This window comes from Palaemon carinicauda, chromosome 36 (genome assembly GCF_036898095.1).
Source record: "Palaemon carinicauda isolate YSFRI2023 chromosome 36, ASM3689809v2, whole genome shotgun sequence".
NCBI classification, from domain to species: Eukaryota; Metazoa; Arthropoda; class Malacostraca; order Decapoda; family Palaemonidae; genus Palaemon; species Palaemon carinicauda.
In genome coordinates this window covers 70,422,111-70,494,199 of record NC_090760.1, presented here as the reverse complement: position 1 = coordinate 70,494,199, position 72,089 = coordinate 70,422,111, and the positions used below count along the sequence as shown (strand labels likewise).

Genomic DNA, 72,089 nt, shown 5'->3' with positions numbered 1-72,089 from the left:
CTTTGTGATTGATAAAGAGGCCAGTAAGAGAAGCTACTTGCCCGGCTAGACGACAGTATGTCTAAGCGTGGGATTCATGATCAGGTTAGAGAAGTTGGACAGCTAAGGGATGAGAATGGTCACTCAAGGCACACTGTAAGCGAAGAAGTGTCATGGGGGTTAGGACAGGTTTGTGTTTACGAATCGAAAATAAACTAAATAAAACCTGAAAAAAAATCACTTGAATCAATGGTAAAGGAATCTCTCTTCCGCTTATTTACCTATTTCTCGCTCAATAAATGTGTTTGAATATGCCCTTTCCGTCAGCCTTCGTTTAACAAAACATAAGCTTCGAGTTGCTAAAGGATAGAGCAAATGAGTCTTCCCCATTTATTAATTCTCTCTCTCTCTCCCTCTCTCTCTCTCTCCTCTCTCTCTCTCTCTCTCTCTCTCTCTCTCTCTCTCTCTCTCTTTCGAAAGCTGTTTCCAATAAGAGCCGTGTTATTCAATACAAAATTAAAGCAGAAGGTTGAGAACCTACATTTTTTTTTTCTTTAGTATCGTTAGGCCTACTGCTATCTGGTTTGTTTCGTGCACATCCCTAGTCTCTATAAAAGACTGTGAAAATAATTCTTGTCTTTTGGCAGAGTGAAGAAGAAGAAGAAGAAGAAGAAAAACTATTACCTCATGATAGGAAGATGAGACGTGAAATCAACTCTGAAGGTCATTTACCTACTTGGCTTGTACACGAGAGGAAATAACATCACACCCCCTCCCTGCATCCTCCCTGACTCCCTCCCTTCCTCCTCCCTCCCTAACAGTATCGGTCTTTCAGTATCTATTAAGGGAAGAAGAAAGGAGGCGGGAGAGGAGGGGGGAAATGTGGTTGGGATGCTGGGGGCATCTTTCATATCTCCCACACAAAGACTTAAGAAAACAAAGTTGTTCGATTCATTGGGTAGTTTATCCTCCAATATGCTATGTATACATATGTATACAGTGGACCCCCACTTTTGGGTCTGCGATGGCTCTGCGTAGTTTATCCACGCTTGCACTAGGGAATGCGCGCTTTTTGCATTGATTATTTTGTTTCTGAGCAACTAACTACTGCATAAAAAATAAAGATGATTTCACTGATTTTCTTAAGACAGATATTCCTGTTACTATGCTATTCATAGAAATATAGAGAAACGAAAAGGCCAACTATGAAATTGTACATTAATCAGTTTGTTGCATACCTCCTCAGTTATGAGTAAAACTACATTATCATTATGACTTGCTAACTTACAGCCCTTGCTGAAAAAGTAGGAATTTATAAGCACAAGGGCTCTCACAGGGAAAATAGCCCAGTGAGGATAGGAAATAAGAACACAAATAAAATAGCGTGCCTGAGTGTACCCTCAAGCAAGAGAAATCTAACCCAAGACAGTGGAAGACCATAGTACTGAGGCTATGGCACTACCCAAGACTAGAGAAGATTGGTTTGGTTTTGGAGTGTTCTTCTCCTAGAAGAGCTGGTTACCATAGCTAAATAGACTCTTATACCCTCACCACATGGAAAGTTACCACTGAACAATTACAGTACATGGGTTATAACTCCATGAGTGAAGAAGAATTTTTCGGTTACATCAGTGTTGTCAAATGTAAGCGGAAAGAGGATAATGTGTAAAGAATAGACCAGACTATTCGCTGTATGTGCAGACAAAAGAAAAATGAGCCATGACCAGAGAGGGATCCAATGTAGTACTATCTGGCCAGTCAAAGGACCTAATAACTCTCTAGCGGTAGTATCGCAATAGGTGGCTGGTGCCTTGGCCAAAGTTTTTAAGGGTTTTTGACAGATTTACAATTTGAATTACAAAAGTGAAGATAAATTAAACTGATGAGCAACCAAAACATGAATACTAATAATTTCTTAAACTAATACCTTCTTGATGGTTAGTAGAAACAGTTAGAAAAAGCCTCCAAAGTAACTAAGCACTTAGTCCAGGCTTGTAAAGCGGTAACGGTCTAGCCTTGCATTCGCATGGACGGCAGATCGATCCCCGTCTTATCCCGTCAGTTTAGCTGTTTAATGGGTAGGTTACTGCTGTGGTTGGACACCACAGTGGGGTGTTTTGGCTATCCTGGCTGACTGTCTGCTGAGCATCTCTTCAGATGAAATTAGAACGGAAACCAGACATCTTTAACTTTTAAGGGGTGGAATGAAGAAGAAGAAAAAGAAGAAGAAGATAAATAGGTGAAGAATCATGTGGAAAGATATTATTTTCACTCATTTGAAAAAGAATGAGTCATTCATGAATTGGCAAATCATGGTGTCAATAAAATACAGTTTTGCAATCTGGTTTTAACATTTCAAGTTTTTCTTTGTAATCAATGGGGAAGTAGATGACCTGCTCTTTAAATAATGAACTCTTGTGTAGATAATTGGGAACACAAAGGCCTGAAGGGAATAATTAAATCTAGTAGAATCATAAAGATTATCAAACTTTGTTTTTGGTTCAAGCATATAGTGATCAAACTAAGAAATCTTGATGTCATACGAAGCCATCATTCCTGGTTCTTGGTTCGTAATTGCTCACTCCGCAGAATAAGTTTGCGGGCACTCTATCGCGTTAAAGATAGGTGCAAACCTTCTAAGCTCATTCTTATTATTGTAATTAAGCTTATTTTACCTGTACCATAAATAAATTAATAATGAAATTCTCAATCTTTAGTTTTGTCCCATTCTACCTTGAAATTAGAGATAATAACACCTTGCTATCATCAGTTTTGGCAAACTATAGTGATCAGTTTGGACTTTTTAAATTCTTCTATCATGTGTATTGGCCTGCTAATAAATGCAACCAGGTCCCTGCTAGGGTGTCAAATTAAGAAGATTTGAACACTTGAATCAGAACACATTTCGAATAAGGCAGAGTAATTTCTGAGTGATACTGAAGAAGTTTTGAGATTAGAAACTCGTTTGAAATTCTTTAACAACTTTAAACTTTAAAAAACCAACACATATATTCTAAACAGACAGGTGCACGCCTATGCACGCACGAACACACACACAGATTATTATTATTATTATTATATATATATATATATATATATATATAGACTACCGCATATCGTAAAATATTTTCCTTTAATATTTTTACCCCAAATTTTTAACTACAGTGGAAGCCAAGCCCTGACCTGGTTTCATTTATGCTAACAGCTTTCAGAGGCTTTGGGATAATGATTTTTAAATCTCTCTCTCTCTCTCTCTCTCTCTCTCTCTCTCTCTTCCATTACCTTAACCAGCAAATAATACCTAAGAGGTTTCCATATTTATCTTGCAATTACCCTTCTTTCTTTTTCTCTCTCTCTCTCTCTCTCTCTCTCTCTCTCTCTCTCAGCAAACACACCATTGATCCTATCTAGATAATGGGAATTCATATAAATTCAGTAACAGGAGACTTTCAAAGTTATCACAACCACTACGATGAGAGAGAGAGAGAGAGAGAGAGAGAGAGAGAGAGAGAGTATGAAGGATACCCAATTGCATTTCCAAGTTAGAACTCGAACACGATTTTTCAAACAATGGCTGACGGAAGAAACATCGGGAATCCGTGCATCTTCTTAATTCTATTATATCATCTATCTTACTCTTTCAATTAAATATCTACTCTATATCGATTCATGTGTATTATATATTTCATCAACTTCAAATACCTTTATGTTTAAACATTTGCTTAATTACCTCTCTCACATCTTTAACCGACAACTTTCCCAAACCCAGATATACCTTACATAACCCGGTCAGCTATTCCAACACACTAGCCCTACTTGTCACTTGTGATCTCAACAACTCTTGGCAGCTTTACATCCCTCAACCATTTCATTGTCCTTTTATCAATCCTTAAAAGATACTCCGTACTCTTTTATAGCTCATTATTGCCCCTATTTACAATTCCACTCATAATAACTCTTCAAAATACTTACGCCATCGACCCACTGACTCCTGGATTAATTGAACAACTTGGCATGTGTGGCTGTGTTGGCCGATGTGGTAACGTCCCTGACTGGTGAACGCCAGACTGGGGTTCGAGTCCCTCTCAAATTCGTTAGTTCCTTTGGTTGCTGCAACCTCACCATCATTATCAGCTAAGGATGCAGGGGTTTGGAGGAGCTGAGTCATTAGCAGCCATTGCATGGCCCTCCTTGGTCCTAGCTTGAGTGGAGAAGGGGCTTAGGTGCTGATCATATGCATATATGGTCAGTCTCTTGGGCATTGTCCTGCTAAGATAAGGCAATGTCACTGTCCATTGCCTCTACCATTCACGAGCGGCCTTTAAATCTTTAAAGCTAAGATCATTGTCGATTAAATTGCACATATGGATTTGTGTTATATTATATCCCAGTGCTGGGGCTCGAGAGACCATTCACCACTCAAGTTCATCTAGAATACACTAGAATTAAACTATGAGGCAGAAGTTAATAGATTTTATTATCATTATTATTATTATTTATCACTTGCTAAGTTACAACCCTAGTTGGGAAAGCAAGATGCTATAAACCCAGGGTCTACAACAGGGAAAATAGCCCAGTGAGGAGAGGGAACAAGGAAAAATAATATATTTTAAGAACAATGACATTTAAATAAATATTTCCTATATAAACTTTGAAAACTTTAACAAAACAAAAGGAAGAGAAACGAGATAGAATAGTGTGCCCGAGTGTACCCTCAAACAAGAGAACTCTAACCCAAGACAGTGGAAGACCATGGTGCAGAGGATATGGCACTACCCAAGATTAGAGAACAATGGTTTGATTTTGGAGTGTCCTCCTAAAAGAGCTGCTTACTATAGCTAAAGAGTCTCTTCTACCCTTACCAAGAGGAAAGTAGCCACTGGACAATTACAGTACAGTAGTTAACCCCTTGGGTGAAGAAGAATTGTTTGGTAATCTCAGTGTTTTCAGGTGTGTGAGGACAGAGGAGAATCTATAAAGAATAGGCCAGACTATTCGGTGTATGTGTAGGCAAAGGGAAAATGAACCGTAACCAGAGAGAAGGATCCAATGCAGTACTGTCTGGCCAGTCAAAGGACCACATAACTCTGTAACGGTAGCATCTCAATGGGTGGCTAGTGCCCTGGCCAACCTACTACCTATGAAGCAGAGAGATGGAAGAACGAAAGCAAGATAGAGCTAAAACAGACGGATGTTAAGCAATTGCAACTAAGGGCCGAAGGAAGGCCGTGAATACATTGCATCGTATGTGGTACACTGTTGACACTATCCCTCCCCACTCCTTTGGAGTTCATTGACCCAGGTCTACGTGTATTGCTCTAAGAATCCTTTGTATTGACCAAAACATACTAAACATAGTCTTAAGTTTCCTAAAGGTTTTGCTTATCTTTTCCATTTATAATTTTATTATCTCTCTTACTTTTGTCATGACCATATGTATATATATATATATATATATATATTTACACACATTTATATATTATATATATATGTATATATACATATTTATTTAAATATATTCACATTTGTATATACATATATATGCATATGTATATACATATATATATGTATGTATGTATATATATATATATATATATACATATATATATATATATATATACTGTATATGTATATACATACATATATATATGTATATATATATATATATATATGTATATACATACATATATATGCATATATATATATATATATATATGTATATACATATATAATATATATATATATATATATGTATGTATATACATATATATGTATACATATATACATATACAGTATATATATAAATTTATTTATATATATATATATATATATATAACTGGTAAACCTAATTATTATTTCACTCATACCTTGAGCAGCCACAGTAGACCACATACGTAGACCCGAGTCTAACATTCGTTTTTCAATCTGTAGAAGTAAAAAAAAAAAATATATATGAATAAATCTTTTATCAAATTTGCTGATTATTAAAAAATTCACATTGGTAGATGAAAGTAGAAGAATTGCAAAAATTCTATGAAACATTATATTGACATTTTCAACATGCAATCGATGGCCTTATGCCGTCGCTTAATCTTGCACAAGAGCGGTCAGCAGGAGCCCGTTTAAAGGTTTAAAGGCCACTTATGAATGGCAAAGGCAAGGGACATTCACCATGCCCTATCAAGCAGGACAATGCCCTAGAGACTGACCATATTTAATATGATCAATGCCCAAGCCCCCTCTCCACCCAAGCTAGGACCAAGGAGGGCTAGGGAATAGCTGCTGATGACTTAGCAGATATAGAGCTATAGGCTCCCCCAAAACCCCTATCCTTAGCTCACAAGAATGGTGAGGTTGCAGCGACCAAAGAAGTTAATGGGCTTAGACCACTCAGCTATAGAGTATATGTTCAATTAATTTTAAACAATTTTTGAATAAGAGGGAATGGGCAATTAGTCACCTTCGTGAGAGGTACATGGAGTAGGTAAATTTGAAGTAAGCACAAGAAATGACAGTGGACACAAACTAATAAAATTTGTTGAAAGAAAAAATCTTGAAATCAAACTTTTATAAAATGGAACATAGAGAATGGACGTGGAGAAGCCCAAATGAAGAGGCAAAAAAGAAAAAAAAAAGTATTTTATTCTCGGTAAATGTTATGAATAAGTCAAAGTGTTACAGAAAAGAAAAAAAACAAATGGTGGTAATATAGGAGAAAATAGACTACGAGTTCGTTAAATTAATGAGAGAGAGAGAGAGAGAGAGAGAGAGAGAGAGAGAGAGAGATCCGACATCTATGAAGCTTTGTGAATATTAAATCTTAATCTCCCAGGCTGTTCTTGAGAGTAAAGGGCCTGTGTCGATGAGAGAGAGAGAGAGAGAAAACAAAAAAGATGATACCGTCGTGCACGAAAAATATTTACTCTTAGTGAGTTCACATGATCAAGCAAACTATTGTGAATTTATATACAAGGGTATATTCTGGAATAAGAAGACCATGAACAGACATAAGTGGAAGGACGTGTATCTGAGGCGTTTGTTCTGCAGTTGACCAGTAACGGCTTATTATTATTATTATTATTATTATTATTATTATTATTATTATTATTATTATTATTATTGTATAAGCTAAAACCCTACTTGGAAAAGCATTGATGTTTTAAACCCAAGGGCACCAAATGGGAAAAATAGCCCAGTGAGGAAAGGAAATAGAGAAATAAATAAACTACAAGAGAAGTAATGAACCATTAGAACGAAATTTGATGATGATAAACAAAAGTTAAGCGTAAGTAATTGAAAAATAATTAATTTCGATTATATTTGTAAATACCTACGACGAAGAAACTTTGACGTTCTAAAATGTCTTACAGAAAAAAATAAAAATAAAAAAAACAAAACACGTAAATAATCGATAAGCTACCATACTGTATTAGTTCGACCTGCGCATGCGCCTCATCGCTGCATGTTGAATTTTCCTGTGCACTTATTTTCATTACTTGGTCTCATTATGTTTTAATCTTATAATGTAACATTAGGAAATATTAAAGAAATAAGCTTACCTCGTTTTCTTAATATGATGATCTAATTCTAAATGTTCACGAAATTCTTACAGTATTCATGAAATTGAAATAATTATCCTCGAAGAAAACAAAACGAAAATCAACACAAAGAGGGTTTACATTAGCTAATCGGACACTGCTAAACCCCGAAAATTTTGAAATTCTGTGATCAGGTGAATTCAAGGATCATAAAGGACAATAAACCCCATCTAGCGGGCACAGTGTAAAATCCGGACGTCGGACGTCGGATGCCGTCCGGGAGAATAGAAAACCTCTTGTACCACCGGTAAAGGCGCCATACTACACCAATTTTTGACACTGGTAATTTTCACTGATACTTTCTGTTGTTTCCTGAATAAATGTTCGAAAAATATTGATTTATTTTCATTTTATTGAGAATAATCTCAATCGGACGTCAACATTACACTATTTAACTGCCCGCTATTTTACCCTGTTAGGATAAAAGGCGGACGTCGCCCTACCTAGTACTATCATTCAAACCTCAAGGTGTCCACCAAATTTTTATTTTGACAAATTAGTGCAATGCCCAGAATGTGATACATGGTATCATCCAGCGTGTGGTAATAAAGGTGCCAAAACATTATTAAATGAAATTTGGATTTGTGACAGATGTACTAAGTGATATATTAACAGCACATTAAAAAACAAGAGGGGCCTGGATGGTTTGTGTGTGCATCGTCTCACACTTACATGCTTATATGTAAAACTGCTTTTGTTGTACTCCTACTTGTAGTCACGTGTAACTTTTAAAATACACTCTTCTAACATGTTTGTTTGGTCGAGACAAGTCCAATTAGGATATCATTGTTGTAAATTTCTTGAATTTTTTTGTGTCTGTGATAAAACTTTTTACATTTACCTTTACATTAATTCTAATATTTACCTTTTCTTAATTGTTTTATTATTTGTTTCAATTGAGTCCGGCTTTCATCCTAACAGGGTAAAATAGCGGACAGTTAAATAGTGTAATGTTGACGTCCGATTGAGATTATTCTCAATAACATGAAAATAAACCAATATTTTTCGAACATTTATTCAGAAAATAACAGAAAGTATCAGTGAACATTACCAGTCACGAAAAAGAGGTGTATTTTCGAGTCTTTCCCGGTAATACAAGCGATTTTCTATTCTCCCGGAGGGCATCCGACGTCCGGATTTTACACTGTGCCCATCTAGCGGAATAATAAAACATTACATGGATCTTCTTCTTCTTCTTCTTCTTCTTATTATTATTATTATTATTATTATTATTATTATTATTATTATTACCTGCTAAGCCCCAACCCTAGTTGGAAAAGCAGGATGCCATAAGCCCAGGAGCCCCAACAGGGAAAATAGCCCAGTGACGAAAGGAAACAGGGAAAAATAAAATATTGTAATAGCAGCAACATCTAAATATTTCCTATATACACTATAAAAACTTAACAAAACAAGAGAAAGAGAAACAAGATAAAATAGTGTGCCCGAGTGTACCCTCATGGTTATATTAACAATCAAAGTGGTTTTGGCAAAGCATTCGGAATTAACTAAGTTTTATGCTGCAATTACGAAGATAATAGACTGAAGGGTGAAACTATTATAAATTTCAATTCCTTAATAGACATTGGGCCATTATAACAACAAGTTTATCAACGTCTAAATTATGCAAAATGTCTTAGTATCTTTACGCTTTGAATGTATATCACGTGAAACAATGATTGTAGACCTATAATTTTTGGTTTATCTTTATAAATCAATTTCAATGTTTTACAAATCAATACTGGATATTTTATTGTAGACTGCCCCACACGCTGATAAGCAAGAGCTCCTGTATCACACAATATAAGCCTAAATTGATATACAAATGTCTATGCTTACAAAAACATTGCTAGACGCTTAAATATGTTTATTGTATCCAAGCCTACACAATTCTAAAATTATTAGGAATAACAAATATCATCTGCAAATATCGACCCTTCAACATTCCTTTCGTATTTCATTTTCTCCTACTACACATTTGAAGATGAATGTATTGTCCTTCATCATATTTTCCCCTCGTTCCATATCCACAAAGATACTGAAGACTACGTAGGCAGGGATCTTTCCTTAAAAAGATGAGCGCGCACTAAACATTGTTCTCTAGTCTTGGGTAGTGTCATAGCCGCTGTACCATGGTCTTCCACTGCCTTGGGTTAGAGTTCTTTTGCTTGAGGGTACACTCGGGCACACTATTCTATCTTATTTCTTTTCCTCTTGTTTTGTTGAAGTTTTTATTGTTTATATAGGATATATCTATTTAGATTTGACTCTTCTTAAAAATGTAATTTTTCCTTGTTTCCTTTTCTCACTGGGCTATTTTCCCTGTTGGAGTCCCTGGGCTTATAGCATTGTGCTTTTCCAACTACGATTGTAGCTTAATAATAATAATAATAATAATAATAACAATAATAATCGGTCTGTAGTAAGCCACCGACACGTCCTCTCCTGGCGATATGCTGGACTGGGGTTCTAGACACGCTTAAGCTCGATAGTTTTTGTAGAGTCTGCAACCTCACCATCCTTGCGAGCTATGGAGCCTTTTGGTCTACCTGTTGGGTTATCAGCAGCCATTGCCTGGACCTGCCTGGTCCTAGCTTGATAGAGTGGGGGCTTAGGCGTTAATCATATGTATATATGATCAGTCTCTAGGGCATTGCCCTGCTAGGTCATTACCTACGCCAACGAAGTTGGGAGAAGGTTATGTTTTCGTCCATATTTGTCCGTTTGTCTGATATTGAACAGCTTCCTGGATACTATTTTACTCATAGACTAGTGAAAGATTGAGCGATTAATTGTTATGTTGAGACGTGGAAGTGATCCTAGGTCAAAGGTTAAGGTTAAGGTCGAGTAAATAATTGGGAGCCTTTGTAGGGTGACAACCAGATCTCGTAGAAAACGGGAATATTCTGAACTGTGGCCGTCGTTCTAAAAACGATTTTGGCGGGAGAAGCTAACTTAAAAAACCCACCTAACCTATGCTAAAAGCCGTATCCTTACCAAGCCCCCGGACCCCCCCTTACACAACAGTTTCCTTACCTACGAGTATGAAGGGAGAAGCTAACTTAAAAAACCCACCTAACTTATGCTAAAAGCTGTGTCCTTACCCAGGGGGGCTGCACCCCCCCCCCTTACACAACATATTTAAGATCCGTAGACCATTTCCAAACGTTTTTATTCTACACAAGATAACAGACGGAGCGATAATAAGCAAATTAGGACGCTTGGCCGTAGCGCTACAAACTACCCAATAATCGACCAAATTAACCCTAACCTGAACCCCAAGTTTTCACATGCTTGTCATATAGACTTCAAATATGCCTACGGCCTAAATTGATTCTGGGGAAGGCAAGCTGGTTTTAAGAAATAAGCTACCGTGGCGGAGGTTTGCACTGTCAGGGTGCTTTTCTAGTTAGACCTGTTATAGTATGTTAATTACTAGGTTTGCAACAATGAAAAATGAAATTACTCCTTCTTAGTGTTATCTTAACCATTTGAGATCCAGGTGGTGATGGGAAATGACATCATTCGAAATTCATAGCCTGAGATTTAAGCTGAAACTTATTTTTGAATAGATATTTTGCGTTGAGCGGGTATCGGAATGCCATGTGTGTGTGTGTGGGGCGGGGATGTTGGTGGGTGGGAGTAATAGGTGGAGATGTTGGTGAGTGGGAGGGTAATAGGTGGGGGATGTTGGTGGGTTGGGGTAATAGGTGGGTGATGAAGGTGGGTTGGGGTAATAGGTGGGTGATGAAGGTGGGTTGGGGTAATAGGTGGAGATGTTTGTGGGTGGGAGGATAATAGGTAGGGGATGTTAGTGGGTTGGGGTAACAGGTGGAGATGTTCGTGAGTGGGATATTGGTGGGTAAATGGTAATAGGTGGGAGCTGTTGGTGGGTGGGGGTAATACGTGGGCGATGTTGGTGAGTGGGGGGTAATAGGTGGGGGATATTGATGTGGGGTAATAGGTGAGGGATATTGGTGGGCTGTAATAGGTGGGAGATGTTGGTGGCTGGGAAGGTAATAGGTGGGGTTAATAGGTGATGGATGTTGGTGGGTGGGGGTAATAGGTGGGAGGTGTTGGTGGATGGGGGCTAATAGGGGGAGCTGTTCAAGAGTGGGAGGGTAATAGGTGGGAGATGTTAGGGGGTGGGGGTTAATAAGTGAGGATGTTGGTGGGTGGGGTAATAGGTGGGGGATGTTGTTGGGTGGGTGGTAATGGGGGGGATGTTGGTGGGTGGGTGGTAATGGGGGGGGGGGGTTGGTGGGTGGGAGGGTAATGGGGGGATGTTGGTGGGTGGGAGGGTAATAGGTGGGGATGTTGGTGGATGGAATAATAGGTGGGGGATTTTGGTGGGTGGGAGGGTGATGTTGGTAGGTGGGAGGGTAATAGGTGGGGATGTTGGTGGCTGGGAGGCCAATAGGTGGGGATGTTGGTGGGTTGTAATAGGTAGAGATGTTGCTGGGGGTAGTAATTGGTGGGGGTAGTAATAGATGGGGGATGTTGGTGGATGGCAGGGTAATAAGTGAGGGATGGTAATAAGAGAGAGATGTTTGTGGGTGGGGTTAATAGGTGAGGGATGTTGGTGGGTGGATGTAATAGGTGAGGGATGTTGGTGGGTGGATGTAATAGGTGAGGGATGTTGGTGGGTGGATGTAATAGGTGAGGGATGTTGGTGGCTGGGAAGGTAATAGGTGGGGAAGTTGGTGGGTGGGGCATAGGTGATGGATGTTGGTGGGTTGGGGTAATAGGGGGAATGTTGGTGGATTGGGATAATAGATGAGAGATGTTGATGGGTGAGAGGGTAATAGGTGGGGGATGCTGGTGGGTGGAGATAATAGGTGGTGATGTTGGTGGGTTGGGTAATAGAATATCTCCATCTCACTCAGATATAGAAGTGTCATAAAAACAGTTCTAAACAACAAAAATGTTTATGCTTTTTCATACACGAATATAACCATGATTGGCATTAAAGTATGCATGATCTATAACATGACCTACTTCAATTTATATGATGCAAGAAAAAATTAAACCCAACCAAGTTTTCTGATAAAGCAATGCGTCTATGAAAAATATAGAAAATGTGTTTTTTTTGGCCAAAATCTAACTCATCATTGAGATTTTCTGTATAATTATCTTTTTGTTTTTGTTTTTAAAGACTAAAGAAAAGTTAGTTTATTCTGTATTAAAATGAGACCAAAACCTATGAAAGATAGTAAACCAAATAATGCTAAACGCTAACATGAAGTTACACCAGAACAGATGAATTATTGATACCCCCAAGTATTTAAAGGGTTGAATAACTATTACTGACTATATATATATATATATATATATATATATATGATATATATATATATATATATATATATATATGTATATATATATATATACGTGTGTGTATGTTGAGTCCCTTTGCGTCAATAGGCGTAGGTAATGATGATGATGTGTGTGTGTCTATGAACCTTTCTGAGTGGGGATACCTTAGCGTGTCGCCATGATCAGCAAAGCTGTACTAGTCGCTGACTCCCACACCAGGTTAGTTTGTTGTGAGTGATCAGACGAAAATCTCCCACCATCACCACCCTGCACTGACCAACGTGGTGATGAAAACTGGCACAAACCCAGGCATGACATGTCTGAGGCCTTTGTCCTGTAGTGGACTAGAAACGCTTACATTTGATAACATAAAATTCATAAATAAATCGCGTGTTTTTATTTGATCACCGGTGGGCGGGACGTAGGTGGGCCTGAAACCATTGTTTACTTCCTACAGAAATAACCGTTGAAGGTGAAAGGGTGCGACGGGAATCTAGAACCACTACCGAAAGGTCGAGCAGAACCTAACGCTGCGCGGTGGAAGTCCCCCTCAACTCGTCAGTGTGTAAACATGGCCGACAGTGCGAGCGAGAGTGACTCGTCTTCTGTTACAGATGGGCCGACTATGCAGCCTCCGTCAATGCCACCGTCCCCTATCACCCGCGACCAGTGGCAGAAAAGAATCGACTGCCTTCAGCAGCAGAATAGAGTCCTGAGGGCGGAGCTGGAGACTTACAAATTGCGAGTGAAAAGTCTGCACGAAGAGAACAGGGCGTTGCGGCAAGCCTCCGTCAATATTGTAAGTCGCCCCTTTTTCTCCCTCGGGTTTGCCTGCATTTGCGCCTTGTCACTTTATCAGAGGCTGTGACGTTAATTCTGCTTTTGCACGAGATTGTAGATCTGGCGAAGTCGCCTTCAGGAGCCCTGTCCCAGAGACGTAATTGTCAACTTGGTCACGTCGAATCTCAGGGGGTCGTTCATGTCAACAATGCATCGGTGAATTCATTGAAGTTTTCGATAATTGGCCAGTTATTAATTTACCTTGGTAATATACGTTGAATTTCAGCATATTATAAATATCAGGATTTTTCTCTTTTTACGTATATTGACAATCTGTCTATTTGGCAACCTTAAGATCTTGCCAGGAATCTCTTGTCATTGTTATTAAACTATAAAACAAAGTGCTTGATGTAACATTTTTAAAATTGTAGAAAATATTATTTGATATTAGCATAATTTGCTATTTAATCCATTTTCAATTAGTTTTCAATTAAATTGTTTAGCTGGAAGCATTGATAAGAGCTTCTAGATTAAAGTTTAAAGATAATTATTTCAAAGAATCTTTTCAAAAATGCCTAGCCATAACCCAGTTGTCCATACAGTACTTGGTATAGATATGATTATTATTTTATTTTGTAAAGTGTAGCTATTTCAGAAATTGTTGCTCTTGATGCAGTTGATATTTGAGTTTAATTTCTGTCGATCTTTGGTATAACTGATTTTTATTTTGGGGCCTTTGTATATCTCCGGTCACTTCATCCCGCATGTATAAAAAATGGACAACTAACCTACAAGACATGTTCTTACGTGTTGGGGGGCTAACACCCTCTTGCGACCCCCTTTTACACTACTGTATTCTTAGTCAGCCGTTATCATACATATAGGTGGCTTCTACCATATGTACACCCCTCTTGTTTTATTTATTTCATTTTCTGACCTTTCCCCCCATATTAGCCCTTGGTCCCTCGCCAAACCTTCAACAAGTTTCTGCCGTGTAAATGATTTAGACCTTAGGGTTGTCCTGATTGTAGTTTAAACATTCGGTTTAATAAAGCCGACATTAACAATTTTGCTAACATTATGGTACTCTAGTCTCTTGCCGTAGATATTTCCAACTGATCATCTTACATTTTATAAATTTGGTTCAAGCCTTTGGTTTTTTTTTTTCCCATGTTTTTTTTTATGTGTAACCGGGTTTTATAGTTGAGAGACATCCAAAATCAAGTGCATTAAATCAGACAGGAAGGACAAACATTTAAAGGTACACATGTGTGCCATTGTTTACACTCTTACCAATAAGTAGGAGTAAATTTTTGCTAGAACAGTTATAGAAATGTATTTTAACCTTACCTAACTTAGTATACTGGAGATTTACCTGACCCCAAACTTTAATTAGTGGATCGAAAGTCATAAAAAGCAATGAAACTCGACCTACCCATATCTTATCTAAACTGGCATTGGGTCAAGCTCTCCTTCTCTTATTTTTCCTAACATTGGACCAGTTAGGATATTGTTACCTCCGTCAACGAAGTTGGTAAGAAGTAATATTTATGTCCCTTTTTGCCAGTTTGTTTGTGAACAATTAGTTGGTCACAATTTTACTCATAGAGTAGTGAAACTTTCAGGGTTTAATTATGTTGAGTTGTGGAAGTGATTCAGTTTAGATAGTCCTAGGTCAACCGAGCTAAAGATCGACCAGATTAACCCTAACCTTAACCCCAAAATTGCACATGGTTGTTTACACAGACTCCAAATACGCCTACGGTGTAAATTGGTATTGGGAAAGGCAAGCTGGTTTTGGAAAATAAGCTGCCAAAGCACTAGAAAACCACTCGGAGTGTGGCGGAGGTTTGCACTTTGAGTGCTTTTCTAGTTTATCTTATTTTTGAAAGGACTCTATGGCTTGAAGGCACACGACTTTCTTTTCATGGTCTGATGAATCGATATTTAATAGATTTATCATTTGCTAGGGGAGCCATTTATCAGCGAGACGTGTAGCTGTACAGCGTACTTATAAATCGATATAGTGTAGTTACAGGTCTGGATTTTGTACTGCATACAACATAAATTCTTTTAAAATGATTTTACTCCGTACAGAAAATCCTCAATTACAAACTTAATATGATCTATGAAGCTGTTTTTCCAGTAGAATTTTTTATTAAATTTTGTCGTAGAGTAGGCTTCACCTAACTTGCATGCCTGCAATTTTAAGTTGCAAAAGTCAACAAATAGTTCAGTTTCATATTAAAATGTCGTCTTGCTTACTGCTTTAAATTATGATATTGTTTTTTATTATAGTATTTCATTATGAACTTTGAATACTATCACTAAATTTTATGAATTCAATTGGTTTTGTGTTTGTACCTCCGAATGTTTGTAAACTGAGGATCTTCTGTAAGTTCATACATAGAAGGCAGCCATTGTTAAACTGAACATAGCTTTGAGGGAAAATTTGGGGCCCCAAAACATCCAGGTATTTAATCATAGGAATTTATGAAACTTTATTTAATTAAAAGCATTAGTAAAGCTACAAACCTATTTGGGAAAACAGAATGCAACAAGCCCAATGGCTCCATCAAGGAAAGCACCCCAGTGTGGAAAGGAAATAGAGAAATAATGAAAAAATATGTTGTGTAGTATGAGAAATAAAGTTTAAATTATAAGATACTGTACATTATATTGAGATCAGTGATAACTTTTAAAATAAATCATACGTGAACTATGAGTCACCTGTTCAACAGAAAAGCATTTGCATCATAAATGTACTTCTGGGGTTTCACCGATTCAACTGGCAAATTAGGAATATAGTTTTACATTATGGTCAGCTGGAATAAAACATCTATAATACTGAATAGTGTAGGAAGGTCCGAATGCAAAGGATGATCAGAATTATGAAAAATCTTATGCAATGTGCAAAAAGAACTGACTGAATGACAGTGACACAGATTATAGCCATTTCCAGATCGGTGATAACAAATGTAATGCACTGCAAGATTTTCTCGAAATTAAAATGAGAGTCGGCAGCTAAAGACCGGATAGGAGAAAAATAGAAAATGGGTTGAAAGAAAGTAAATACTCTATATCCATAGGATAAAATGATCACCAAAAATCTGAAGACTTTCTTTGTAACTGGCGACAGTTATCTGTAATACCTGCCGATGTCAACGTCCTTCCGCCCATTAGACGGCATATCTGTTTGTTTTATTTGGTCGTGAGTGAGGCCTGGTGATGTTGATGTAAAGCCGATGAAGTTTGCTTTCCTTCGAACGTTGTTGTGCTCTGTCTGAGGGAGGAGTTTCTGCTGCCACCGAGAGTGTGGGAGATGGACGCCGTCCTTTCACTTTCTGTCTGCCTTCTTGCCCTCAGAGAGGTGGTAGGGACGCATCACCTGTTGAAACGGGCTCTTACAAGAATTCCTGTGATCTCTCTTCCTGTTGAAGCATCCTCATCAGTCTGATGGACCCCTTACAAGACAAAATTCAAGGTTCAGAATCTCCTTCCTTTGTTACTTCCAGGAAAAGAACATATAGAGGGTGTCATCAAAGAAGCCCAGGAAGACAGATCTATAGAAGTTGCGTATGCGAGAGACTTATCGTTTCTTTCCCTGTGGGAGAAAGGGTGCTGTACCAAGAATGCACTGCACTGCCATTCCATTTAGAAGGGCTCCGGCCTTCTATTTTCCCCTTCCTGGACTGGTCTGAAGGCAGTCCCCATGAGAATCCACAGGCATCTGGAACTCACACATGTGCTCCTGCGCTGATTTGTAACACATTACAGTACAATACCGTCTACACACACCCGAGATACGTGCGCATATGCTGTGTGAAGTCTTTTACCGTACTGCTCATCACGCATACTCGTGCAATAGACGCGTACGCCTAATATATTTCCAAGCGCATGGGCTCAACATTATGATTTCTGCATGCACAGTCTTTTATGTATTGCTTTTCACATGTATACACATCAGACTACACACATGATCATGTTCCTTGCTTCTATGTGTGCATGCTCCATGTATGGTCTTTCACATACTTCTTTTCACTCTAAAGAAATTAATTCACGAGCACAGTTTCTGACTTGACACCATCCACATGTACAGTCTCTCACTGTGTTGCCTTTCACACAGGTGCAAGACCTACACAGCGTGAACTCAAAACACAATCATCCATGTGCCCGATCAACCTCATGTATGAATTCCATAGACACAATCGTTTAAGCCAATAATCATCTATATCTATGATTATCCACAAGGGCGGTAACTCACAAACAATTTCCACGTGCTAAGGGTACAGTATGTATGTCATGTTCCTGATTACCTCTGGTGCTGAGCTGTACACTCATGTCACCTTGGAATCTGGCTGATCCTGTCTTCCTCATGAAGGCGACTGCTTTAGCACCGAGACAGGCTCCTTGCTTTTGCCATTGATTCTCAGAGGATGGAGTGTCTGCGAATGCTGATAGATAGGACAGCTTTAAAACCCCCTCCATCAGAAGACCGCAAGAGCATTCTTAGAGAAGGAGTGAGACCTTTTTTCCTCCTAAGAAAACTATTGGGGCGAGACATTGGCAACAGCTGCTTGGACATTTGTCGTCGTTAGAGGAGCTTATTTCTTGCATGCGACTTCTTCAGAGGTCCCTTCAGTGTTGTCTGAAAATACCATTGCTGCCAACCATACCTAGTTCCAGTGGAACAAGGGTCACGGAACAATCTAGTTTGGTGTCTAAACTACCTTAAAGATTACTTGGTTGACAGAAATTACTGTGAGCAAACTGGAAACTCTTATTCATCATATGAACCTTTAAACAGAGGAGAACCTCAGGGGAGTGTACTAGGCCCAATCTTATTCTGTATCTAATCACTACTACAGTATTGGCCTGTTCAAAATACTGAAAATGCAAGGAGTGAAGTCCAAACTATTTGCAGATGATGCACAATTTTACTTCTCCGTAAATAATAGGGATGACACTACTGAAACTCTAAACCTCTGATATCTAACAAAATCCTGACTGTGGGGTTCCCCGACAGTGGACCTGTTAACGCCCTGTACTTCAGGCTCCCGCTGTACTGTTCACCAGTCCCGAACCCTCAGGCTCTATGGCAGGATGAAGTTCAACCATTGTGAGACAACATCAGCGCGTATGCATTTCCCCCGTTTTGTCAGATGAGAAAGCTGCTCAATAAGACCAGAGCATCCAAAAACCTAATGATGACCCTTGTAGCTCCGCTATGGCATCACACAGAATTGTTCTTGGACCTTCTGCATCTTCTAGTAGATCTCACAAGAGAGCTTCTTCCACAAACAGATTTACTCAAACTATCACATGCGAACATCTTTCACAAGACTGTCTAATCTCTTTGAGTTCACGTCTTGATACTATCCAACCTCTCTTCTCTCAGAGGGTTTTCGCAACAAGTTGCTAAGAGGATGTCTAGCTACTTGCAAAAGTCCTCTGCCTCAGTGTACCAGACTGAGTGGACAGTTTTCTGTGGTTGGTGTCTTGGAAGGGATATCTCTCCACTCAATGCAACTATTCCGGAATAGCTGAGTTCCTTGTATACATTCGTGAGGAAAAACTTCTTTCAGTCATGGCGGTGAAAGGTTATTGCTCAGCCCTAAACCTTGCCTTTAAGCCGAAAGGAGTAGATACAGTATATCCTCTTCGTTGGGGCTTTCTTTACTCGTATAGGGTTATGAGATCACTTGCCCCAGTCAGAGATCAGACCTCCTCCTTGGAACGTGGATCGCATTTTGAGATCCCTAAAAGGACCTCCTTACGACCCATTATGCTATGCAACTGATCGAAGTCTCACTTTGAAGACAGCATTCCTGCTTGCTTTAACTTTTGCAAAGAGATTAAGTGAATTTCATGGTCTCTCATGGGGGATGGGGGAAGCGACACACTGCTTCATCCCTGAGTTTCTCAAAATCTGGGGGTACAGGATCCTAGATTCGGGCCCTTTCAGATTAAGAATTTACGTTCTGTAACCAATGACCCAGTTCCATTGTTGTTATGCCCAATACACCAACATGGCCCTGGCTAACATCTCTTTCTGTTAGTTCAGGAATGGTTAAAAGGAGGATCATCAAGAAGTCAAGTACTGTACTAGGTAAACCCGGGTCAATGTCCGTGCCAGAAATCGGAATTCCACCCTCCTAAGAGTGACTCATCTACATAAATAACGGAAGGTTTGTTAGTCTGGGAAAAAATGATAAATTTTCAGATAATTTGTGTTTTTCCCTAACTAATACAAAGCTGGAGTTATATATATATAAATGGGCCCGCCATCACCCGTCTTCCTAGAAGTCCTGCTTACAATAAAAAAGTGACATAGTTCACAGCTGTGCGAGTAGATTTAGATGGTTGGGTACTCCCCAGCCACCCCCTGCCTACCCACTCAGTGACTAGGCAGAGTTGCCACCTTGCACTTTTTAGTCTAATGGCTGCATTCCAGCTTCGCCAAAAGATAATCCATGTAAATAACTCTAGGTTTGTAGTAGTTAGGGAAAAATACAAATTATCTCCAAATTTGTCATTGTTTGATTGTCATCTATTCCCTAACACTGGCAAGAATTCGGTTTAGAGTTTCAGTAGTATCATCCATATCATTTATAGAGAAGTAAAATTGTGTATCGTCTGCAAATAGTTTGAACTTCACTGCATCCCTTTGCAGTATTTTTGACAGACTAATAGAATAGTTAAAGAATAAGATTGGGCCCCCGTACACTCCCTTGAGGTACCCCTCTTTTTAAAGGTTCATATAATGAATAAGAGTTTCCAATTTACTCAGTAATATCTGTCAACCAAGTAGTCTTTTAAGCATTCAAAAGCTTGATCCTCATTACCGACGGACCATAGATCATTTAGAAGCAGTTCATGCACAACTGCATCAAAAGCAGCACTAAGATCAAGTAATATTAAAATACCACATTTGTTTTCATCCATCCTTTACAGTATACCATTTACAACAGAGCAGTTAACTATCGCCGTAGAGTATAATTTTCTGTAAGCAAACCTTCTATTTCTTCCGACTTTTAGTTGTTCAAGAATTACATATTCCAGCACTTTTGAAATAAAGGATAGATTCGAAATAGGTCTTCAAGCGTGGTTCCTGATAATCTAGAGCACTTTTCAGAACCGGTGTGAATATAGCCATTTTCTTATATTTGGGAAACTTGCACTCATCGATGTTTGTATTTGTTATTCTTGTAATTATATCAGCTAGACTAGAAAAGATTCTTTCTCCATTTCTTCAGATATTGGCATTGTTTTCTTTGCTCTCTTGACAATGCTGGTGACATCGTCTTGTGTTATATTATTGAATCTTGTTTTTTCAATATTTAACTTAGCCGGTGATTATATAGCTGCAACTCTGTTGCTCGACAGACAACTCTACGGTAAAAACTCGCCAGCGATCGCTACACAGGTTGCGGGTGTGCCCAACAGCGCCATCTGTCGACCAGATACCCAGTTCTCAATGTAAACAAAGACTCAATTTTCTCTCTGTCGAGGTGTCGACAAGACGTACTTACTCGCTGTTGCTAAACTGGAGTTTTTTCACATCTAATTGGTGAAGTACTTTATTCTAGTTTTGAGCTTTCGCTGTGCAGGGTTTCTTTTCACACAAATCCTTGAACTCTTTTTGATAACGGATTCTTTGTTGATGACTTTTTGATAGTTTTTTGAATTTCCCTTTGTCCAATTCAAAATGGCTGACCCTTCACAAGTCCCCAAATTTAGGAAGTGCAATGCTAGGGACTGTTCAAGGCGTCTTCCGAAGGCTTCTATCGACCCTCACACTGTTTGTTCCAATTGTCGGGATAAAACCTGTCAATTGGAAGATCGGTGTGAGGAGTGCGTTGGCCTTTCGGAATTCGATTTTATCGAATTCCAAAAGTATACACGTAGGCTAGAGAGAGATAGAGTTAGGAGAAGTTCTTCTCGTTCTATTGATATATCCTCTCCTCATGCCCCACAACCTATTCCTTCCCCTGTAGTGGTTGCTCCTAACCCCCCTCCTGGCACTCAGGAACCATCGATGGCTGATATGATGCGTGCCATCCAGGCTCTGGGTGAGAGAGTTGAGTCCCTTGCTAGTGACCGTAATCAGCTCATGGCGGATGTGAAGGAGCTTAAGTGCAAAAGTGCAGTGGGAAGTGCTAAAGTGCCGAGTGATAGTGTTGCGCTTGAGGGTTCGTCTGTTCGTGCCTGTCGTCCTCCTAGTCCGGGACCTCTTGCAAGCTCCCAAGTCCAGGGGAGAAGCAATGTCGTACGACAAATGGGTTCGAGAGGCTTTAATCAGCGAACAGACGTTCCCTCCGTGGTATCGGGCGTATCTACCCAAGATCGCTCCTACCTAACTAAGACGAGAGAGCCCATTTATACCTCGTCTTCGGAAGGTGTTTCTCGCAAGAAACCCTGGACCAAGGTCTCACGACCGTTAAAACGCAAGTCGGTCCCTTCAGCGCAAGTCCAACGGCCCGGTTGTAGCCACTGGGTCAGTTCGGACTCACTGCCGTCATCCGATGACTGCTCACCGCCTAAGAGAGGCAAAGCGGTACCGCTTCAGACAGTAACACCGTCTGTCGCCGCACCTGCTCCCGTAGACCCTAAGTGGTCTCTACTGCAAGACATGCAGTCTAAACTGACGTCTCTAATGCAGGACTTTCGTGCGGAGAAGGTTGCTGCCGCACCAGCTAGTGCAGTACCTAGCCTACAACCTTCCACACGATCGGTTGTGCGTCCTGTGGACGCTGAGGTAACCTTCTCACGCACACCAGTTGAGAGAGTTCCTCCACCCATGCGTTCCAGTGTGATCTGCCAGCCGCATGTTGACGTTAAGCGACGCACGGAGGTTGCCGTTGACGTTCTGGAGGTTCAACAACCGTCAGAGTTGCTTTGTTTTGACGCGGTGCGTCAACCTCCGCAACCCAGTGTGGTTTCCACTGCGCACCCACATCAGTCCAGACAGTCTGGAGTAGACGCTGTGCGTCCCCGCGCTGCCATGGTTGTTGCCAGCTCACAGACTGGGCAGCAGTTCCATGACGTTGCGTCCGGCTCAGTCACGCATGCACCCGTGCGACCGGACTCAGCGAACCAGCCGTTACCCACTCCGTTGCCGTTTCCTCATCAGTTGTCGGATGAGGAACTTTCTGATGATGATGTTGCTGCACACATAGATGAACCACAATCAGATTTGGACGAGCCTAAGTCTACTCAACCCTCTTTGGACTTTAGGAAAGTTTTGGCCATTTTCAAAGAGCTGTTTCCGGACCAGTTTGTTTCTGTGGCTCCTCGTTCTCCGCCGTCAGAGTTTGTGTTAGGCATGCCGTCTACCACTCCTGCCTTTACTAGACTCGTCAAAGAGAGCTTTGCGGGTGATAGAAGAATGGTTGCAGTCCAAGAAGAGTTTAGGGAAGACAGCCTTTGCGTTTCCCCCTGCTAGACTCTCTTCTAGATCGAGCGTCTGGTATGCCACGGGAGAAGTTCTCGGCTTGGGAGTTCCTGCCTCTGCCCAGGGTGACTTCTCAAGTCTTGTAGACTCTCCCCGCCGCCTTGCCATGAGACGCTCAAAGATATGTTGGTCATCTTCGGACCTGGACCACCTTTTGAAAGGTATCTTTAGGGCCTTCGAAGTTTTTAACTTCTTAGACTGGTGTCTAGGAGCCCTAAGCAGAAAGATCTCTCCGACAGAGAAAGAGACTTCCTTGCTCATTATGTCCTGCATGGACAAGGCCGTACGTGATGGGTCTAATGAGCTTGCTGCATCATTTGTGTCCGGAGTCCTTAAAAAGCGTGAAAACCTATGCTCATTCCTTTCAGCTGGAGTTACACCGTGCCAGAGATCTGAGCTTCTCTTTGCTCCTCTTTCCAAGTGCCTTTTTCCAGAAGACCTGATTAAGGAAATAGCCGCTTCATTGGTGCAGAAGGACACTCACGATCTTGTTGCGTCCTCCGCTCGCAAAGCTCCCCCTTTGCCTACCTTGTCAGCTAGACCAAGGATGGACACTCCAGCGTCCCGTTTTATTCCGCCCTTTCGTGGCAGAGCCTCCAGCAGAGGAGGTGCTCGTGCCGAAGGCAAACGAGGAAAGAAGAAAGGATCCAAGTCCTATAAGGGCAGAGTCTGACTGCCCGCATCTTCAGACAGCAGTGGGAGCCAGACTCAAGAACTTCTGGCAGACCTGGGAGAAGAGAGGCGCAGATGCACAATCTGTGAAGTTGCTCAGAGAGGGGTACAAGATCCCTTTTGTACGGAAACCCCCTCTAGCAACGTCTCCCATCGATCTCTCTCCCAGGTACAGAGAGGAAGACAAGAGACGAGCCTTGAAACGGGAAGTGTCTCTTTTACTAGAGAAGGGAGCGGTGGTCAAAGTCTCGGACCTTCAATCTCCGGGATTCTACAACCGACTCTTCTTGGTGTCAAAGAAGACAGGAGGGTGGAGGCCGGTGCTAGACGTCAGTGCTCTGAATGTCTTTGTCACAAAGCAGACGTTCTCCATGGAGACCACAAAGTCAGTCTTAGCAGCGGTCAGAAGGGAAGACTGGATGGTCTCTTTAGACCTAAGGGACGCCTACTTCCACGTCCCCATCCACCCGGACTCCCAACCTTTTCTGAGATTCGTTTTCGAAAAGGTTGTCTACCAGTTTCAAGCCCTGTGCTTTGGCCTAAGCACAGCTCCTCTTGTGTTTACGAGGCTGATGAGGAATGTAGCCAAATTCCTTCATTTATCGGACATCCGAGCCTCCCTCTATTTGGACGACTGGCTTCTCAGAGCTTCTTCCAGTCGTCGCTGTCTGAAGGATCTAAAGTGGACTCTAGATCTGACCAAGGAATTGGGTCTCCTTGTCAATATGGAAAAGTCAAAACTGGTCCCATCCCAAACTATTGTGTATTTAGGGATGGAGATTCACAGTCTAGCTTTTCGTGCTTTTCCGTCGGCCCCCAGAATAAGCCAAGCCCAGTTATGCTGAAGAAGGAACAATGTTCAGTCAGGAAGTGGATGAGTCTGGTAGGGACGCTATCATCCCTGGAGCAATTTGTGTCATTAGGAAGACTACACCTCCGTCCTCTTCAATACCATCTAGCTTTTCACTGGAAAAAGGACAAGACGCTAGAAGCGGTCTCGATCCCCATTTCCGAAAAGATGAAGTCTTGCCTGACTTGGTGGAAGGACAGTATCAACCTAAGAGAGGGTCTTCCCCTGGCTGTTCAGACTCCCAACCACGTTCTCTTCTCGGACGCATCGGACGTAGGCTGGGGCGCGACATTAGACGGTCGGGAATGTTCGGGACTGTGGAACTCTAGTCAAAGGATCATGCATATCAACTGCAAGGAGCTGCTGGCAGTACATCTGGCCTTGAAAAGCTTCAGGTCTCTCCTTCGAGGCAAAGTGGTGGAAGTGAACTCGGACAACACCACTGCCTTGGCGTACATCTCCAAGCAAGGAGGGACCCACTCACTGACGTTGTACGAGATCGCAAGGGACCTGCTCACCTGGTCAAAAGGTCAAAACATATCACTTGTAACGAGGTTCATCCAAGGCAACTTGAATGTCATGGCAGATTGTCTCAGTCGGAAAGGGCAAGTAATTCCAACGGAATGGACCCTCCACAAGGATGTATGCAAGAGACTTTGGGCCACTTGGGGCCAACCAACCATAGATCTCTTTGCAACCTCGATGACCAAGAGGCTCCCAATATATTGCTCACCAGTCCTGGACCCAGCAGCAATTCATATAGATGCCTTTCTCCTAGATTGGTCGCATCTAGATCTATACGCATTCCCACCGTTCAAGATTGTCAACAAGGTACTGCAGAAGTTCGCCTCTCACGAAGGGACAAGGTTGACGCTAGTTGCTCCCCTCTGGCCCGCGAGAGAATGGTTCACCGAGGTACTTCGATGGCTAGTAGACGTTCCCAGAAGTCTTCCTCTAAGGGTGGACCTTCTACGTCAGCCACACGTAAAGAAGGTACACCAAAGCCTCCACGCTCTTCGTCTGACTGCCTTCAGACTATCGAAAGACTCTCGAGAGCTAGAGGCTTTTCGAAGGAGGCAGCCAGTGCGATTGCTAGAGCAAGGAGAACATCCACCCTTAGAGTCTACCAATCGAAGTGGGAAGTCTTCCGAAACTGGTGCAAGTCAGTATCTGTATCCTCGACCAGTACCTCTGTAGCTCAAATAGCTGACTTTCTCTTATACCTGAGAAAAGAACGATCACTTTCAGCTCCCACTATCAAGGGCTACAGAAGCATGTTGGCATCGGTCTTCCGGCATAGAGGCTTAGATCTTTCCAACAATAAAGATCTTCAGGACCTCCTTAAGTCTTTCGAGACCACGAAGGAGCGTCGTTTGGTTACACCTGGTTGGAATTTAGACGTGGTACTAAGATTCCTCATGTCAGACAGGTTTGAGCCGCTACAATCAGCCTCCCTGAAAGATCTCACCTTAAAGACACTTTTCCTGGTATGCTTAGCCACAGCTAAAAGAGTCAGTGAGATTCATGCCTTCAGCAAGAACATCGGATTTTCGTCAGAAAAAGCTACATGTTCGCTACAACTTGGTTTTCTAGCCAAATATGAGCTGCCTTCTCGACCTTGGCCGAAATCGTTCGATATTCCCAGCTTATCGAATTTGGTAGGCAATGAACTAGAAAGAGTCTTATGCCCTGCGAGAGCTCTTAAGTTCTATTTAAAGCGAACTAAACCTTTACGAGGCCAATCTGAAGCTTTATGGTGTTCAGTTAAGAAACCATCTTTGCCTATGTCAAAGAATGCTTTATCCTACTTTATCAGACTGTTAATACGAGAAGCTCATTCACATCTGAGTGAGGAAGACCAAGCATTGCTTAAGGTGAGGACACACGAAGTTAGAGCTGTCGCAACTTCCGTGGCCTTTAAGCAAAATAGATCTCTGCGAAGTATAATGGACGCAACCTATTGGAGAAGCAAGTCAGTGTTTGCGTCTTTTTATCTAAAGGATGTCCAGTCTTTTTACGAGGACTGCTACACACTGGGACCATTCATAGCAGCGAGTGCAGTAGTGGGTGAGGGCTCAACCACTACAATTCCCTAATTCCATACCCTTTTAATCTTTCTCTTGAAATGTTTTTTATTGTTGTTTTTTGGGTTGTCCGGAAGGCTAAGAAGCCTTTCGCATCCTGGTTGATTTGGCGGGTGGTCAAAGTCATTTCTTGAGAGCGCCTAGATTAGGGGTTTTGATGAGGTCCTGTTGTATGGGTTGCAACCCTTGATACTTCAGATCCTAGGGGTCGATCAGCATCCTAAGAGGATCGCGAGGCTCCGTAAGGAAGACGTACTTAAAAGGCAGAGTAATTGTTCAAGTCGACTTCCTTACCAGGTACCTATTTATTTTGTTTTTGTTATTTTGATAACTTCTAAAATGAAATAAAAACTCTTAGCTCATAAAAGTGTAAACATATATTGCTGGTCTCTACCCACCCCCCTGGGTGTGAATCAGCTATATAATCACCGGCTAAGTTAAATATTGAAAAATGTTATTTTGATTATAAAATAAATTTTTGAATATACTTACCCGGTGATTATAAATTAAATGACCCTCCCTTCCTCCCCAATAGAGACGCAGTGGGACGAGGAGAAAATTGAGTCTTTGTTTACATTGAGAACTGGGTATCTGGTCGACAGATGGCGCTGTTGGGCACACCCGCAACCTGTGTAGCGATCGCTGGCGAGTTTTTACCGTAGAGTTGTCTGTCGAGCAACAGAGTTGCAGCTATATAATCACCGGGTAAGTATATTCAAAAATTTATTTTATAATCAAAATAACATAATTTTATCTGTGTATTTGGGGTGGTATTAATCTGATATTGAATATTGGTAAATGTAAATGATCTAGTTATGTTTTCTATTTTTTCTTAAATGATTATAGTTTTACTCTTCACATTACATTTAATGTAATACCTGAATGTACAGTATTTCTACACCAATGGAATTTCAGTAATTTTGTTTCGCAGACGAAAGATGCTAATCCTCTCTCTCTCATCCGCAGCAAGCCAGGGCCGAGCAGGAAGAAGAGTTTATTAGCAATACCCTTCTGAAGAAGATTCAAGCCTTAAAGAAAGAGAAGGAAACTTTAGCTCTTAATTACGAACAGGAGGAAGAATGCCTCACCAACGACCTTTCTCGCAAATTAAGTCAGGTGAGTTGGCTCCGAAGTGTTTTTAGAAGGCCTTGCCAGAGACTAATTGCTATTCAAATCAGGTAAGGATATGCTGGAATGCTTCCTAAACCAGAGTTAAAATAAAATCTGGTTAGGTTATTCCTGTGGTAAAACAAGTCTTTGATGAAACAAGCAGTTGTAATCTATAGTACAGCTGTAGATGCTTGTTAAAAAGTTTACAGACTTCTGAAATACCACATAAACTGCTGTATGTTTGTTGGTTATCGAGATTGGTCAGCTTACAAATAATCAACCTTGCAAATTAAGTCAGGCAAGTTTGCATTCTATTAGGCTTTCATTAATGACAAAGAAAAAATGCTTTTGACACGAGATCATAATCTTCAGGGATCCAACGACAGTCACGTTAGCAGCACATCATATCACAAAGAAATTTGCCATGTCATTTATTATGAGATTACTAAAGTGCAAATAAATTCTTGAATGTTTTCTTTTGAAGCAGGTCTTGTCATTTTAATAGTAGCGGTAAGCTTTTGCAACCGTCATTTTCTATGTAATCTGCAATGGCAGTAAATGTGTTCAAATTATCACAAAACACTGAATGGTATTTAGCTTGATTTTGCAAAAGCAATTTGAATCAAGAAGTAAAATGTTATCAAGGCTAGTTTACTTTGAATACCTTACAATTAGATTGATTTTGCAAAATCAATTTGAATCAAGAAGTAAAAAGTTATCAAGGTTAGTTTCTTTGAATACCTTACAATTAGTTAGATTTTGCAAAAGCAATTTGAATCAAGAAGTAAAAAGTTGTCAAGGCTAGTGTACTTTGAATACCTTACGACCACTGTCCGAGAAAGTTCAGGAAAAACTGTTGCTTTATGTGAGTGTAGCAAAAGAGTGAGGGCATGTAAAAGGGAGGCAGGTAGTGAAGGTTGAAGAGTTAATAAAACCAGAGGTAAAAAATAAATAACAAGAAAGGTAGGAAGTGGCATATGACATAGTGAAATTGAAAGAAATATGGTAATTTAGATGACTGGAAGTTATTAAAAGAAAATTTTTGTTGGGATTGTAAGTGATGTGTGTGGCAAGAGGATTGTTGGAAGCAGCATGAGTAAGGGTAGTGAATGGTGGAATGAAGGAATGAAAATAAAAGAGAAAAAGAGGTCATTTGAAGAATGGCTGCAGAATAAGATTATAGAGAAGTATGAAAGATATAGGGAGAGGAATGTGGAAGTAAAACATAGGGTAGTTGAGGCAAAGAGGGCAGCTGACTGGAGTTGGGGTCAGGGATTGGGTCGTTAATATGAAGAGACATAGGTAATAAAGCATGTGTTATGATGGGAAATGAAGTGTGAGTGGTTTCCAGTGAGAGTTGGGCTGAGACAGGGATTTGTGATGTCACCATGGTTGTTCAATCCGTTTGTTGATAGACTGGTGAGAGAGGTGAATGCTCGATTGGTTGGTCGAGGATTGAAACTGATTAATAAGTGATCACAAGTGGGAGGTAAATCAGTTGTTGTTTGTGGGTGATACTGTACTGGTTTCAGATGCGGAAGAGAAGCTTGGTCGATTAGCAACAGAGTTTGGAAGGGTATGTGAGAGAAGGAAGTTGAAAGTTAATGTGGGTTATGAGATGCACAAGAAATAAGGGTGGTGCTAGGTTGAATGTCATGTTGAATGGAGATTAACTTGAGGAAGTAGATCAGTTTAAGTACTTGGAGTCTGTTGTTGCAGCAAATAGCAGAGTGGAAGCAGATGTACGTCAGAGAGTGAATAAAGGATGTAAAGTGTTGGGGGTAGAGAATAGAGGGTTAGGAATGAATGTTGAGAGAATTCTGTATGAGAAAGTGATTGTACTAACTGTGATGTATGGATCGGAGTTGTGGGGAATGAAAGTAATGGAGAGACGAATTGAATGTGTTTGAGGAGTATGGCTGGTGTATCTCGATTAGATAGGGTTAGGAACGAAATAGTGAGGGTGAGAATGGGTGTTAGAAATGATTTAGCATCTAAGAGTAGATATGAATGTATTGAGGTGGTTGTCCATGTAGAGAGAATGGTAAATGACTGTCTGCTAAAGAAGGTGATGAATGCAAGAGTTGATGGGAGAAGTACAAGAGGGAGGCGAAGGTTTGGGTGGATGGATGGAGTGAAGAAAGCTCTGGATGGTAGGAGGATAGATGTGAGAGAGGCGAGGGAGCATGCTAGAAATAGGAATGAATGGCGAGGGATTGTGATGCAGTTCCGGTAGGCCCTGCTGCTTCCTCCGGTCACCTTGTTGACCGCTGAGGTAGCAGCAGTAGGGGATTCAGCATATGAAACTTCATTTGTGGTGGATACTGGAGGGGGCAGTCTGTATCACCCTAGCAGTACCAACCAAACTCGGCTGAATCTCGTGTCAGCCTGGGAGGAGTGAAGAGAGGAAAAATCCCCTTATGTCCCTTTTTTTTTTCTTGTCGGCTACCCCATGAAATCGAGGGAAGTGCCTTAGTAAATAGATATATAGATTTAAGTGTATACGGTAAAAGAAAATGAACTTTGAAATGTGTATACAGTACTGTATTGATAACAAAACGAATAGTATATAAATATTACTCTATTCGATAGCTAAGTGTGATATATCAAGATTATTTTATTTAATAGCGTGTTAACTAGCTATCACTAGTTAAGAGAAGTTTACCATAGAGGCTGACATGTGCTAGACATTTGAAGAAAGCTTTTAATTAGTAGGAATAATAATGTACATATTTTAAGGATGGTTAAATCTTTGTTTAGAGACAAGAATGAGTAGTGTTAAAGGCAGTTATTGCGGGAAATTGGTGTGATATGGAAAAAAGTGGTTTGCAAGTGTTAGAAAGTTTATTATGGATAAAAAGGAAAATTTATCAATAAATTATATTAGGTTAATTCAATAGGTCTTTTTTTTTTAAATTTTAATTTTGATGTTTTATGTAGTAAAGTATAAACTTCTGGGTCACCTTCAGCCTTATGTATGAGCAAATTTCTTGAAAATATCCTTTTTTTAAAAGGCTGTAGATAAAGGGTTTTATATTTTGGTCTAGATAAGATGTTTCTTTGGGAATTTTTGAAGAAGATAACAATAGATAAGGTTTATATGTGAGTATCTCACAGTAAAAATTATTCTTTTTATTTATGATATAATTGAATTTTATGTGAAGTTTTGAACAAGACTTTAGTATGTATTTGAATGAATGATTTGAACAAACACCAATACAGTAGTAAGGTTTTATGGGAAGATTAGTTTAGGATCTCACTGTTGAGAACATTGGGGACAGAAGAAATTGGAAATGGCTTTCAAGAAATAGTGACCTTCCATTGTGTGGAAAGCTTTAGTTGAAGAAGAAGAAAATTGTGTGTAGGTTTGCTTAAAAATGTTAGTTCTCCGGATCGGAACCTGTTATGATTGGTCGAGGTGTATAATATCTCAATCCCAATACTGTACATAGAGGTAAAATGTTAACATAATTTTATTAATTAAGGCAATCTAGGTCAACATACGGTATGTCATGATTTGAAGGATTTATGAATTATAACTGAAATAAAATATGTTAATTGAATAAAGGTTTGTCAAGGTATTATACTGTACAGTAATCTGTAAGTGTGGTTGGGGTATTATGAATAGTATCTCTAGCAAAGAAATGAAATTGACTGTGGAGATTCATCCCAGAATACAGATTTGAGTATTGTTTCAAGACAGCCTTTCTTCTCACTGAATTTTTGAATCTTGAACCCAGGAATATATATTCAAATCCTCTTAAGTTTTGATTTTTTGCAAGTTGATAAAGGTTTTTGAAAAGGAATTAAAACCCCATCTCTTAAATTCCTCCATTTTCTCAAATCCAGTTGAATCAGCAATTTATATAAAAAGTCTGTTTTAAATATTTAACTTAGCCGGTGAATATATAATAGCTGACGTCTCCGGCGGCTCGACAGAAAAACACAAAAACTCGCGAGCGATCGCTATGAAGGTTGCGGGTGTGCCCACTAGCGCCAACTATCGGCCAGATACCGCATATACATGTAAATAGCTCCAGTTCTTCTCTGTCGGTCTGATCGACAAGGTGTTCCATTACTCGCTGTTAACCTGGAGTTTTTCAACAGTCTTGGTGAAGTACTTCTTTTTGGTTTGAGCTTTCGCAGTGCAGGTGTTTTATCTTCAACTTAAACTCTTGAACTCTTTTTTGGATAGATTTAATTGTTGATGACTTTGGATTGTTTTTTGGACTTTCTTTGACTTTTCAAAATGGCTGAGCCTTCTCCAATTCCTAGATTTCGTAAATGTAATGCTAGGGATTGTAATAAGCGTCTTCCAAAGGCCTCTCTCGACCCACATACTGTGTGTTCTAATTGTCGGGGTAAAACCTGTCAATTAGGAGATCGGTGTGAGGAGTGCGTGGGCCTTTCGGAATTCGATTGGCTTGAGTTTGACAAGTATTCTCGTAAGCTAGAGAGAGATAGGGTGAGGAGAAGTTCCTCTAGATCGTTAGAATTTTCCTCCTCCCATGCCCCTGAACCTAATCCTTCCCCAGTAGTAGTTGTGCCTGAACCCTCTACTAGCACTCAGGAACCATCAATGCGGGATATGTTACGTGCCATTCAAGCTTTGGGCGAGAGAGTTGAGTCGTTAGCTACGGACCGTAATCAACTCATGGCGGACGTAAAAGAGTTAAAGTGTCAGAGTGCCACAGTAGAAAATCGTGGGAAAGTGAATAGTGCGCAAAGTGTTATCAGTGTTGCGACCGAGGGTTCGTCTGTTCGTGCCTGTCGTCCGCCTAGTCCGAGACCTCTTGCAAGCTCCCAAGCCCCAGGGAGAAGTAATGTCGTAGGACTTATGGGTTCGAGAGGCTTTAACCAACGAACAGACGTTCCCTCTATGGTTTCAGGCGTGTCTCGTCAAGACCGCCCCTACCATAAGACGAGCGAGACGGTTTTCTCCTCGTCATCCGAAGGCTTATCGCGTAAGAAACCGTGGAGCAAGGTTTCGAGACCCTTAAAGCGAAAGTCAGTCCCTTCAGGACAGGTCCAGCGTCCTGGTTGTAGCCATTGGGACAGCTCTGACCCTGTGCAGTCATCGGAAGACTGCTCGCCGCCTAAACAGAAGCGTAACACAGGCTCCGAGAGTCTTAGTGTAGGCAATGTTTTGCAGTCACAGACGTTACCCTCGTCTCTTGCCGCACCCATTCCTGTTGATCCTAAATGGGTTGTACTGCAAGACATGCAGAATAAGCTTGCCTCTCTTATGGAGGACTATTCTGCTGAGCAGGTTCACGATGATCCTCGCCGCTTAGCTGATCGAGATCCTGGCCGTCAGCCGCCCAAACGAGCCTTTGCTCGTCCTGTTGACGTTGGCGTTACAAAGTCACGTCAGTCACGTTTTGTAGAGCCTCACTCGATGCAGTCCCGTGTTGACTTTCAGCCGCATGTGGACGTTCAGCCGCTGCCGCATGCTCTTGTTGACGTTCAGGACGTTCGCCAACCAGCGAAGTTGACTTGTTTTGACGTTGAGCGTCAAGCTCCGCAGTCAAGAGTTGTTTTGACTGCTCAGTCTAGGCAGTCTCGAGTTGACGTCGAGCGTCCTCCCGCTCCTGTTGTTGTTGATAGTCAGGCTGTTAAGCAGTTACATGACGTAGCGTCCTGGACTGCTACTGATGCTCCGGTGCGTGTGGACTCTGCTTGTCAAGCATTGCCACCAAGGCAGGTCTCTCCCTTGCTTGAAACTCAGCAGTTATCGGACGAAGCTCCTTCAGATGAGGACGTTGCTGATCCTCATCCTGATGATAATCCTTCAGATGTAGATGAACCTAAGGCGGTTCCTCCTTCGATGGACTTTAAGAAGATCATGATGATTTTCAAGGATCTTTTTCCAGATCACTTTGTTGCTGTTGCTCCTCGTTCGCCTCCGTCTGAGTTTGCTCTAGGCTTACCTGCTACCAAGCCAGCCTTTACTAAGCTAGTGCTTTCTCGCTCTTCCAAGAGGGCTTTACGTCTTCTAGGCGACTGGTTGGATACCAGGAGGAGTTTGGGGAAGACGGCCTTTGCCTTCCCTCCTTCTAAGCTTGCTTCTAGATCGAGCGTCTGGTATAACACGGGAGAAGTTCTCGGCTTGGGGGTCCCTGCCTCTGCCCAGGGTGACTTCTCAAGCCTCGTAGACTCTCCCCGTCGCCTGGCCATGAGACGCTCGAAGATTTGTTGGTCCTCCTCGGACCTTGACCATCTGCTTAAAGGCGTATACAGAGCCTTTGAAGTGTTTAACTTTCTTGACTGGTCATTAGGAGCTTTAAGTAGGAAGATCTCGTCTGCCGACCAAGATGTTTCTTTACTTATCATGTCCTGTATGGATAAAGCCATCCGCGATGGCTCCAATGAGCTCGCCGCCACCTTTACGTCGGGAGTCTTAAAGAAGCGAGAAACCCTTTGCTCTTTCCTTTCGGCAGGAGTTACTCCCTGTCAGAGATCGGAACTGCTCTATGCTCCCTTATCAGCGGCCTTGTTTCCACAACAGCTGGTTAAGGATATAGCTGCTTCGCTTGTGCAGAAGGACACCCACGACCTGATGGCGTCCTCTGCTCGCAAAGGGGCTCCTTCTTCATCCTTTGCTGTGAGACCCAGGATCGAGACTCCTGCATCTAGATTTATCCCGCCCTTTCGTGGCAGAGCTCCCAGCAGGGGAGGCTCTCGTACCGAGGGAAAGAGAGGAGCCAAGTCCTCCCGTGGCAGAGTCTGACTGCCCACAGCCTCAGACAGCGGTAGGTGCCAGATTGAAGAGCTTCTGGCAGGCCTGGGAGAAGAGGGGTGCAGACCAAGAGTCTGTTCTGTTGCTCAGAGAGGGGTACAAAATACCGTTTGTACGCAAACCTCCTCTAGTAACAACTCCCATAGACCTCTCTCCCAGGTACCGAGAGGAGTCAAAGAGACAAGCCCTAAATCAAGAAGTGTCTCTGTTACTAGAGAAGGGAGCGGTGGTGAAAGTCTCGGACCTTCAATCACCGGGGTTTTACAACCGTCTCTTCCTAGTCCCAAAGCATACAGGAGGTTGGAGGCCGGTGCTAGACGTCAGTGCGCTCAACGTTTTTGTTACAAAAACAAAATTCACGATGGAGACCACGAAGTCCGTCTTAGCAGCGGTCAGAGAGGGAGACTGGATGGTCTCTCTCGACCTACGAGATGCGTACTTCCACATTCCTATACACCCGGATTCCCAACCGTTTCTGAGGTTTGTTTACAGGAATGTGGTGTACCAGTTTCGAGCCCTGTGCTTTGGCCTCAGTCCTGCTCCTCTCGTGTTCACGAGGCTCATGAGGAATGTGGCAAAATTCCTCCATCTTTCGGGAATCCGAGCCTCCCTGTACTTGGACGACTGGCTTCTCAGAGCATCGTCCAGTCATCGCTGTCTGCAGGATCTACATTGGACGTTGGGTCTGGCCAAGGAGTTGGGACTTTTGGTCAACTTAGAAAAGTCCCAACTGATCCCATCCCAGACTATTCTATATTTGGGGATGGAGATTCGCAGTCCAGTTTTTCGGGCTTTTCCGTCTGCCACCCGAATAGAACAAGCCCTGCTCAAAGTCCAACTAATGCTGAAAAGAGAACGTTGTTCAGTCAGGAGTTGGATGAGTCTCGTAGGGACTCTCTCATCCCTGGAGCAGTTTGTCTCGCTAGGGAGACTATACCTTCGGCCTCTCCAGTTCCATCTAGCCTCTCACTGGAACAAGGGCAAGACTTTAGAGACAGCATCAATCCCAGTCTCCGAACCAGTAAAGGCATGCCTGAAATGGTGGGACAGCAATATCAGTCTGAGAGAGGGTCTATCCCTAGCAGTCAAGAACCCAAACCACGTGTTGTTCTCAGACGCGTCGGATTTGGGTTGGGGTGCGACCCTGGACGGTCGGGAATGCTCGGGTCTGTGGACCTCAAGTCAGAAGAGCATGCACATCAACGGCAAGGAGCTATTAGCAGTCCACTTGGCCTTGATGAAATTCGAAAGCATTCTTCGAAACAAAGTGATAGAGGTCAACTCAGACAACACCACAGCTTTGGCGTACATCTCCAAGCAAGGAGGCACACACTCCCACACGCTGTACGAGATCGCAAGGGACCTTCTCATATGGTCAAGAAATCGAGGCATCTCCCTGTTGACGAGATTCATCCAGGGGGACTTGAACGTCTTGGCAGACTGTCTCAGTCGGAGGGGTCAGGTGATACCCACGGAATGGACCCTCCACAAGGACGTGTGCAAGAGTCTTTGGGCGACTTGGGGTCAACCCACCATAGACCTCTTTGCCACCTCGTTGACCAAAAGGTTACCGATATATTGCTCACCAGTCCCAGATCCAGAGGCGATCCACATAGACGCGTTTCTACTGGATTGGTCTCATCTGGACTTATATGCATTCCCACCATTCAAGATAGTCAACAAGGTACTGCAGAAGTTTGCCTCTCACGAAGGGACAAGGTTGATGTTGGTTGCTCCCCTCTGGCCCGCGAGAGAGTGGTTCACCGAGGTACTTCAATGGCTGGTAGACATTCCAAGAAGTCTTCCTCTAAGGGTAGATCTCTTACGCCAGCCCCACGTAAAGAATGTTCATCAAAGCCTCCCCGCGCTTCGTCTGACTGCCTTCAGACTATCGAGAGACTCTCAAGAGCTTGAGGCTTTTCGAAGGAGGCAGCCAGTGCGATTGCGAGAGCTAGGAGAGCTTCTACCATCAGAGTATACCAGTCGAAGTGGGAAGTCTTTCGAGACTGGTGCAAGTCAGCATCTGTGTCCTCTTCCAGTACCTCTGTAGCCCAAATCGCAGATTTTCTTTTACATCTGAGAAATGTTCGCTCCCTCTCAGCTCCCACGATTAAGGGCTACAGGAGCATGTTGGCTTCGGTCTTTCGACATAGAGGCTTAGATCTTTCCAACAATAAAGATCTCCAAGATCTCCTTAAGTCTTTCGAGACCTCTAAGGAACGTCGTATGGCAACTCCTGGATGGAACTTCGACGTGGTCCTAAGGTTCCTCATGTCAGACAGGTTTGAGCCATTACATTCAGCCTCCCTGAAGGATCTCACCCTCAAGACGCTTTTCCTAGTGTGCTTGGCTTCGGCTAAAAGGGTCAGTGAAATTCATGCCTTCAGTAAGAACATCGGCTTTTCTACAGAAAAAGCCACATGTTCACTTCAACTTGGTTTCCTGGCCAAAAATGAACTGCCTTCTCGTCCTTGGCCTAAGTCTTTTGATATACCTTGCCTGTCAGAGATCGTAGGCAACGAACTTGAAAGAGTGCTGTGTCCAGTTAGAGCTCTTAAGTTCTACTTAGCTCGTACTAAGTCCTTATGAGGTAGATCTGAGGCCTTATGGTGCTCAGTTAAGAAACCATCATTGCCTATGTCAAAGAATGCTTTGTCATATTTTATCAGATTTTTAATACGAGAGGCTCATTCTCACTTGAATGAAAAAGACCGATGCTTGGTTAAGGTGAAGACGCACGAAGTAAGAGCTATAGCAACTTCCGTGGCCTTTAAGCAAAATAGATCTCTGCAAAGTATTATGGACGCGACCTTTTGGAGAAGCAAGCCGGTATTCGCGTCATTTTACTTAAAAGATGTCCAGACTCTTTACGAGGACTGCTACACACTGGGTCCATTCGTTGCAGCGAGTGCAGTAGTGGGTGAGGGTTCTACCACTACATTCCCTTAATTCCAATATCCTTTTAATCTGTCTCTTGAAATGTTTTTAATCTTGTTTTTGGGTTGTACGGAAGGCTAAGAAGCCTTTCGCATCCTGGTTGATTTGGCGGGTGGTCAAATGTCATTTCTTGAGAGCGCCCAGATTAGGGGTTTGATGAGGTCCTGTTGTATGGGTTGCAGCCCTTGATACTTCAGCTCCTGGGAGTCTTTCAGCATCCTAAGAGGATCGCTGGGCTTCGTGAGGAAGACAGACTAACAAGGCAGAGTAATCGTCTAAGTCAACTTCCTTACCAGGTACCTATATATATTTGGGTTTTGTTATGATATAACTGTCAAAAACTCTAAGCATATACGCTGTAAACTTTATTAATTCTGGTCTCTACCCATCACCATGGGTGTGAATCAGCTATTATATATTCACCGGCTAAGTTAAATATTTAAAAATGATATTTTGATTATAAAATAAATTTTTTGAATATACTTACCCGGTGAATATATAGAGACCCAGCGGGATGAGAAGAACTGGAGCTGTTTACATGTATATGCGGTATCTGGCCGATAGTTGGCGCTGGTGGGCACACCCGCAACCTTCATAGCGATCGCTCGCGAGTTTTTGTGTTTTTCTGTCGAGCCGCCGGAGACGTCAGCTATTATATATTCACCGGGTAAGTATATTCAAAAATTTATTTTATAATCAAAATATCATTTTTGATCTAATTCGACGTTTAACAACCATATATCGCTGTGACACCCTAGCAGTACCAGCTGAACTAGGTTGAGTCCCTTGTCAGGCTGGGAGGAACGTAGAGAGTAGAGGTCCCCTTTTTGTTTTTGTTTCTTTGTTGATATCGGCTACCCCCCAAAATTGGGGGAAGTCCCTTGGTATATGTATACAGTATATGTATGTATGTATTGAATTCATGTTAGCAGAATGCCTAATTGACCTTGGCTATTCTGTTGTGGTTAGTCTCGTTATAATTTCATGTGTTGGCCTTGAGACATTGATTGATACGTCTGTCTAGTAAGAATTTTTTTTTCTTTTCCGTAAATAGTAGACATTGATTGGTACCATTGTCTGGCAAGAATTTTCTTCAGCTATAGTAGCTTGAAATATCTTTATATTTGCTGCTACTTTATATCTTTTGTCAAATTTGAAAGTTGTCTTATCCAAATTTTGGTGGGACTTAATATAAATATATACTGTATGTTCATATATTTGTCTTCTACAGAAAGTGAGAGTTAGACTTTGGTATTTGAGAAAGTGAGAGTTTAGATTGGTGATGATTCAGTTTTATTAATTGGAAAACTTGCACCTGTGAAATTTGGGAAAGGTATTGTACGTTAGCTATTTAACAGGTATTTGTTTTGTCATTGAATCTGTGAAGAAAGGTTTCCAAATGTCATGTGTATTCTAAGAGTCCACACATGTTGCAAAGTGTTTTGAAAGATCATACGAGGAAAAAATATTTGGAGACTATATTTTCAAAGGGTTTAAGGTGTGAAAGGAATTGCCTTTATTGAGTTGGTGTATTTTTACAAGTATATGTACATTTATGTATTTTGTTTAAGCTTATACCAATCATAGTGGTATATATAATTGGTTTTCAATTTGCATGCACTAAATACATTACAATTATTCTCATGTATCTCATAGGAATAGTTTTATACGTGGGGAGAAGTGGAATTTGATTTCTTTGAGACCTTTATATAGAGAAAGAACTGGTGTGTACATCTCTTCAGTATGGTAACACAAGGATAAGATGCTTAACCCTACGACTATTTTGTTAACCCGAATAATCTCTGTAGAGAACAACCTACGGAAGTAAAGCTGTTCTTGTCAATAGGAGAAGCATGCATATTTTTATACAAGCAATGCAGTTATAGGAATTGATTTCACATGAAATTGTCAATATACTCAATACAGTGATTCTGGGACATGGCATCTGTATTAGGAATTGGCAACTTTCGTTGTGTATCGAAGTTGTGCTTTGTTTTGTTCTTTCAAAAATATTATATACTGTAGTTTCACTTTTTCAGGTCTAAAAGTTAGATTCATTCTATCATACACTGTATTGAGTTATTGATAAGGTTTTGTCCTGTTTTCATAGTTCAAATTTGTTCACTTTTCTAATTTGAAATTTGAAATTTATTCTTGATGTAAGATTTATTCCTTATTTTTTAAAAATTGTAGTTACAATATTTTTTTTTTTGGTAGAATTTTGGTTATCAAAGAAGTTGTCTTTGTTTATATATTGTATATTAATGTACCCACATAAATAATGATAAGGAAAAGGCAATGACTTTGAAACTTTTCTGGTATATTACAGTACACTATGATGGCTATATATACAGGGAATGAAATTGAGGCAAAAATAATTTTGAAATTATTCTTAAGACTTCATTATTATTATTATTATTGTTATTTTTATTATTATTATTATCATCATTATTATTATTATCATCATTATTATTATTGAGGGAAGAGTGACTGTTCCTCATACTCTAGTTTTGGGGTGTCTGAATGTGGATGGATGTAGTACAATAGAGAGTAAAAGATGTGAGATTGGAAGTATGTTTAGGAATAGAAGGATGTATATGTTGGCCTTGTATGAGGCAAAGATAAAAGGGAAGGGTGAAGTCATGTTTGGTGGAATGTCTGGTAGAGTGTCTGGGATTGAAAGGGGAGGAGCAAGAGAAGGTGTGGCTTTATTGCTGAGTGAATGGATGACAGGTAAAGTAGTGGAATGGAAGGAGATATCATCTAGGTTAATGTGGGTAAGGGTTAGGTTGGGTAGGGAATGTTCGGCCTTTGTTCGTGCGTATGGGCTAGGTTGTGAGAAAAGTGAAGAGCCGAATGAATTCCGGGATGAATTAACTAGTTGTGTAGAAAGACTGAGTAGAAGGAATTATATAGTTGAGATACGTGACTTAAATGCTAGAGTTGGGCTGGAGAAGTAGGTGTCATTGGGAAGTATGGCGTAATAGGTGAAAATGAGTGTGGTGAGAGACTGGTAGATGTGTGTGTTGAGCAAGAGCTTCTAATAAGTTGTAGTTTTTTTCTTCAAAAGAAAGATAATAAAAAGTATACTTGGGTAAGAGTGGCAAATGGAATAGTGATAGGAAGGGCATTAAGGGATTATGTGTTGTTAACTAGAAGGATGATTGGAAAATTGAAAGAGGTGCATGTGTTTAAGGGTATGGTTAATGGTATGTCTGGTAATTTTTTGTTTGAGGGAAAATTAGTTGTAACAAAACAGTGGAGGGATGTGAAAGGGAGGTATTGAAGGTTGAAGAGTAATAAAACCAGAAGTAAAAAGTGAATATCGAGAAAGGTTGGAAGTGGCATATGACAGAGTGAAAGTTTAGAGGAGTTGTGGAAGTGAGTAAAAAAAATTTTGTTGGATCGCAAGTTGTGTGTGTGGCAAGAGGATTTTTGGAGGTAGCATGAGAAAGGTTAATGAATGGTGAAATGAAGGAGTGAAGAGAAAAAGAGGGCATTTGAAGAATGGCTGCAGAGTAATAGTGTAGAGAAATATAAAAGATAGAGAGAAAAATGGGGAAGTAAAACTTAAGGTTGCTGAGGCAAAGAGGGCAGCTGACTGGAGTTGGGGTCAAGGATTGGGTCGTTAATATTAAGAGAAAAAGAAGTTTTGGAAAGAAGTGAAGAGTAAGGAGGGGTGGTTCAAGAATTGAGGAGACAGTGAAAACTGGAAATGGAAGGTTGTTGAAAGGAGAGGAAACAAGGAAAAGGTGAGCTGAATGTTGAGGATGATAGGGAGGCAGATATAATAGCTGCTGTAGGTGTTGAGGTGCCAGTGATGGGAGATGAGAATGAGAGAGAGATTACAATAGAGGAAGTGAGGAGAGCACTAGATGAAACGAGAGTAGGAAAAGCATCTGGTATGGATGGTGTGAGAGCTGAGATGTTGAAGGAAGGGGGTGTGACTGTACTTGAATGGTTGGTGAGACTGTTTAATATGAGTTTTATGTTGCCATTGGTACCAGTAGACTGGGTGTGTGCGTGTATTGTATCACTATATAAGGGTAAGGGAGATGTGCATGAGTGTTGTAATTCAAGGGTTATTAGTTTGTTGAGTGTGGTTGGAGAAGTGTATGGTAGAGTACTAATTAATATGATTAAGGATAAAACACAGAATTCAATCTTAGAAGTACAGGGTGGTTTTAGAAGAGATAGGGGATGTATGAATCAGATTTTTACAGTTAGGCAGATATGCGAGAAATATTTAGTAAAAGGAAAGGAGGTGTATGTTGCGTTTATGGATCTGGAGAAAGCATGTGAGAGAGTTGGTAGGGAAGTAATGTGGAATTGGTGGAATGTTGTTGCAAGCATTGAAGGGTTTTCTACATAGGCAGTAAAGCTTGTGTTATGATGGGAAATGAAGTGAGCGAGTGGTTTCCAGTGAGAATTGGGCTAAGACAAGGATTTGTGATGTCACCATGGTTGTTCAATTTTTTTGTTGATAGACTGGTGAGAGAGGTGAATGCTTGATTGCTTGGTCGAGGATTGAAACTGATAGACGAGTGATCAGGAGTGGGAGGTAAATCAGTTGTTTGCGGGTGATACTGTAATGGTTGCAGATTCAGAAGAGAAGCTTGGTCAATTAGTGACAGAGTTTGGGAGGGTATGTGAGAGAGGGAAGTTGAAAGTTAATGTGGGTAAGAGTAAGGTTATGAGATGCACAAGAAGGGAGGGTGGTGCTAGGTTGAATGCCATGTTGAATGAAGAGGAACTTGAGGAAGTAGATCAGTTTAAGTACTTGGGGTCCTTTGTTGGAGCAGATGGTGGACTGGAAGCAGATGTATGTAGATAGTGAATGAAGGATGTAAAGTGTTGGGGCCAGTGAAGGTTGCGTTAAAGAATAGAGGGTTAGGAATGAATGTAAAGAGAATTCTGTATGAGAAGTGATTGTACCAACTGTGATATATGGATCGGAGTTGGTGGGGGAATGAAAGTGATGGGTAGACAGAACTTGAATGTATTTGAGATGTGTCTGAGGAGTTTGGCTGGTTTATCTCGATTAGATAGGGTTAGGAACGAAGTGGTGAAGGTGAGAACGGGTGTAAGAAATGATTTAGTTGCTAGAGTGGATGTGAATGTGAGGTGGTTTGGCCATGTAGAGAGAATGGAGAGTGGCTGTCTGCGGAAGAAGGTGATGAATGCAAGAGTTGATGGGAGAAGTACAAGAGGGAGGCCAAGGTTTGGGTGGATGGATGGAGTGAAGAAAGCTCTGGATGGTAGGAGGATAGATGTAAGAGAGGCAAGGGAGCATGCTAGAAATAGGAATGAATGGTGAGTGATTGTGATGCAGTTCGGTAGGCTCTGCTGCTTCCTCCAGTCACCTTGTTGACCCCTGAGGTAGAAGCAGTAGGGGATTCAGGTTATGAAACTTCACTTGTGGTGGATAACGTAGGGTGGTCTGTGGCACCCTAGCAGTACCAGCCTAACTTGGCTGAATCCCTCGTCAGGTTGGGAGGAGCGAAGAGAGGAAAAGTCTCCTTTTGTTCTTTTTTTTTGTTGGCTACCCCTAAAATTGGGGGAGTGCTTTGGTAAGTAGATAGATAGATTATTATTATTATTCTTACCAGCTAAGCTACAATCCTAGTTTGAAAAGCAGGATGTTATAAGCCCAAGAGCTCAAATAGGGGGAAATAGCCCAGTGAGGAGAGGAAAGACATATATCAGCATCTTCAACATAAAAACATTCACTGGAAGTTTGATGATTTTGAAGTGTTGAGAACAGACAGGAAGTGCTTGGTAAGAAAGGCACTGGGGATGGAAATTGCAGGTTTTGGACTCTAAGAGTCCTCTGGAAATCTTGGGAAAACGGCAGTAGTGTAGAAAAAACTCATCCCATGCTGATGATGAAGTAAAATTTGAAGGCCTTTTGTCTTTTTATATTGGCTATGAGAAGTAGTTAACCCTATCTCATTGCTTCTAATGCAAGAATAAAGTATCAATGTTGTCAGAAGTATGTTTACAACTAGAGTGAAAAAGACCAAGATTTTTTTTCTTTCAATTATATCTCCTTGTCACTTATTTTTGGAATATGGAAATAATTTGTAAGTGACTGATCAATCAGGAGGAAGACTTGTTGAATGAGAATACACTTGTGAATAATGTCTTTCATCAGTTCATTGAAAATAGAATTAAGGGATCTACAATTTCCTTTAAACACATTTTGTATTTGGGAGTCTGAAGTATTTGCATGAAAAATGTAGTTGGATGCATTGGGCATTGTCTGATATTATTATATCTAAACTGTCCCATATAGGAACCAATGTATTGTATTGTACTGAAGACTGCATATTTTTGTATTGTTCATTATTTTTAAAAGTTTTATTAAACAGTATCATATTGTAGCTTCCACAGATTTTGTGACAAGTGTAGTATGTACTCCGTTATGGAAACCTTGGCGTGCGGTATTTCTTGTAATATTTCTATGCTTTTCTACTTTTGCCAGAGAGAAATGCATGTTGAATTCTTGGTTATCGTTGCAATCTTTTTGCGTTTTTCTTGTATTTAGTAGATAAGGTGTTCCCCTAATTCTCTTTACTATTAATAGCAAAATAATATCTCGATTAACTGCCCTGAATCTCCCCTTCTACTTATAGTTACGCCAGGAGAAGGTGGAGCTGGAGCAAACGCTAGAACAAGAGCAAGAGTGCCTTGTAAACAAACTGATGCGGAAAATAGAGAAACTCGAGACGGAAACGGCCACCAAGCAGAACGATTTGGAAACTCTACGCAGGGAAAAGGTGGGTCTTTCAGCAATTCTTCTCCTTCATCGCACTCATTTCTTGATAGAGACAACTACAGTATATTGCAGTACAGTAGTCTTGTCCAGTTGAATTTAGTGTTATTATTTTCTTCAAGATCGGGTTTTGAAAAATACAGTAATTTTCCTTTTGATAGCATTCTGATGAATTAGTTTATTAAGACTACTGTACTATGTCTAAAATTCTGTTACTTAATTCTCTAAACTTCTGTTGGTCTCACAAGGAAGATTTGAACTTGAAATAATGAAAAGAAATGGAATGAAATGAAGCTCAAGAAATTGTACAGGAATTGCAAGAGACCGGATGAAAGGGAGAAGATAAAAAGCAAGAATAATTTAATTTGACAACTCCACTAAAAAAAATTTAGTAATCCATAGCATGCCACTCAGATCAGTCTGTAAGCAACACAGCACCCATAAGCGCAACAGATGGTAAAGAAAGTCTACTGTCTGGGAATTGTTAATGTTACCTTTTTAGATATAAACTTGTACCTTAGTTCTAGTTATGTGACATTCTCTTCCCCAGATATGAGCGTTATTCAGTACTCCTTTCAAAGCATATCTGTATGTTGAATTATATTGGTTTTAATTCTGAATATCTTGATTTCAGATTGAGCTGGAGAACACATTGGAGCAGGAACAGGAAGCCCTTGTTAATAAGCTATGGAAAAGAATGGACAAATTAGAGGCAGAGAAACGGTAAGAGTTTATTTCGTGTCTGTCATGTTAAGCTTTATTACGTTGCAATAAAGAAGTGCCTTTAAAATTGAGAGGTTCTATGACTTGTATGTCTTGCCTCTGCTTTTCTTTTAAGCTTGAAAAGATTGATATCGATATATATTCGGTATTAGACAAAGGCAATTTAGTGACCTAAGTTTAGGCCTTACGAAAGTAGTCATAGAAAATGAAGGGCGAGTGGAAAAAATAATGGGAGAATGATTTATTGTTCTGGTTTGCACTGTGGCGTGCTTTTATGCACTCATAAAAGAATGAATTGTTAAATTTTTTATAGCAATGCCAGGTCCCCATGCAAATGGCCATGTAGGAAGTTATTGCCGACAAAATATCTCTCAAGTGTGCCTCTAGCTGTGCAAACTGTTTATCCTTCAACTCTACCTCTTCCCGCTTTTTTACCACTATGCTGTTCAGCCACCAAACTTTTACATATACTGGACTGGCTTGTGGTAGCCTATAAGAAACATCCCTTTCTTGCAATCTGTTAGATGGGATTTGAGCCCTGCGCAAGCCTGATAGTTTCTTGTAGTGTTTGCAGCTTTACTATCCTAGTGAGTCAGGGATGGCAGATTTCGGGAAGCCTACAGGTCTACCTGCTTGGTCATCAACAGTCATTGCTTGGCCCTTCCTGGCTCTAGCTTAGGCGGAGAGGTGGCTTGGGCACTGATCATCGTATGTATGTCTGGTGTCTCAGACATTGTTCTGCCCCTCTGCCACTCATGAGTGACCTTTAAGCTTTTAAATTGTTGGGTCTTCCCCCATTAGCAGACAGTCATGGAAAATGGGTGTCTGCTAAAGAGGGTGATGAATGCAAGAGTTGATGGGAGAAGTACAAGAGGAAGGCCAAGGTTTGGGTGGATGGATGGAGTGAAGAAAGCTCTGGGTGATAGGAGGATAGATGTGAGAGAGGCAAGAGAGCGTGCTAGAAATAGGAATGAATGGCGAGCAATTGTGACGCAGTTCCGGTAGGCCCTGTTGCTTCTTCCGGTCACCTTGGATGACCGCTGAGGTAGCAGCAGTAGGAGATTCAGTATTATGAAGCTTCATCTGTGGTGGATAACGGGGGAGGGTGGTCTGTGGCACCCTAGCAGTACCAGCCGAACTCCTTTGAGTCTCTCGTCGGGCTGGGAGGAGTTCAGAGAGGAAAGGTCCACTTTTTTTCATTTGTTTGATGTTGGCTACCCCCCAAAATTGGGGAAGTTCCTTGGTATATGTATGTATAAAATGGCCTTTCAGGCTTAATAGTTTGCTGTAGTAGAAATCATAATACTCAGAAAGCATTAGAAATTAGGAATATGTATAAATTCTGGGCAGGGGGATTTTTAAAGTTGGGACAATTCATCGCTGGCAGTTTGCCCTTAAATGTATTTTGTCGATTATCCATGTTTAAATTGAAAAGTTTCTGAAGAATGAGGTTTGGATTGATACTGGATGCAGTGCTCATATATGTATTTATTTGTTATGGGGAGAAATAAATTCTTGTATGAAATGTGCATATGCACCATCATTGCCAATAAAGGTAGTCAGGAGAAAGGAATTCTTCGCTCCTATAAGTAATACAAACCTTTAATCTTTAATAGGAGCATGATTTCAGTGTAGTAGTAGTAGTAGTAGCAGCTCTTTTAATTTATAACGTTTTCTTTCAGATTGAATGAAAAGTTTTACAGTTGTGATCAAGGAATATTAATAGAGGGATATGCAGGGTTTCATAACTAATTGTGTAACATTTTTCTGTCTTTCTGTTATCCAACCTATGTTCCTCTCATGGGACATGTCAGTTACTGTTCTGTCTATTGTGTGTGTGGCCATTCTAAGATGATGACGACATAGATTTAAGGTAGTTGGTTATCTATAGACATATATGGTGCTTCATCGGAAGAAGAGTTCCTTCGCCGCCGAATTTAACGGGAGGGGCACTGCCCTTCTTCGTTCCCACAATGTCTCTCAATTGCCAAAGGTGTATCACCTCTTGTTCTTTTCCCTGCAAGTGTCGTCATTGGCCTGCACGACTCCGTGGAGGCAAACTTTTAAGTTCCCCCTTCTCTCCTCGTTTTTGCAGCCTTTGCTTCAACTTCTGAGAAGAACGAGTAGAAGACCTCTTGAAGACCGCAATCACTTACAAATGATGTGTCATCCCACCTTAGCTATTTAAGCTGTACTGCAGTGATAGTACTGTACATGTATTACATTAGATATACACTACAGAATCAGTGAAATGAGGATGGGGAGTATATATTAGAGATAGCTCGGAGTTTTGAATTGACATGTATGAACACCTAGTTTCAGAAGCTGGATAGGCATATTATAACCTATGGAAGTGGAGGAGTGGAAAGCCAGATATAGTACTTATTGGTTAGAGAAGTAGGGAAGAAAAATGTGATGAACTGGAAAGGGATTTTGGGGGAAGTTTGTGTTGAACAACATAGACTGGTAGTGGTGGATTTTAAAATGAGGTAGAAAACCCAATTATTATTACTACCTCCACCACCGAAGTGGGAAGGAGGTTATGTTTTTGCCCGTGCTTGTGTGGTTGTAATTTGTGTGTGTGCTTGTTAGTTAACAGCTTCCTGGCCACAATTTTAATTGTAGAGAAATGAAACTTGCAAGGATTAACTTACGTAAAAAGCGGGAAATGATTAAGTTTTGGAAGGTCACGGTCAAGCAAAATGTCCAATTCACGTAATTAGCCATAAGTTTGGACATCATTATCACAGAGACTTCAAACTTGGTTCATATTTGAGTGTACGAAAATCCACGCCAGTTAATACATGTTAAGGTCAAAGGTCGAGAAGTAAGCTTCCGCGGGAGATGTCTGCGCTCTACTGAGTGCCCCTAGCGGGAGATGTCTGCACTCTACTGAGTGCCCCTCTAGGTAAATACTGTATATACTTAAGTGCACAGTTTATCTAGTCAGCATTATTGACTTATTTCATAATTTCAGGATGCTACAGGGAAAACTAGAGCAACCAATATCCAACCCCCCTTCACCAGCTGATTTCAACCAGGGCGACAGGGCCAACAACTTGTCCTCGCACATCCAGCATTTACGTAATGAAGTGGCCAAATTCAGGGAGCAGCTCGCCAACGCTCAAGAAGAACGTATGTATTCGTTGGTTTCGGTGTTCAAGATATTTGATCATCAGAATTCTTAAGGTTATCTATGGAGGCTTAGGGGCTTTAGATTGATTCAGTCTTTATCAGGGACTTATATCAAATAGTGTTATATAGATATGTTGAACACTTACAGTGTTCCTGACCATGACTGGTATGAAAATACGTAATACAGAAATCCCGGTAGATGTGTGACTGCCATAAATGAATTGGATATTTTGAGAATATTAATTTCATGCTGTTATATTTAGAATGTAAAGGTTGTTTTATTATAGTCAGTGCAGTTATAGACGGTGTTGAAAAAAATTAATGCTCATTACGTTATAGAGAGATCTGTTAAAGTTGATTCGTGTTGAATAAGTCATCTTTCTCTACAAAACTGATAATAATTAGCAATATTTGTGGAAGTACCAACCTATTGCAATGTTATTCATCTGAAGATGCACACAGGCATCCACTTTCATTAATACTGTTAATTTTCAGCACATTTCTCCAAAAATGGTGATGTGAAGTTGACCATTTAGATTTTCAAACTAACTTTGATTGTAATAAATTTTTGGGAATTTAATGTCTGTACATACTGGTTTAATCTTTGAATCCATTTACTTTCACGACAAGAATTAGTCATTTTCTTGAATTTTTTTTTTTTTTTACTTTAGAAATTGTTTTTGTTTATTTGTTGGTTTAATCAAACTATGGTCTTTATTTGTTTTGGATCATTAAAGTAAAGTACATGCAAGGTTTTTATCAATCACTGCAATCGCAGAAAATGCAAACCATCCAAGTTTTAGGAATCAGGAGTCTCACAGTCAACACTGAGCGCCATTAGACGTAAATTATGACCAGTGATTACTATTTTTTTTATCGCTTTTATTATTTTACAAAAGTCTCACAGTCAACACTGAGCGCCATTAGACGTAAATTATGACCAGTGATTACTATTTTTTTATCGCTTTTATTATTTTACAAATCGATTTATTCAGCTCTTTGGTAATAAATGTTGTGAATGCCTACATGTTGTAGTTGTTGTAACAAGATGATTTAAGTAAAATGTAAAGAAAATGGTCTGGGTCTCGACTGCCAAGTCATTTGGTGAGTGTTCGGCACTCAATATAGTTTCTATATTTTGATTTAGAAAAAAAAAAATAAGAAAATATTGGAAGAGCAATCTTTTTGGGTCTAATTTTTTTCCCTTAGGTAGCAACAGAGGTAAGAACCCTGTTGCCACATCTATCAATTGTTTTGGAATATGCTACTACTTGTTACCTTTGACAGGCAATATGCACATGGGCCAAGCCTTTTAAACCATCTAGTTTAAAGGATTGAGCTCTTAGCTACCCTTCAGATAAACCCCTCTAGCAAGTGTAGCTGAAAACATAAGCCCAGAAAGAATAACTTGAAGGGAATCAAGTTTACGGATTCAGATTTATACGATCAGTTTAATGAAGTAACCCCCCTCCCCTCTCCATACTGTATTGCATCACCGAGAGATGGCTGAAAAAGATTAAAAGGTTAAGAGAAAAGTGGCAACAGGGTTTTTTCTCTAGTAGGTAAACAATCTATCAGTTTAGGTCTGTTGAACTTGAGTTTATGTCTGTGATGGAATCTTTATTTTTCATCATATAGTAAAGATATTATTTGGAAGAGATGTCAGGTTATGTCATGTAATTGAGCAAAGATAGTGAAGGAAATCTTTGATTGGTAGTTATTATAGTTTTCACATTTTTAATTCTTTTTGGTTTAATATTTGTCATTTGCATATCTTTATGGAAAATAGGAATCTTTTTAAAAGTTGTTTGTTTTGACTTGAATAAAAACTTTTGTCCTTTAATAGCTGGAAGAAAATATTCCTGTTAAAGGGCAGAGGTTTGTATAGTTAGGAAAAATGCAAATTACTTTTAAAACTTCTTATACTTTTTCTCTACATGATACAAGTGTTGCTAATTGCTTTCTCAATTTTGTTTTTTTAATTTTTTAATCCAGATTTTTTTTATTTGTTGAACTTTTTCATTCCCTGATGCCTGCTTAACATCCCACTAACCTTTGTCTGGACATTCGTTTTTAATTTGTGCAAATATTTGTTCGGAAAAGTTGTTTTGCACTTTGGATATTTTTTCATTATTTTGCCATAAAAGAGAGTTGTTCTGACACTATATACAAACCCTTCGCTATTTATACAGATATTACTTTTGGCGAAGCTGAAAGACGAGCAATGAGAATTTTAGGGACGGATAACCTCCCAACCGCTAGTTAGCAGGAGGGGTGGGGTGTAGCCTGCTACCCCGCCCACTCACACACCTCGGCTGAGCACCCACTTGGCTTACTGGCTCAGTAGAGGATGGTCACTGCCGTTCTCTCTCTCCTCCAAGACTTGCCATTTGATTAATTACTAATTTATTTTTATTTTCAGTGTGTCTTTGGGTTTCTTCAAGTCCATTCTTACCTGTCCTGAACTCGAAGGCCGCTACCGTGGTACTTTCATATCCACCCTTCAGACGAACCCCCACCTGCTGTGTATGCGACACACCTGTAATGAGTGTCGGGATTGGTCTGCCTCCTAGTGGGAGAGGTATTGGTGCAGGAAGAAGAGGGCCAAGTCAGATTCTTCTCCTTCGAGGTCCTCCTCGAGGTCGAAGAAATTGTGGACTTCTTCTTTAACCCCTTGATCTCTTCCTGAAGCTGCTCTTTCGCCATATTTTGTGGGGTTTCCCATCTGTGGACCTGTTCACAACAGCCCTGAACTTCAGGCTCTCGTTCTTCTGTTCCCCAGTCCCCGATCCTCAAGCTCTTTGGCAACATGCATTCCAACAACGATGGGAAAACATAGACGTGTACGTGTTCCCCCTGTTCTGTCTGATGAATAAAGTCCTCAACAAGGTCAGAATAAGTAAGAACTTATCAATAACTAATAGCTCTGCAATGGCATCACAGAGAGTGGTTCACAGACCTGCAGTTCCTAACGGAGATTAGGACCGAACTTCCTCCTCGACTCGATTTACTGAAATAGCCACATGCCAACATCTTTCACAAAGCAGTAGCTTTGCTTCGGCTTCATACCTGGAGACTGTCTAGCACCTTCTATCTCAGAGAGGCTTTTGGCAACAATTTGTGGAAAGGATGTCTAGACACTTCAGTTGCTTTTCAGTGTCAGTCTACCATGCAAAGTGAGCTGTTTTCTGTGGCTGGTGTAGTGGAATTGGTATCACTCCCCACAATGCCTCTATTCCAACAATGGCGGAGTTTCTTGTACATCTTCGGGAAGAAATGCTTCTCGGTTTCAGCAGTCAAAGGCTGCCGCTCGGCCTTGAAACTAGTAGATATTTCCGCCTCTGGAACTTTCCTTACTCATTCGGAGTTAGGAGATTACTTGACCGTAGTGGGAAGTTAGTTTGGGTCCTTCAGTCTCGGAAGGGTCCCCCCTATGAACTATTACGCCAGGCAACAGATTGCCACCTTACCCTGAAGACGGTGTTCCTACTTGCTTTGGCTCTGGGCAAAAGAGTTAGTGAACTGCATGGTCTATCTTACATTATCTCCCCATTCAAGAAGATGGAGGGGAAGTAATACTCAGCTTCGTCCCTGAGTTTATTGCTAAGACTCAAAATCCAGGGGTGTTGGATCTTAGATTTGGCCCCTTCAGGATAGAGAGTCCGTTCTGTAACTGAAGAGCCAGACCAATTGGTATTTTGCCTAATAAGGTATCTGGATGCTACCTTAAAAGAATAGTAGCAGCTTGCCCCCATGTTACAGCATTGTTTGTTAGTACAGGAAAGGTCAAGAGGAGGGTAACAAGTTCTTGGATTCACAAGGTCATTGACTTTGCACTTAATTCTGACTTTCCTCCACAACAGGGACCCAGAGCTCATGACATCGGGGCACTGCAACGACCCAGGTGTTCGAAAAGAACTATTCTCTGGCGCAGGTACTACGAGCGGGCGTATTGAAGCGTCAAACGATCTTCACCGTCCACTACCTGCAAGACATAATCCACAGAAACATGGATACGTTTTCCATTGGTCCTGTGGCGGCTTCACAATAAGTGGTCTAAAACATCTCGAGCTCCTTGATGGACAATTAGTAGAGGGTTGAGGGCTGAGGTTACCCTTGGTTAGTGTGGGGTGAAGGAGTAGAATGACTGGCTTGCTTCTTCCTTTCATTTTCTCCCCCCCTAGGGAATCAGCACCATGGTACTCAGCACAGCTGACCTCGCCTCTTTGCAGGTAAGATTCATTTTTCTTGTGTATCCTAAGTATAGAAATAATAATACTTGTTACATCATCAATACCCCTTAAAAGGGGCTATTGGGCAAAGTTTCAGTACTCTCAGATTCCTATGACACAAGATCCTGTTGCTAGACTAGCCACATTGCTAGTATCACAAACACAAAGCTTCCGCAGGCCGCTGATCGTGCAAAGCACAACTATTTTAGTGAGGGCAGGGTTCCTACTACCTACGATATATATAGTAATGAGAGAGAATCCCGGCTCAAATGCCAAATCCAGTTAGCGAGAACTTCCTCCCTCCTAAGAGTTAAGTCATCCCTATAAATAGTGTAGGGTTTGTATATAGTGTCGGAACCGACCAGAAACTTACTGAGGAGCACGACCTGAGCTAGCACGCTATCCGACCCCGGGTCGCCTCAGGGCGCGTATCACTCCGCCTGAGGTTGCCCCCATAGAAAACGGGAATAGGGTAAACTACACAAAATTCTGGTTGGTTGGGAAGAGTTACCAGTAACTCCTAAGAAAGTAGTTCTAGGTAAGTATGTTAGGAAAAATACAAATTACTTAAAAATTTGTGATTTTTCCCAACGATATAAACCTGGAGCTTTTTACACAAGCTGGCCCGCCAGCCCTGTCCCCCCCAAGAAAGTCCTGCCCGAAAGCAAAGTGGGTGCTAAGCCCAGGTGTGTGAATGAGCAAGGTAACTGGCTACGCCCCACCCCTCCCCCTAACTAGTGGTTTGGATGGTTACTCCTCGCTGAAATTCTCATGGCTCGTCTTTCAGCTTCGCCAAAAGTAATATCCTTATAAGTAGTTCCAGGTTTGTATCGTTAGGGAAAATACAAATCACTTTCAAATTTTTCATATTTCATGTAAGCTACTGTAACTGAAAAATGGAGTATTGTAAAGTATATTTTAAAATACTTTAGGCTGTCGCTGAAGATTTGTTTCAATTTTGTGTGTAATATGGGATGCAGATGTTTCAGCATGCTTGTAGGCCCCAGTTATTTAAGGAAATCTTTTTCTTGTCAATGAATTCCCTAGATGAATGAAAGGAAATGTAAGGTGGAATTACAGTATATGCAGTCAGTGAAAAATGACATTGGAGGATTTTCTTCATTTAAATGTGGAGAATCTTATATGCTTGAGGTGAACCTCTGATATCAGTCACTGTACTCTTAAATAGTGAATGAAACTATAGAATTATATATTTTTTCTTTCTACTGGAATTTTTTTTTCACTTATTAAAGTCAGGTGTTTCTATGTGATTTGATATCTGAGCTTTTCTCTATTGAAAGTTTGTAGTGACAATGATGTCTTATAGGGTATGGCAAGTTGACCTAATCTTCCACTGTTTAAAGGTCGCTCATGAATGGAATCTTCTTGGTTCCTTTTTGAACAGAATAATTTTTCCCAGGCACGAATTAAAATGAAGCTTAGCTGATGGATGAAAAGCCTTTCACTTGTAATTGGTTTGGAAAGGGAGATAGTTCCTCATTTCTAGATGTTGACAGCTGTGTTTAACGTTATAGACCCATTTCTTTGCCTGGATTGTGAAAAGTCATGTCAGGTGAATAGTAAGAGGAAGAAAGTCAGAAAATTTATAGGTTTTAAAGTCTAATTACTGCAAGAGATGGAGGTCACAGCTATTGCAAGACTCGTTGATTATTAAATACTGAAGAAATATTGGAATACTGTGATTCCTTCACAAAAAAATACTGCCATTGAGTGTTAACCAAATCCAAGCAATAAAGTCACTTATTTTTTTTATTAACATGAGGATTGTTTGGCGTTGAAACGGGGACACCTCATTGACATGAGCACTATTTGGGGATGAAACATAAAACATGTAGGGTTGAAACATAAAACATGTAACCCTCTTCTAGATTTAACAAATGTAAATGCTTGTAACATGTGTACAGAAAAGGCCTCATGTCTTTCAATATACAGTATAGATATTCTTTAAGGTAGCCCTCTGTTGTTTCCTATTTTTGGGTCCCCTCCTTGTCGGGGGAATTACTAAAGAGTTTTGCTACGTCTTGCGATTCCCTAGTTTTACCCGCATTTCAACTCTACAATACCTGTTTCGATATTCTTTTGAAAGAATGATTTATTTAAATGAAAGAGAAATTTTATATTGCTGTTCTAGATCTCTATAGTAACTGGAATACTATCTTTTGTAATTACATTATGCCAGTGAACAAGGGGAATCCCTTGCCTTTTGAAAGTTGAGTCCATTTTGTTCATTTGTATAGTTAAACAACATTATTGAAAATAATTTTTCTTCCATACCTTTTGTATCAAGTTCTTTGTGTTTAAAATTGCCATCTGAGATTTAATATTGAGTTAGCGATGATTATTATAATTGAGTCTTATATGAAAGCTTCAAATGTAAATTACAGTACACTAATAACCAGTTTTATTATTATTTATTTATTTATTATGTTTAGTTTGTGTTTTACCAACTAATACTTTTGACAGTTTGTCCACTATTGTCAAACCAGAGTTTCCCCATCGTTGTGCTTTGTTCAAAACACCGGTAACTGTAGTATGACTGTGCTCTCGGTCATACTGTATTTACTACGTGTCAGAGAAGCTTTTGATTTGTATTGTTTGCACGGTCACCCTTTTATTTCAGGGCCAGGATGTATATATTCATCATAAAATTCTTTAGGTAATGTAATGACAGAGGAAGAAATGTGTAACAGCTAAATTTCAATAATGTTATCTTTGTAGACAATCGTGCAACACAGCAGTATGCTAATGAAGAACGTCTTATTCGTGAAGAAAATCTCCGTCTTCAGCGGAAACTCCAAATGGAGATAGAAAGAAGAGAGGCCCTGTGCCGGCACCTCTCGGAATCGGAATCCAGCCTAGAAATGGAAGAAGAGCGGCACTACAACGAGGTCACTTCCCAGCGGCATCGAACCTTGTCAAGTCCGGTGCCTTACAACCCATCCCCTAGCACTTCAAGACCACTTTCCCCTGGTAAGAAAGAAGCAAGTCCTTATGCTCTTGTCTGTCAGAATTATTTTCTTCTTTGTACGAGTAAGTTTGCAAGTTCTGTCAAGTTATTCTTGTGTTTGTGAAGGTACACAGAAAATATTTATTGGAAGTTTCCTCTCTTCTTCTTTTTTTTTTTTTTTTTTTTTTTTTTTTTTTTTTTTTTTTTTTTTTGGTAGAATTGTGATTTTTGTCAGGCTATTATTACATAAGTAAAGGTATTTGTTCCTATGCATATACAAATTTTTCATCCTTTGAAGTAGGGAATGTCTTTAACCCTGGATAGGTACGCTACTCGGACATCCCTTTAAGGGTATACTCGGTCGCGCGCGACCCCGACTCCAAAAAGAATTCAGGAAAAATTTAGTAATGCATCAATCTGTATTGTTTGACTTGCTAAAAATAATTCAAAGAATGCTAAAAACTACTGAAAATATAAATGATACCCATCTACAAAATAACTATTTATTAGAAATATATTAAAAATTTAAGTATACAAAAAAAAAGACGACGTAAATATTCACAAAAAATAGAAATATACATATACACATAAATCCCTTTAGGGACACCTTCTTAGATGGCAAAGCAAGAGCGTGTAATTGCTAGAAATGAGTTGGACCCATAGAAGTCAAGATCTGAAATGAGAAAAAAAGGGTAACTTTTTTTGGCCAAAAAAATTTGTCCAAATTTCATGAATTTTTTTGGGTACCCAAATGAAATAGGAAGAGGCTAATTTTTTATAGAATAAACTCATATTATCCTAGAACAGAAATACATAATAAAATGTGCACTAAGATGTAATTTACTGTTATATCAGGGGCAAAATCTAAAGGTAATTTTTTGACGGCCTAGTTTCACAATGTAAATTTCTTATGAAAATCATTGTATCTCCTATGAAATATGATATTTATGCATTGAAATATACCAAAATATCACGAATTCTATACCCTTTCGGGTATTTCAACAAAATGGCCGCAGACCGCAACAACCCAAACTACCACTTGAAATGAAGAATGAGGTTGCAAGCTCCATATTATCATCAACATCTCTTTTTAACTCCATTAGAAGTGTGTTGATGACATCCATGCCGAGGGAATACTGCCTGCTGGCCATTATTAAAGATAAATTCAAAATAAATAGAAAAAAAATCAGAAATTTGCAAAAAATGAAAAAATTCAGAAATTAGCATTTGAGGGAAAATGGACCTCATGGCAATATATGGCATCTAAGCCAAAACCAATGTCATGCAAATGGTAGACACACCATCCACCACACTTTCCAACTATAAAGAGCCAAACGAGTATCAACACTGTTTGACAATTTATAATTATGTAATAACTTTGCTGTTTGATCACTTACCCCTATAAAGGTATTTCAGGGTCGAGGTCGATCCCTGGGGGGGTAAAAAAACGGGGAAGGAGGGAAGTTAGACGAAAATCAGTCCTAAAGCAGACAATGGCATGTAGACTAGTCACCCCTTGCAGGTCAATCACTTCCATATTCGAGACAGCTGATGATTTATGGGGAAAAAACAGGTTTTGAAAATGCTGTAGGGGTCGCGTACGACCCATCATACCTTTCCAGGGTTAAGGAAGCTAGAATGGCTGTTGAATATGTTAACGAGGTAGTTAACAACAAGTGATAAGTGCTGGCTAGTAGCCCCATCAAGTTTCCTTTCAATAGACCCCTCTTTTTGTCTTTATTCTCAACTAGTAAAGTTACAGTTGCTTTCTATCCTGGGCTGTTTTGATATGTTTTTATTTCTCTCCAGTTTGAGTATTTGATTGTTGGCATCAGGTTAGTTATGGAAGAGAAAAAGTATTTTTATAACTGGAGGCAACTGTGGATGCTGCAATTAGTTTATGGTTAAACCAGCTTTAAATCCTAACATACACTTCTCCTTTTGTAGCAGGCATGATTGTTCACAATTATCCCCTTGTACTGAACACAGATCGTATTCTCCCGTTCAGTTGCATGCTTATTCTTTGAGGAGGAGAAGGCAGGCCAAGTATTCTCTGGCATATCCTTGGTAACACCCAAGACGATGCCGAATAAACTACAAAGCACTTTAATGTTCTCATTGAGTTTTATGATTGCTGAAGCTTCTTGGTATACACACCCCAGGCTTTGTTCCCCGGAAGTATGCTTCGTGAGAAGGTAGAACTCTGATCTACTTTGGAGAGTTTTTCAGGGCTTAGTGAAGTTTAGAGTCTCCTCCCCCCATGATCTCCACACTGGCATTAGCAGGTAGCTTTCCTATAGCGGTTTAAACTCTCAACGAAGAATTTTATCTAATGAAGGCTTGGCCTTCTTTAGGTCTTGTAAATAGGCCCTATCTGTCATCTTTGTAAGACCAGCAATGATCACAGTGCCACTGACCCTAGTGGTAATTCCTGCTGTGCATCCTAAGCTAAAAGGCTGGTAAGCCAAAGAAGACCCACTCCTGTGGTAGTGCCAGTACCGAAGTCGTTGAAAGGTGTAAGAAGGCTCTGGTGTCAGTAAAGCCTATATGTCACCCTTGTGCTTGTCACTTGCCAGCGTATCCCCCTTTTGCCTGAGTAGTTGGTGTTCGTCATGACAGATACCTTTTCCTGGACTGCCGGGCCCCCTATTTTGCAGACCATTAGCAATCGCATACTATCCTCAAACATCATCGAAAACCCAAATATTGTCGAGGTAAAGTGATGAGGGAGAATAATGCTGTCATAGTCGTTTGAGATGTACAGCATCTCCTGGCTTCTAGAGTTGACTCTTTCTGGTAAAGTCAACCAGTGGAGTGTCCAACCAGAACCATCGTGTGTGCGGTCAGCAGAAGCACAGATGTACAGCAAGCTCATTGTGTTGTAATTGCAAGCAACATTTCTAGCACTGCAAGGATTCCAAGAATATTTAATGAGGCACTACCACTGTTGAGCCACTGTTAGATTTATCCTTGGCTAGAGGGATGCATTAGCAAACAAGCTCATTTCACTAGGGGTAGGTTTTAGAATTGGAGGGGCCCTACATCTTGGGCTTCTTCCGTAGTGGGGCTCGTCGGAAATAGACCTGTTCACCACATGGCTAAACAGGAAACTACTGGTGTTTTATTTCTCAGTTCGAGACCAAAGGACAGTGTTTGAAGGTGAATTCCAACAACTATGGGATCACCTGCAAGCATATGCCTTTTCACTGTTAAGCCTGATTTGTCGGCTGATCAATCAAGTGTCCGTTAGGCCAAGTCTCGGGAAGACCTTGGTGGCTCACAAATGGCCAAAAGCACTTTTAGCCAAAGTCTTGAGAGAACCACTGCTATGAAACACACTTCTCTATCAGCTACATCTACAGAGCACTAATCCATGAAGCCGGTTGCATTTCATGGTTTGAAACTATGCAGCATCTCCTTCAAATGGAAGGCTTTTTGCGAGGAGCTGCACAGGAGTTATCTAGATACCTGCAACGGTTCTCTGCAGCTTTATAATAGGGAAGGTGGGCTGTTTTCTGCCATTGGTTTTATAGAAAGGATACTTTTCTGGTTGAAGAATCTCTAGTGCAGATAGAGGGCTTCCTCGCCTATCTTCGCCGAGAGAAGTACCTCGCAGTCACAGCAGTGAAATGCTACCACTCAGGCTTGAGCAAAATCTTCCAACTGAAGAGCGTAGATCTCGAGAGAAGCTTTGGGCTGTTGGACGTGACTCGTGTTCTCAATGCTCTTTACTTGTACCCCATATGAGTCTGAGAAGGTCCTCAGACAGATCTGACTCAAGATTGTACTTTTGCTAGCCTTAGTAGTAATGAGGAGAGCAAGCAAGTTGCCTGGACTCTTTATATAATGTTCCAGTGAGGGTTTTAAGGAGGTCTCCTTTAGTTCTGTCCAAATTTGTTGCCAAAACCCAGACCCTGTCTGCACATGACCCAAGGTTTGAGAACTTCTCGAACCTAAGAGTTTAGTGTCGGGTGGTAATTTTTTTTTCTCTGGACACAGTATTTGTAGGTTAATTGTATCTCACAAGAACAGAATCTCAGTAATTTATTTGGTTTTCTTGAGCCTGTCATAAACAACTGTTTTACGCTTGTTTTACTTATAACCCAGTACAGTACTTGTATAATTCATTATTTTCTCATGTATATTTTTGTATAGCTTGAGTTTAGCATTCCGGCTGATGATTCTTACATTAATTTACACCAAATTGTCGTTAACTCGATCCCTTCTATTATAGAAATAAATGGCTTATTTTAGTATGTACTGTACTATATATTTTTTTCCTTTGTACTGTTTACAATTTTTAGGTATCCCTTTGATTCTAGGTTAGGAAATAAACCTTTCTTAAGAATCTTGTACTGTATATGAGCAAACATTGAGATATTGAGATTTATCATCGTGAATTATTGTAAACTTGGGCTTACGCCTCTAAGAAACTTCTGGCTGCTTGCGACATTCAGGTGGATTCACATGAGATAAAAGTGTCCCAGTTTTTAATCTTGCACAATTAAATTTCTGAGTGTGGACCTTTACTGTATAGATTTTCTTTGTTTTTTGTGGTCCTACAAAATTGATGTTCAATGTTCATCATGAATATTTGAGGAATTATTGTCTATATTTTGCACATATCGGATATACACTGGAACCTTGACATACGATTGCCCTAATATACGAATGTTTTGAGATACAACAGAAAATTTCGAAAATATATGCTTTGATATACAACGAAATATTTGAGATACGATTTTGCAATGTGATAGTTCTATAGGCGACCGATAGATGGCGTTCGGTCTGTTTGTTTGTTGTTGCTGCATCCTTAACACTTCGTTGCGTAGTTTGTTGTATTTCTGCCTATTTTTCGTGTTATTTTGTCTATTTTATTATTTACTATGGGTCCCAAAGCTAAAGACGAAGAAGGTGTTAAGAAAAAACCCAAGTAAATGATCTTGAAAATGCAATAATGCTTCCAAAACAAAATAGAATAATTAGTGAGAGAGAAATATGAAGTCTCTCTCTCTCTCTCTCTCTCTCTCTCTCTCTCTCTCTCTCTCTCTCTCTCTCTCTCTCTCTTTTCTTTGCTAAATCTCTTCTGACTCTGTATAATCAAGCACTACAGAGCTAAAAACTATCAAACATCGTGCATCGGCAGTAGCATATCTTATTAATAAGGGAATTATTTGATCCGAAAATTGAGGTTAACGACGGACCTAGGCAGGGTTGATCAGCTGATTTGAATGTAAACAATGCATAAGATTATAATTCAGTATGTTTTTAATTATAAATACGATACTAAAATCTGAATATTACATGCATTATTATTGGATACAGTTAAGAAAAACGCCAGTGAGAAATAAGGACGAAACAAAATGACAAAGAGACGAGACAGGGCGAGGCGGTAGCGTGCGTGCATGTGTTCAGATTGTCTGGACCTTGCGGTAGCACATTCCCTAAGCTAAATCTACGCTAAATCAAATAAATTAGCGAAATCAATGAATTTGGGAAATGCGAGAAGGAATGAAAAATAGGAATGGGAATACGTGGAATGAGGGATAAGAAGGCGTTTAGAATGATAAATTAGATAAAAATGACGAATGAATGCTAGAAAAGTGAAGAAGAATAAAATCGCGAAAAATAAAGACAACCAAAAGAGTTGGCACGATAGGCCCGGACCTGAAAGTGATGAAATTCAGGAAAATGAGGCCATAAAGGCCAGACATGAAGGTGATGATGAGTAAGTGTTTACGTAATTAAAAAAAATAATAAAAATTATTTTGCAATGTTATTTCATTTGTGTTTATTACGTAGTTATTAGTCTACATACGTAAATAAAAAGAAAACAAATCGTTCCCTGCCACCCCTTCCTACCTCCTCCTCCTGCTGGCCTCATGTCATCTTTTGTTGTGGTAGATAAAATTTCTTTCTTTTCTTTATTGATTTTATTAACATTTATTATCATTTATCACATTACTACGTTATTTTATCATTATGTATGTTATTACTCGTTTATTTGTGTATAAATTGTGTATATCATATGTAATTTAGCTGTGTTTTGGTGTGGTTTCATAGTGCTAGAACGAATTAATATATATTACATTATTTTAAATGGGAAAAAATGCTTTGAGATACAACTGTTTTGATATACTGTACAACGATGGTAACGGAACAAATTAAATTCGTATGTCAAGGTTCCACTGTATTTGTAAAACCATTTTGGCCTTGCGTAGATGGAATTTTAAGGTATGTGTTTTATGAAATTTCATACTTTCAACTCCATCATTGTTGCCATAGATTTATCTATTGTTTGTTTTTATTCTAGTGTGAGTTGTCCTGATCATTATGTAATCCATAAGATGATTACCTTTTTCTGTATTGAGATTTTTATAATGCTTTTATATTGTGATTGCAAAGATGGAAAGTTACATTTGAATGAGCTTTATGGCATTTATTTTAAAAATATCTGATGTGTAGTTTTTTTAGGAAGACTACAGAGTAGTGTCAGAACAGTATTCAGAAACTTAATTATATTTGTGTGGTCAGAACAAACTAGCATTTACTCATTTGATAAATAATTTTTATTTGCTTTTCGTTTTCAGGTCTGTCTGGGTACAGCAGCGGTCGAGATCTGTTCTCTCCGCCGAGCCCCATGGGCCGATGTCCTCACTGTGGCCAGGTGATCCTTCACCATCCGCCACCCACTGTCCCCCCCGCCCTCTTACCTACCCTCAACTTCACCTCCTCCCCCACCCGTAATCTCGCCTGCAGTAAGTGTTGAATGTTTTTAGGGATGAATTTCTCTCCCAAGATTATTCTATTCGGGGGAATTAATTTTAATGTTTTTTTTTATTTCCTATTGGAAAGGATTGAGAGAAATTTAAAAAGAATATTTCTCTTGTTGGCGTGATGTCAAGTACGCTTCATGATGATCAGTCACTTTCATCAGAGTTGTTCATTTATAAGAATTAATTTTCTTTGATGGTAATGTTCTCATGTTAGCTACAGTAAAGTTAAGAAAGTGGTATTTCCATTAATTTTTAGTAAGACCAGTTTAATGTTACTTTATCAGAATGATAAATTACACGAGAAGAAAATACCACAATTTCCCTCTTTCTGTGATTAGCATTGCTGTGGCTGGCTAGACTGGATTACAAAATACAGTAATGGTCTTTCTCTGTAATATTTTTACTGTTTTGTTGTGGCATCCATTTCTTGGCTTACATTTTGTTTTTGTATTGCTTCATTAGCATGGAATTTTTGCTTACCCTTGTATTCCCTAACGTGGTGAATATTATAGTTTTGGGCATTAAAAAAACACACTATGCAGATGTCGTTATTGAGTGAAAACATTAAGGAGAGTGAGTGAGTGAGTGAGTGTCAGTACAATGCACATTTATAAAATATTTGTAAATATATATTGCAGACTCCTCTTTATGTCGCAGGTTTCTGAATGCAAATAAGTTTCATATTTTTCATATTTTAATTATTCTTGTTAGCAATAGCAATTTTTGGGGCTTTACAAGCTTAAATTTACAACGATAAAAAGATGTGAAAATTTATAGAAATACGGAAAAAAATATACCGTATATTCCTGTATTTATTTCATGGGTTTTCAACTATGACTTGAGATGGGGGCATGGAATGTAGCACCCGCGATAGCCGAGGGATTACTGTACAGTAGTTTGTTTTGGATATGCTTCAATTGTCTATCCTTCTCTACTGTCTTGGAATAATGACAGGTCATCATTGTTTTGAGACAGGTGTATCAATGTATCTTAAGACTAGTGTGTCAGGATGAAGATAGTTTTAAGGATTTTGTCTTTAATTTTTTCTTGGAAAATTTTTAACTAGGCTATTGGAGTTTCTTTGTACTTCAGTAAATATTTTTTTTATACACTTGAGATCTTATTAATCAGACTAATCGGAGGAAGAAACCTGTCCGGAAATACCGAATGTAGGTTAGGTAGGTATTGAAATTCATAGCCTAAGAATATCTTTCAGTTGGTTTGCAAATCTAAATTTACTTCTACCAATGATAGGCTATTAAATACTCATTTTTATGGCTAATGCAAATAATTTTGTAAGTAAATTTGGATTCATGAGTTGTTGATGAGTAGACTAGCCTACTGAAAGTCGAGCATAACAGACGTAGGCTGGATAGCATAAGCAACATGAATCACAACTGAGGAAAGTTTTGTTCATCACTATGCATATTTGTTATGTTCTAGAATGTGAAATATGAATTTTTAGGACTAACACAGTAATTAAAAGGATTTTCTCATTGCGTTAAATGTAAATACTGTAGATTAGTCTGTTGCAAAACGTCTTAAAACAATGCTGCTACGTAGTCATTAGCAATTCGTTTATACAGTAATTGCAAATATTTTCTGCATTACTTTTATTGACTTATAATATGGTACTGTAGGAAGTTTATTATAGCCTAAAAAAAGTTCGGATAACCCAGCTATCTGGATAAAAAAGGTCCAGATTAGCAGGTTTTTTTTTTTTTTGTGTGTATCTCTGCTTATTCTATTAGTCTTTGTGAGTTGTTTTTTCTATTCATCATCATATTTGTCTTCATGGTTTTAATTAACTCATGCCTTGCCTCTGTTGTGGTTTTTTCCATTGGAAGTATCTTGCCTCAAGCTGTGAATTGTAGACATTACGTAAATGTCTACAGCGTCCTTCCGTTTATACCTCCGTTCCCTCTTCCAATCTTCTATTTCACTGTCCATCCTCTAAACCTGGTGGTTGGACGGCTTTCCGGGACCCAGCACCATGGGGCCTCCGGCCAAAAATTCACAAATCCAGTTATCCAATTCATTGTTGTTTCCTAATCACTTGCCTTGTATTTAATTTACTTCAGATGTAAGTTTCCAAAGGGTTGCCCCCTTGTTGTTTTAGTGACTACTGTAGAGATACAGTTCTACTAGTTTGCCCTTTCTCTTGTTCATTTTGTGTAATAATGTTATATTGCTATTTGAAAGGATTCATTGTTAACAAGTACATACATACATACATATACCAAGGCACTTCCCCCAATTTTGGGGGGTAGCCGACATCAACAAATGAAACAAAACAAAAAAGGGGACCTCTACTCTCTACGTTCCTCCAGCCTAACAAGTAGCTGTGTTTATTTTCATATATTTTGCTGTACAATTGGACAATATGGCAATGCTTTCACAGTTTTATGTTTGTTTGACGTAAATGTCAATTACAGTGGTGTTGTGTTTGTGTCTTTCTTGTGGATTTAATTTTTCCAAAGTTCTGTTTTCAATTATAGTGGGAATAATCTTGGCTGTCGAGTGACAGGGTCTACATTTTTTCTATTGTTTGTGACGAGAAATTTTCACATTTAATCCTCTATTGTTTTTTGGTATTTCTTCTAGCAAAATTGTGTTGAGCAGGTTGTGCTTTGTCCTGGTTAACCCTGAAGTTAAATAAAGATATTTTCACATATTATGGAGGAAAGTAATACTGAATTTCTCAGGTTTCCTAAAATGCAGAAAGAAAAAAGTTCCTTTGAAAACAGTCTTCCATGGTAAGAATTATAAATGCCCTAAATATATTTAATTGAATGCAGTTCTTACTAATTTTTATTTACAACTTGGAAAAATTATGGCTGTGTTGAATCAATTTGTGTAGTAGTGATATAGGTTTGTTTTAAATTTACAATTACATAAATGATAATGACAGCTTGTAAAATGAGTGGAAAACTCGTGGGTACTAACACTTTAGAAAGTAAGCTGTAGGCTCATGGTCATTGGATGTATGTGCCATTGCAATAGCAGACTTCTTCAAGCATAAGGTTCTTAATCTAGAAAGAAACAGAAAAGTAAAGACTAAACTAAAAGACAAAAAGCAAAAAACCAAGAAAATTAAGGTTAATGAAAACATTGAATAAGGTAAACTATAAAATAAGACTCCTCTCTCAACAAAAAAAGCATTTACCTGTACATAGTTTTGGTCTCTCTAAGTTTCAACGATTTAACTTGTTGATTAGAAGATCATTCTGTGTATGGGTCACAACCAAAATTAAACTTATAGAATACTGTCTAGTATTGAGCCTAATGTAAGACAAGGCAATGCCACGAATTTTCTCCCTACCTAGTACAGAATTAAATTGTTTGTTTTATCATTTGGGAAGATCTGAATGCAAAAAATGGTCAGAGTTAAGAAAGATTTTAAACAGCTTGTAGATAGATTTATTTGGACAACAGCTCCAGAGAGTAATGTCCGTGAACCAGATTTAATTTTTATATCCAGCTCAGGGATAATGAATTTCACAGAACCTCAAAGTTTGTCTAATAATTCAAGACGAAAGTCAGCTCCTGAATACCAGACAGGAAATCAATGCAGATATTCAGAGCAAGTAATTCTGTATTCATCTTATGAACAGTTGCTAATTGGAAGTAGATTATAATATACCCCCTCGTATGAAATCAAAAGAATAACAACAATGTACTTCGTATTTTGTTGGCTCTAATATTATGGGCTTTTCACGACTTTATCTTTTAGAGTAGTTCAGTCAAGATGGAAGTTTGAGAATGTAGTTCTTATAAAAGTTGGTGTAAGAGAGGGAAAGTGAGCAATTCTTGCTGTGGAAATATTTTTTTTATTTCCCGAAATGATTACATTTACTCCCTCATTAAAAAAGTGGTTAAAGGGTAACAACCCCGTTGATAAACAAATTAGTCTTTAAACAAGTTACCCTCATAGTGGACCTACAAGCATGAAATTTCCTCCTAGTTGCGTAATTTCAATTGTTATTAGTATACTGTATGTATTACACTTATACAGCAGTAAATCCAGTTTTGCAAGGAGGCAGGGCTTAAAAATCCACAGCATTTATTTCAGTCAGCTGACAGCTACTTTTGGCATACAATATACGAGTACCAAAGATGGAATATACAGTATATAGTACTGTACTGTACAAAACAGTACAGTATAATCATTTTCATACCTTAATTTGTTTTTCATTTATGTATTAATTTCTTGTTTGAGTAGAATGACTGTGTCCTCTTTCATTAGTGAATTCATAATTGTTGGCTGTTTTTTTCCTCTCCCTCTCTATATGTAAAGTATGTCATTAGTTTTCTGTATGAGGAAGTGATTGTACCAACTGTGATGTATGGATTGGAGTTGTTGGGAATGAAAGTGACAGAGAGACAGAAATTGAATGTGTTTGAGATGAAATGTCTAAGGAGTATGGCTGGTGTATCTGGAGTAGATAGGGTTAGGAACGAAGTAGTGAGGGTGAGAACGGGTGTAAGAAATGAGTGAGCAGCTAGAGAGGATATGCTGTCTACTAAAGAAGGTGATGAATGCAAGAGTTGATGGGAGAAGTACAAGAGGAAGGCCAAGGTTTGGGTGGATGGATGGAGTGAAGAAAGCTCTGGGTGGTAGGAAGATAGATGTGAGAGAGGCAAGAGAGCGTGCTAGAAATAGGAATGAATGGCGAGTGATTGTGACGCAGTTCCGGTAGGGCCTGCTGCTTCCTCTGGTCGCCTTGGATGACCGCGGAGGTAGCAGTAGTAGGGGATTCAGCATTATGAAGCTTCATCTGTGGTGGATAACGGGGGAGGGTGGTCTGTGGCACCCTAGCAGTAGCAGCCGAACTCGGTTGAGTCCCTCGTTAGGCTGGGAGGATCGTAGCGAGGAAAGGTCCCCCTTTTTTTCATTTGTTTGATGTCGGCTACCCCCCAAAATTGGGGGAAATGCCTTGGTATATGGAGGGATGGGGTGTAGTATAAAGATTATTAGAATTACTCTGCATATGCAGTATAAAGATTTGCTAGTTTCTTAAAACTGTTATGGTAATGTAGAGATAATCAGATATCCCCCCAAAAATTCATTCACATTAGGGTTCCATATATTTATATTTGAAAAGATGAATTAAAAAGAAAATCAGATTTGGTTTACAAATCATTATTTACAAAACACTAAGAATACACAGGATACAAAACAGGAAATATGATGAGTAAAAAAATGGTATCATTGCTCTTTTCTGTCACAGAGGCTATCATAACTTCGAATCGTTGTTAATGAGGAGTAACTATATTACGAATCGTCATGAATTAGTTTCCCTTGGCCGTTGTGTCACGATACTTGGGTCTCTATGGAATCTTGAATGATTGTTTTTGGATGGAAAAAAAAAAGGTTAGACAACCAACCAACTTGGTCCTGAGAATGGACTTGGCTGAGAATGTTTAGTACTGTCTGCAGTGTGTTGCACAAGGTATACTGTAGGAGGGAGATCCCTACTACCAAGAAAGTGGTTAGGTAAGAGTGGTATTTTGGTTAATTAGGTTTAGAATGAAGTACTGTGCAAGGTTAGAATAGCAGTAAATCTGTATGTGTTGATTTATCACAAATACCTACAATGCAATACATACTGTGGTATACCATAGGTATGTTTATTATGTAATTATCAATGCAGTATCCCACTAAAACTTTTCTTTTTAAAGAATTTTTATGCACACAGTTTAGCTCATTTGTATTTTTCCCTGTATTTCTTATTTCATATTTAGTTTTACATTTGGCAATTTGCTTTTCATCTACTTAATTTGAGCTTCTTGTAAAAGATGAACCTTCTGTATTTGGTTTTATATCCACAAAGTTTTTCCCTTACGTATCTTGGAAATTGTATACAGTATAGCCCTAATCATAGAATACCAAAAGTGTTACAGTATACTCATCTTCTTGTTTTCTCTTTACAGTTCCAGAGACACGGCACTCGCACATCACAAGAGCGATTTGTCAAGCCCATCGCTCCTCCCCCTCCCAGCAGTTCCTCACTGCTGGCCACTCCTTCGGCCCCACCTCACCTTCCACCATCTTCCACTTCACATGGAACGACTAACTCGAACTCTGCTCATCACCCACCTCTAGTTCCTGCTCCCCCTTCTCCCCACCCAGTGGCACCCCCCTCTCCCATGGATGTCAGTCGCAACTGATTCCTGAAGAGGGCGAGAGAGAGAGAGGGGATCCTTTGTCGATTAACGATGGCGGGTGGCTACTGGAGCAGGAGGAGGAGCTCTTTCTTTTGGGTGGTTGCTGTTCCTGGGCATTCTGTTTGTCCTCAACAGACAAGGAAGTTTGGTTTTTTTTTTTTTTTCCTGTTATATATTTGGATTTGTTGTGGTGAATGTGATAAAATGGTGTCGCAGATACGGTGGGGGAAGCATAAAACAGTACACTTGTTACTAAGACTGAAACGTTGGTTCCTGCATGTTGAAGTGCACACCACACTTAGAGTTCTCGCTGATAATTATTGTTAATGATACAGTGGTTTTGTCAGGACATTGTTGTAAACCATGAATGGTTTTGAATTTCTGGCATGAAGTCTATTGCACTATGGTACTCTTATTTACTTCAAAGATTTATTTAGAAATCTGAAATGGGCTAACTTGTGATATAATTGAGATGATGATGATGTTAACATATTTCTGTAGGATGTATCATAACCTTGGGGGGAGTGAAAGTCTGTAGACGAGTCGTAATTTAGCGATGAGGAGGCACGTCTAAACTCCGAGTTAGACTCTGTTTCCTCTTCTGATTGTGATAACAATGGTATTAATGTGTCATGCAGTTAAGCAACTAGCACTTGATATCCATATGCCATATCTGTGGGTTGTACTATAGCAAGAGACTACCGGAAGTTATGGTCAAATTCAAGGGGAGCGTAGAGCTATAAAGTCATGAATTTTACCTATGCTGTATATCTCAAAAGAAAATGTATTTCCAGACAGATGTAATATCTCTTAACTATAGCTCAACCCATGACACTTAAAAAGTAGATGACGTGCAGTTAAACAGGCCTTGAAGAATACAATATATATAAATATATATATTTTTCATTTTCTAAGTTAGTTTAGGCATCTCACCGCGATTTTCACGCAACGAGCGATGCTGCGGCTTTTGTATTTTTCAGTTCTGAACTCTTTGCGTATTATGCTAGCTAGTACAGTACTGTACGTTAATGGTATATGAGCCTTAATCGGGTGCCATCTAATAGTGTTTTTTCAGTAATCTACTCTGTGCTGATTTTTTAAGTGGATTCCATCTTGAATGTTGTACTATGCAACACTGGCGCTGTACGTCAAGATTACTTATGCTAGAGGAAAGGCACGACTTGTCTTTTCATTCCGATACATTAGCACGTTTCAAGTTGATGTTGTTGGAAGTTCACGGTAATGGAAGCGTAATGCTTTTAGCCAGTAGTTATCATCCGTGATAGGTTCCTCTTATAATTCTCAAGAAAGAAAAAAAAAATAAAAAAAATCGAGAAAAATTGAAAATACGTTGAGAGAAGAGACTCGCTTTGCATGTTCTTAAGATATCTTAAAAAAGTAGCCACTTATGTTGTTCGTTGAGTGATTCCAAGTAAGGGGTAACTTTAGCTTCTGAATGTGTGTTGGTGGTGCCGATCCGTACCATTTTCTTCATAATATATTTGCTGTACATACCTGGTCTTATGTATGCAATATACATAATGCGTATACACACTTATTGGTTTCAGGGGGAGAATCGGATGCAAGAAGTTTAGTTTTGTTAGAAATATTTTGAAAGTCTCTAGAGTACTATCTGGAACGAAACTTGTGTGAGGAACTCTTATTTTTATTTTAATTATAGTGTGAATATATCAACTAATATATGCACTAAGAGTACATAAAGTCAATTTGAAAAATGATGCAAAAGCTGAATTTTTTGTTTCATGGTTGTCTGTTGAATTATTTAAGAAAAAGGGTTCTATGGAACTGAATCTTTGGAATCTGCATAATTGGCTAGTAAGCCTACTCTACCATGGACAAGTCCAGACGCCCATCGTATAGAGACCGTGTCCCACACAGCTCGGATCATCCGTAGATGTTTATTAATCTCGTGCGGCACTTAGTTGTGCAAAGCTAAAGGGCAATAATGGCAGCTTAAGTTCCCGGCCAGATTTATTTCTGTTGCGTCGTGTATAAATTAAAACTTTGCTTTTTCCGAAATGTGGTAAACATGCTCTATCTGGGTGTTACTGTAGCCATGGGATATACAGGTATATTATACATATAGTATATATATATATATATATATATATATATATATATATATATATATATATATATATATATATATTTAAATATGTATATGTATGTATTTATATATATGTATATATATATATATATATATATATATATATATATGTGTATATATATATATATATATATATATATATATATATGTATATATGTATATATATATATATATATATATATATATATATATATATATATATATACATACAGTAAACATTGTTTTGATGTATTTTCACTGCAAGCAATGCTTTCACCCGTATATGTTTCATATTTTCTCGGTCACTTGAAGTGCATAAATCCCCTGTTAATTTGGTCATCAAGTTTGGGGACCTGTTTGGTCTTCTACATTTCTTTGAATAACTTTAGTTTTTTTCTTACAAATGGCTTCAATTTAATTTTCTTTTCTTCATCACCGTTTCAGTTGTAAAATTGTAACCATTTATCTGCACCAATTTCACTGACAATTTTTAGGATAATTGATGATCGTGTCATGATGTGATACCGATGTTTCAAGTTACTCATAGTTGTCATCCAGATTATGTTTTAAAAGATAAAGCTTCAGTTTGATGATGAGCCACAAATTTCACGTGGCAATTTACGAAGATGAATATGATGTGAGCTAACATATGTACAAAGTTTTTCTGCCTTGGCTTTGACAAATGTTAGAGCTCTGGGTGGCAGCAACGCACTGATATGTATCTTCTTTCATTACTTTTTGCTTTTTTTAAAGATTCATGTATCATATTTTTACACTCCTTCCAAAAAATACAACCCAAAAAAAGCAAGGTTTATCTTGGAAACCCTTCTGACTGAATGCTTGTAGTAATAATCAAATTTGTCTTTCTCTTTGTTTGTCTGTGAACTTAAGCTTAAATGATTTTACAATATATTTTTATGAAAACTCACGTCGTGTCATTGAGGAAGTATTCCCTATTGAGAAGTTTCTTACGTCCATGCAAAACTAGTGATTTGTTCCAATTATGCAGTTGGCCCTTAGCATTCGTGGGTTTAGCATTTGATGATAGATTGTTCGTGGGTAGGCCAGTAAAGTAATTAAGTGCTATAAACTCTAGATGTGTACGTATATATTAAGGGAGGAAGTATACTTGTATAATAAAGGGTGTATCTGTTAGCTAACCCTGCGTATGTTATGGGACAACTGTATTAATATAATAACAAGACTACTAATTCACTTATTGGAACTATGCACCTCTAGCCTGAATGTTTTCTCAAAAGGAGAATTACAATTTTAGAAAAAATGGATGTCTGGTGCAGTTCTATTTTATTGAAAATGTAAAAATATTCTTACAGGCTATTTGAATTATGGGCCTGTGTGAACTGACAACAGTACACTTTGCAGCTGTATGAGACTTAAGAATGTTAATTTAATGGTACGGTTGAACAGTTGATTGAATGAAAATAGTTTGGATGTCCGATGTTCAGGATATGCTCTGAAATGAGGAACAGATTTTTATTGGTGCAGAACTAAGGTGAAAAACCAGTTGAGCATCACTTATACATGGCCTTATATATTTAGTACCTTGATGTGAAAATAGGGAGAAGTATATTATAAGAATAAATAACTACAAATAGAGCATTCAAGAAATAGCTAACCCTTTTTTTCCTTTGTGAAAGTAGAGCAATACATAATGACTGAATGGGA

The 72,089-nt window shown here is 39.6% G+C and overlaps 1 protein-coding gene across 1 annotated transcript; it reads left to right on the top strand.

The window, feature by feature from the left end:
- Positions 1 to 13,435: 13,435 nt before the first annotated feature.
- Positions 13,436 to 69,885, top strand: LOC137628889 (coiled-coil domain-containing protein 6-like). Its single transcript, XM_068360147.1, is given in 9 exon segments — positions 13,436 to 13,692; positions 27,700 to 27,849; positions 44,155 to 44,298; positions 44,929 to 45,017; positions 47,995 to 48,152; positions 55,124 to 55,375; positions 61,943 to 62,049; positions 62,051 to 62,110; positions 68,063 to 69,885. Coding segments are annotated over 9 exon segments (1,425 nt in total). The 5' UTR covers positions 13,436 to 13,464; the 3' UTR covers positions 68,300 to 69,885.
- The last annotated feature ends 2,204 nt before the right edge of the window (positions 69,886 to 72,089 follow it).